At 34.1% G+C, this 60,948-nt stretch overlaps 4 protein-coding genes across 5 annotated transcripts; 1 reads left to right on the forward strand and 3 right to left on the reverse strand.

The window, feature by feature from the left end:
* Positions 1-22,693: 22,693 nt before the first annotated feature.
* Positions 22,694-26,400, reverse strand: LOC110738726. Its single transcript, XM_021919142.1, has 2 exons — positions 26,132-26,400; positions 22,694-23,612 (listed from the first exon to the last, which is right to left on the reverse strand). The coding sequence occupies exons 1-2, from the start codon at positions 26,158-26,160 to the stop codon at positions 23,057-23,059; spliced, it is 585 nt and encodes a 194-aa protein (XP_021774834.1). The 5' UTR covers positions 26,161-26,400; the 3' UTR covers positions 22,694-23,056.
* A 12,327-nt stretch (positions 26,401-38,727) lies between these two features.
* LOC110738728 lies at positions 38,728-46,477 on the reverse strand. The gene is made up of 7 exons (XM_021919143.1): positions 46,299-46,477; positions 45,526-46,032; positions 44,636-44,943; positions 44,461-44,517; positions 39,985-40,436; positions 39,519-39,795; positions 38,728-39,419 (listed from the first exon to the last, which is right to left on the reverse strand). Exons 2-7 carry the CDS (start codon positions 45,891-45,893, stop codon positions 39,400-39,402), a joined length of 1,482 nt encoding a protein of 493 aa, XP_021774835.1. The 5' UTR covers positions 45,894-46,032; positions 46,299-46,477; the 3' UTR covers positions 38,728-39,399.
* A 1,407-nt stretch (positions 46,478-47,884) lies between these two features.
* Positions 47,885-50,973, forward strand: LOC110738729 (bet1-like protein At4g14600). Its single transcript, XM_021919144.1, has 4 exons — positions 47,885-48,302; positions 48,421-48,547; positions 49,059-49,115; positions 49,953-50,973. The coding sequence occupies exons 1-4, from the start codon at positions 48,265-48,267 to the stop codon at positions 50,112-50,114; spliced, it is 384 nt and encodes a 127-aa protein (XP_021774836.1). The 5' UTR covers positions 47,885-48,264; the 3' UTR covers positions 50,115-50,973.
* A 1,220-nt stretch (positions 50,974-52,193) lies between these two features.
* LOC110738730 lies at positions 52,194-59,227 on the reverse strand. 2 transcript variants are annotated; one of them, XM_021919147.1, is made up of 6 exons: positions 58,322-59,227; positions 57,952-58,144; positions 57,262-57,348; positions 56,383-56,646; positions 55,381-55,486; positions 52,194-53,282 (listed from the first exon to the last, which is right to left on the reverse strand). In XM_021919147.1, exons 1-6 carry the CDS (start codon positions 58,393-58,395, stop codon positions 52,537-52,539), a joined length of 1,470 nt encoding a protein of 489 aa, XP_021774839.1. In that variant the 5' UTR covers positions 58,396-59,227; the 3' UTR covers positions 52,194-52,536. The 2 variants fall into 2 exon arrangements, with proteins under 2 accessions (XP_021774839.1, XP_021774837.1); XM_021919145.1 differs by having other exon boundaries at positions 52,194-53,315.
* Positions 59,228-60,948: the final 1,721 nt, after the last annotated feature.

Here is a 60,948-nt window from a genome sequence, read left to right on the forward strand (position 1 = left end):
TGAAGATTGAAGAGCTACCAGTCTTAATACAAAAGTCAAAAAGATTTCACAATTTATTAGGCTCTTCTTCCCTCCTTTACCCAGCCTTTACCCACCTATCATTCTATCATTATTCAACAAAACCTTTTGCATGCACCCGTTTTACAATAATTTTATTGTACATCGAACATTTTACGAAAAGTGACCTTTTTTTCTTATAAAAGTGACCCTTTTTTTTTTTACAAAAGTGACCCTTTTTTTTCACAAAAGCGACACTTTTTTTTTACAAAAGTGACCTTTTTTTTTTATAAAAGTGACCTATATTTTCACAAAAGTTACCCTTTTTTTAAACAAAAGTGACCTTTTTTTTCCACAAAAACAGAGTATCAAAATCAAAAAGTTATCCTTTTCTTCTACAATTAGCAAGTATTTTCCTCCATTTTCTCTCCTTTAATGGCGAAATCAATTATAGTCTGCCCTTACCACCTTCTTCCCAACAATACAATTCAATACAATTATCCTCCATCATAGGAGTATTCACTTTCCTCAAAATTCAACCATTTTTCTTCTACAATTAGCAACTACAGTACTTCTTCCTCTACTTTCCACCATTTTCTCTTTCCTTCAATCCTTCAATGGCGAAATCGATGAAGCATGAGAACAACAACAACCTCTTCGACCTCCTCAACGAAGAACTCCTCTTCATAATCCTCGATCATCTCTCCATTGACGACCACCTCGCTGTTAAATCATTTTCTCTCTCCTCAAAATCATTTTTCTCGGTGATGAAGTTGCCCAGCCCGATTTACACTAATTTAGTGTATACCGGGTGTTATTAAGAGTTTGTGAATATTCAATAATTATGTAGTAATATATAGGATAAATAAAAAAAATAATAAGTATCCAATAATAATGTGTTGCTTTTCCCTTTTTAAGCTTGTGTTAATCTTTCCCTTTCCTTAAAAAAAATTGGAAAAAAAAAAAGGAAAGCACACACATATTTAACTTTCTTTTTTGGTTTTGTATGCCAATGATATTTTTTTGGTGGCTAAATTAGGAATTTGTTTTGCCAACACATACCAAATTGCATGACATTTTCTATGATTTTTAGCTCATGAATTAATTTGCTGGTCCTTCTAATTATAGAAATATTCTATAACTTTTCACCATTAAAACTTTTTGTTTCTTTGCATAAAAGAGAGACAATGACTATTCAGTGTTTTATTAGAATTGTATAATTATTTTTAGGCAAAAACAAAAAAAATTGGATGTCTTAAAAAAGAGTTATGAGAGGGTTTCAAATTACATACTTCAAATAAAAAGGGCAGAAAGATAAATTTCCACCTCTGGCCTATTGACTTATGTACTACTCGTATGTATATACAACAATATCGATTTTTGTCGGATTGTCACTAGATTAAGACCCCGTTTATTTCACCTTATTTTTACTGATCTGAATTATTTTTACTGAAACAAAATTATATTTGTTGAACTTAATGTATTACTACTGAACTTAAATTAATTTTACTAAATTGTAACTATTTTTGTTGAACTGAAATTATCTTTACTGATTTTATATTATAATTCTTCTTTAAGAAAACTGAATTTTACTGAACTGAACTTATTTTTACTGAACTGAAATTATTTTTACTGAACATAACTTATTTTTACTATACTGAACTTATTTTTACTGAACAGAAAAGTGAACAGGAGGAAGTTCTTTTAAGCTGAATTGAACTGAACTAAACATTAAAAATAAAAAAAATAAAAAAAAAATTGTCCAAATTGGATTAACATAAACTAAGTTAAACTAAAGTAAAACTGAAAATAATATTGTTTCAAAAAAAAAAAAAAAAAGAACTTAACATAATACTTTCGCTGGTTTCCTCTGTTTTTTAGTTGACACCTTATTATTATCACGCATGTTTTTAACGCTTAATAATTTTAACTATGAACATTGTAAAATTATAAAAAGTTGATATTAATAAAATATACATGTAGACTATTCAAACAAGATCCCACATAATTATATTTTATTGTATATATGAATCACAAAAGCGAGTTAAAGAATAGTGTGTGAATAGTGTAAAAATCAAACGGTGTTAGAAAAACAGAGGAAGTATAAACTTCTTCTTTTGGCAAAAAACGATTATAGCCACCCTACGTCAGTACATTTACAATAATGTCATACATACGCACCCCGAATTGTTGCTTGCGTTTGATGGATTTTGTTGGTGGGAGTAGCAATCAACAATTCAACACCCACTAATTATTACGTAATACACATCTAATGTTGTATTTAGTAGTGTACGGACTATGGAGCGTAAGAAAAGACAAATTTGTGAGCAATGAGACAATTTGTATTATTCCATCCACTTTATACTATCCTTACTCCATAGTCCACACGAGTACTAAATAGGCAAAAGCTAACAAAAAACCTCATATTGTTAGATAAAATAAGTAAAAATAGAAATATTAAAATTAAAATAAACATCAAATACATCGATCGACACGTAATATGGTTATCAGGTTATGTATTTTAAATTAAATACTTCGTATTTTACATGTGTCTAACAAGAAATCAAGAACACGGTCCAATAAATACGTGTCAAACACGTACGGGGTACACATCACCCATGTGAAGTGTCATGCAACCAAGATGGAGAACTTGAACACTTCGGGGGTTGTTTAAATAAAACAAGTGGGTAAATCTTGCATATGATAACAAAATCATACAAAAGTAATTACAATATTTTATAGAGAACTATAAATAGCCATATAAACAACCTTTCTCTTTTTTAACCATTCAAAAAAATTGGATGGCATTTCTAACTTGATCTTAGTGTTAACCAACGTTGCTCTTCGAATCATTTGATTGATGAATAAAAATAGGTTTTTTATTTGATAAAATTTTATTTTGGCAGTCTTGCCTCACCATATTAAATAAATACATGTTTCAAAAAAAATATACTTGTATTAAATAAATACATAATAGCTTGCTAAATAATTATTATGTTTCAGGTTACTGTTGGGATTAGAGATACGAGGCACACTTATTCATCTTTTCTTCACACTTATCTGAAATACTATTATTATTTTAAATTTTTTTGAGGGAAATTATTTTAGATTAATTTATATGGATATAAAATTACATAAATAGTGCATATTTTCAATTTTGTGATTAATCCAGCACAATGTTTAGTCAATTATCTGCTTATAATATAATTCCAGTCATGGATAATATAATTTGCTTTTAAAATTTATTCAAAAAATTATATTAAGGTTTTTTCATAAATTGACGAAAAATGAACTTTTAGAAACTAACCTGTCACGTAGAATTGCAATTGTGGGCTGCAATTGAAATTGGTAATTATATACAACCGACATATTTAGGGCCTGTTTATAATTACTGAACTGAGCTGAACTGAAATGAACTGAACTGAACTGATTAGAGCTGAACTGAACTGAACTGATTGGAGCTGAGTTGAACTGAACTGATTGAAGCTGAACTGAACTGAACTGAAAAATTAAAATGCATAAAACTGAACTGAACTGATTAGAACTGAACTAAACTGAACTGAACTGAAAATAAGTAAATATGAACAAGCCCTTATTGGCTAGTTGTGAAAAGTTAATTTTTTAAAAAAATTCTTTAATTGCTTTGTAGAATATGAAAACAATTTTCTCCACAAGTTTTCGTGCACATACAATTTTTTTCACAATCATACCTTTTAAAATTATTTTTCTTAAAATTTGTCACTAGTCTTAATAAAAAATATCAATCATCAGAAAATTTTTTACACTCGCTTATACAGTTATATATGTTTAAAATATCAATTTTGTATTATTTTTACCTATATTATTAACATAAATCATCAAACTTATCAATTTTTTGTATGTATTGCTTGATTATCAATTTATAGGTTGTATTTTTCACAATTTCATTTGTTAACATGTGCGTCATCAACCACAACAGGCATGAAAAGGATTAGATCTTGATCTAATTATTCTAATTCAACTAATTTTGGGTAAGTTTATGCTCATAATTATTATATTGTTATAAAAGAATATAACAATTGATCCTTGAATTGTGTGAGTCATTATTGTACGTCGCCATCTTTTTCTTTTAATTAGGGTGCGTTCTATTCACCTGATTTTTACTTATTTGAACTTATTATCTGATCTTATTAACCCTTATTAGAACTTATTTTAGTTATAAATTAAACTTGAGAAGCCCTGATTAACCCTTGTCACAACTTATCTGAACTTTTTTCTTGAACTTATCTTATCTAAATTTATTAACCCTAAAATAAGTGGAAATAAGGTGAACAGAACAGTAAATATGTAGGTTTTAAAATACAACGAACTCAATTTTGATATACATATATATTCCTAGTTTTTTTTTTTTTTTTTTTGAAAGAATATTCCTAGTTATTTTTAGATTAACATATTATTTCTCTACAAGAAGTTGTAAAATTATTGGTTAGCACTAGGAGGTTTAAAAACCGGTCCAAACCACGAAAATGGGCCGCATTGACACTAGACCAAATCGGACCGAATTAAACAATGTACTTTTTGGGTTGAAAAATTAATTTTTCTAGTCTTCAATCAAGCTTGAAATTCTTTAAATTGTTTTTTCTCTAACTTTTTTTTTTTTTTTTTTGAGTTTTTCATAATATCATTAAATTTTTTGAAATTTTCCAAAAAATATTTGAATTTGGTTCAAATCGACTCCGTGTAGGTTTTGGATAGGTTCTTGGTCTGGTTTAGGTCAACATGTTCGTTCTTTGATTCTTGAAATTTAATTATTCGATCTCCAGTCCAGTCCATTGAACACCCTAGTTATAGCATTACATATCTTGCTCATATCAAGTGATTTTGTACATGTACACTAAACTATCTAATTTGCATCTCTCCTTATAGAGTATAAAACATATTTTTGAGTCTCAACCATTAGCTTAAATTTTAGGTTGAGTTGGTCTTTCAATATAGTATTAAAGCCAACGTGACGCAAAGGTCACTAGTTCAAATTAGGGATGTTCACATTAGGTTAACCGTATCATTAAGGCTTAACGGTACGGTTAACCGTTAAATCGGTTACTTAAAAACACAAATCGTACCGTATCGTTAAGGAACGGTTAACCGCAGCGGTTAACCATTTCTTAGCGGTACGGTTACCAGTTAACCGCTAACCAATAAATAAATTATAAATCAATACTTTTTCCCCGAGTTTTAACTCTAATAAAAATTTTGATATAAATAAGAATAAGCTCCAATTAGTTGATTATAAATCAATAAAGATTATTTTAGGGTTAACTTATTTAATTATACTTCTGTTTTCTCTTAAAAAAATATATTAAAAAATATATTTTTATTTTAATAGTTAACCATCGATTAAGCGTTTACTTAAAAGTGTAATCGTGATTGTAACCGTTAACCGCTATATTTAACGGTTTAGTTAACCGTAACTGCTTATTTTTAACGGTACGATTAATTAACCTATAAAATGAGATGGTTATACTGGTTAATGATTATGGCAAACGGTTATGGTTTTTTTGCACACCCCTAGTTCAAATCTCATCCACCCCTCATTTTTAAGTGGAATATTTCGCGTAGGGTATGTGGAGGGCTCATGCTGCATCCAGTCATCCACACTTTAAGTCCAACTGACACTCATATAAGGGGGTGTGATAGAGTATAAGCTTAAACTTTTAGTTAAGATAAACCTTTAATATCTCCGATTTAATGATTGTACATATTTCTCATATAAGAATAAAATAAATTTAAAATTGGAAATATTAGTCAAAATATTACTAGAGTAAAAGGCCCTTTTGTTCTCGTCAACTCACTTAAAGATTTTAAGAATTTACAAGATTCAAATGTTACAAAAATTAAAGGAGAAAAATGTATGTATCATGTTGGAGACAAATTATGATTAGCTTTTGAAGCAACATTAAGCATCATATCGTTTCACTTTTGTTGACTCGTATCTGCATTCTTTGGTTTGGTCTCTTACTTTAACCCAAAGTGGAACAAAACTTTGACCAAAGTGAAATGTTGTTTAGAAAATGGGCAAATATAAGTGTATCTGTCAGATAAGGATAAATGAATTTTTGTTAATATGATGATATTTCTGTAAATATTTTGAAAAAGCGTGGTCGTTTTAATTAAGTACTTTTGGTGATTTATTCAATTACTGTTCGTTACTTGCATTTACTGTTTGGTGAGCAAATTACACATATACCCCTCAACTAGTAAATAAAAAGACGCATATACCCCTCCATTGGTACTTGAAAAGACAATTATACCCCTAAATAAACTTCGTTTATCTGGAAAATTAACTGGAAACGGCTCGAAGAAAATAGATGATCTATTGATCGATCTGATCTTGTATTCTCTTACACATTGTTAAATGGGTCGGAAAATTTGGTATTAACTTTCTTTTGTTGTTTCATACATACCCACTAACTTTTAAAAATTATTACCCTCACTTAAGATTGGGACTGATGATTGATGAAAGAATGTAGGTTCAACAGTTCAATTGTCCTTGCTCACTATTGTCAAATCAAAATGGGAACAATTTAAGATGAGATACACTAGAATACTAGATGCATGCATGGCATGACCAACATGAAATATAGAAATTGCACAACATGACACTACACGACTACGAGTACTATGTAATTATATATATAATATGACATGTTATTGTTAGTTTGAGATGTATTGTACGTCAAGCTTGAGCCTTCATTATATTTTTAGGAAAAACATTAAAATACAGTCCAACATAGCACACTTACAAAACTTAATTTGCTTTAATATATGGTTATTTTTCGAGACCAGCAGACCACCTAACCCAAAGGCCTATATGCTTGGCACAACCTAATGCTTGGCACAAACTTAATTTGTTAGCTTAAAACCCGACTTATTTAAATATAATTATATACTATGAATCTAATATATATATATATATATATGTTGCAATGATTTTGGGGGCCCTGTTCTAAAATGCTAAAATGAAAAAAATGGGCCCTTAATAATTTAACAACATACAAAATTTTAATTTTTAACCTATTATTTACGCCATACACAATTAGATAACCCTTAGATATTGGGAAGGTATTTAGCAGCTTGATAAGAATAATTATGAAAAATTAAAATTAATTGCTTAAATGCTTTGTCGTTGTTACGGAATACGAATCGTTTATTTTTAATTTCGCTGATATTAACTTTTTTATGTTGATAATTCTGGAATGTAGAAATATACATTATAATTTCATGGAATGGAATTGATGTAATTCTAAAATACTAATTTGAATTAATAGAAGAATATGAAAGTGTTATAAATTAATTAAGAATTGAAAAAAAAATAAAAAATTAGGCCCTCTAATTATCGGGGCCCTGTGCCTGTGCTAGGGAGCACTTTGCACTCCCTATTCTACGCCCATGATATATATATCAATTTGGCTTAAATTTGAACCTTTGAAATCAATTCCTTAAAAGTAAAAAAAATAATTAAGAGCAATTTCAATTATTATAGGGAGTGGGAGTAGTTTTTTTTTAAAAAAAAAAAATTGATGAGTGAGAGCAGTTATGATAAGGTAGTTATTTTTAGTTTTTTTATAAAAAATAATTTTTAATTTTTTATTATAATTGTTAATAAAAGAGGTAATATTGAAAATTAAGAAGGACAATTTGGGAATAGTGAAATTTATCACCCAAAAAGCCCTTTTTCTTTATATATTACTATAGATAATACAAGTATAATTTACATACTACTACATGGTAGTAATGATTTTTACGTTTTTGTTTGACAAATACATTATCCTCTTACCAACTCTTCCATGTTTTTATCATTTCCAGAACTTTATAAATTATAATACTAAATGACTAATATTGTGGTAAGTCAGTAAGTCTAACCTTCAAAGAGTGGACCAAGAGTGAATTTTTTTGGAGCATGTTTAGGGTGACTTAACAGTAATGTCCTTTGTATTCTTCTATTTTAAGAAAAAACATTTAATAAATTAATCCTATAAAAAATTGTACTCCACCAAGTACCAACCCAAAATAAACAATAAAATAAGATAAAATTATATTTATTAAATATACACTCATTTAATTTATTTAAATAGTAATGTAAGTCACATTCTACAACATGTTACAAAATTGTGGGATAAAATTATAAAAAATGATTTAAAATTTTAAATCATTCTTATATTGGGACAAAAAAATACTGTGACTTGAGAAAGACATGAATGTGACCAAATGTGTGTGAAAAACATAAACACTTAGTAGCATCGGATCCGTAAAAAAGAGGGTTATTGTTGTATGGAAAAGCAGCAACTTGTAGGGCGCATGATTGTCGCTGTTTTTGTTGATGATGGCTTAACCGTTGCACTTTAATTTATACTCTAGACTTTACAACCACCCCTCTCACCCTTTGTGTTCTGTTGTGCTCTAGCATGCACGTGAGGAGTGACACAATACCAAATGGAATCTCTAGGAGTAGAGTTGTATAAATTTAACCCGAAACGGTTTGAACCTTTTGTGCCTCCTAGCCGATTTAAAATAGAGTCATTTGTAAGACTGGCACTATTAATTTATAACCTGAATAGTGACACTGTTTGCAATTGATGTGGCGGAGTGAATCGAACCAGTTACACTCTGTCAGTGGAAAACATAAAATCGAAAACCGACTCAACCAGAATATATTCAATCTGAAACTTAATCGACCAAGATTTTGTTGAACCGGATATGACTCATATCAGATAATAAACCAATTTGTTTCAACTTGTAAGTTGTAACCTATGACTAACTTAACATGAAATTGTTTACAACCTAAAACTGTTTGAACATGGAAACCTAAAGAATTAGTTGACTAGTTAAGCAATCTCAGATGCAATTACTTTGATTTTTCTTAGTGTATTTTACTAGCTAGTTGGATTAGCAAGTTTGATAAGTTGTTTGTATATATTGTATTGGTATTTTGTTGTCTATTTGACATATTATTTGTTTAAAGATAATAATTTTGGTAAAATTGGTTGTTAGTTGTTTTTAGCAATACAACTTTGTATCAAAAAGTGAAAACTAGTCTAATCAACCTTTATTTTCGTTTAAACTTATGAGCCAGTTTGTTAACTGATTTTAAAAAGCCATTTACCAAAAAATACTTTCGGAAGTCTAATAAAATAAAAGACCGAAATTTAAATTAATAGTCAATGAAAAGTGATCATTTACTAAATAATACCTAAACTGACCTCGGTGGACGATTTAACAACAAAATGTATTATATGTCAACATTTAAAAAAAGGGGGAGGAATCTAATTTGGAGTCAACTTATTAATGAACTTACAACATCTATGCTTGAAATATTTTGTCCTCTATGATATTGACAACCCCCAAGATAGAAAGGGAACCTTGCAAGCTTAAGCACTTGGCTCGACACAATTAGCTAGTTAGATTGTCCGTAATGCTATAGCTAGTGGCCTAATTTCTCAAGATTTTTGTTTGCATTAGTCTCTAAAATGCCATGTAAAATTGTAAAGCAACAATCCTTGAATTATGGGACTAATAGATCTCTTGATTTTTCTTGGAAAATTTGGAATAAATAAGTGTTAGTATGGTGTTAATTTGAGGTTTGCAACGGTTTTTGTAAGTGAAAATGGGCATAAAAAAGAGGGGGTTTGGGCCTTGGGGTGATAAGTGCTTTCTCTTTCTCATCTCATAGCAACTTTAGCTCCCATGGGTTAAGAAATAAGGATTGTCATCGCGAGATTTAAAGGATTGTCACATACTATTCAGGTTAAAATAAAAAAAAAAAACAATTACTTTATATTAGGTAATAAAAAAACAATTACTTTATATTAGGTAATATTATTTATCTTACCATGAAGAAAAAGGGAAAATGAGTAACATATAAGATTGGTGGGTGATTCTATTTCTACCTATCACTAATTTGTTCTAATATAGTATTATAGATCATCATTAAGTTTATATGTGGTCAGACTCTCCTCTAAAAAAAAAACCTTTTATACAAGAGGTTTCAACATCTTATTATTATTGCGTCAGATAGGGGTGCTTATGAGACAAGCCAACTTGCGAGCTACTCAAACTTGTCTCGGTCAAAACTCAACTTGCATCATACACACCCGTGGTGTGTGGCGTCAGATGTTATTACATAAATATCTTTGATATTATCTTTAACTTTCTATTTCATTTTCCTCTTTAAGTTTTCTAGTAACTCTATCAATTATATCCCAAATACGATCTAGTTGTGTAATGTCATTATCGCATCTACTAGTACTATAACATTAAATGTGATTACATTTCATTGACAACGACTATGAAGGAGCTAGCATGTCACATTGTTATCGGTACGTGTCAATGGTTTTCCATTTTTTTTTACTCGGAAACAAAATTTCATACTTGTCATTACTCGACCCCGTTGAATGGCAGCTTGATAAGATCATGCTTAGCTTATCTTTCAGACTTTGATTCAATTCTGATTACATATTTAAACAATCCCATGATTTTAAGTTTTTAACATTGATTTTTCATGTTGCAACTTCTAAGTTGGGCTTGTGTAGCACTTTAGGCCCAATGGGTTTGTTTTTAAGTTTATTTTTCAGTCTTTTCTTTGCTTTTGTAAGGCTTTTTTATAGCCAGCCCATGTCAAGTTTGGACTTTGGACCAATCAGTTTGGTATGGCTAGATTTTTTTTTTTTTTTTTTTTTTTTTTTTTTTTTTTTTTTCTTGAAACCAGGTATGGCTAGATTGGCTACCAGAATTTCCCCATTCTATAATAATTACTTCTTTACTATTAGTTTAATTGAGTAAAGCACAAATACGGTCCCTAAACTTTCGTATTTGTGCACTTTTAGTCCCTCAACTTTCAATTGTGCATTTTTGGTCCTTCAACCACCATATTTGGTGTTTCTGACATAAAAGTTGAGGGACCTTACCTAGTCAGCGAAAGTTTAGGGACCTTGAGTCACCAATAATATTTTTTTTTTTGTTTTGTTTTTTTTTTTTCCAGATTTATTTATTTAATAAGAATCTTTATAAGTGAGGTGGCTAATGTGATGATGAAAAAAGTTTAGGACTGAAATTAGCCACGTGGCCCAATTGAATCAGTATAACCAAAACTTAATCCTACTTTCATAATTAACCTTAATGTGATAATTTTTTTTTGTCAGATTTAAATAATTATTCCATGGCTTACAACTCCCTCATCTCCTTCAACAATGGCTCCCAACCATAAAAAAATAGCCAAGCTCCGACAATGGCTCCCTCTTCTCTCACAATCACCACACCACCACCACTACTCGATCGATTCGCATCCGTTCTCATCATAGTCGCCGCCTTCCACCTTGTCAGTTCGTCGCCGCCTCCTTTTCCCCTTTTTAAAGTTGCTGCCTCATTCCCTTTTCAAGGTTTTCGATTTGTAATTTGGGTAGAGTTTGATGATTTTTTTTACCAATATGGGTGAGGTAGGTATTGGTGGTTGTGCGTTTATAATCTTTGCGATGGTAAGGTGTGCTTCAGATCTAAGTGATGGTAAGGTGGGGTTTCGATTCATTGGCGGTGATGAGTTTGGGATTTGGTTCGCTGGTGGTGCTGGTGACTGGTGATGTGGGGTTTTGGTTTGTTAATGGTGGTTAGTGATATGGGGGTTTCGGTTCGTTGGTGGCCTGGTGGGTGGTGACGTGGGGTTTTAAGTGGTGGTGATGAGGTGGGGTTTCAATCTTAAGGGTAGTGATGTAGGGTTTCAGATCTCGGTGGTGGTTAGACTGTGAGAGGGTGGTTACTAGGTGGGGTGTTGCTGGTGGTGCGAGTTGGTCGGGTGGGTTTTCGGTGGTTGATGTACACAGTTTATCCACATTTTACCCTCGGTTTATAGCTATTTATATGTGATTTCTAAGCTCTAAGAAGCTATTTCTCGCTAATATCCTCTTCTCTAGTGTGGCTTGGTCTATTTGATTGATTTTACAGGCATATGAAGATTTTCGGATGATTTGGATGCATTTTGGATTGCCACGAGAGCTTAGTAGGATGGAAGAGATTTTTCCCGTGTCCGCCCTGGAGGGCAACATTGCCCTGGCAGCCAGGGCGAAGAAGAAAAGAAGCGAAGAAGTTCAGCCTCCATCCGCCCGGACCGGGCGGCATTGCCCTGGCAGACCGGGCGAACAGGATATCGTATTTTAAGCCAAAGTGTTGGTCGCGCCCGACCGGTCGGAGTTTCGCGGATCTTATTTTCAGTTTTTTTCGGGTTTTCTTATTTTAAGGGATATAAATACCCCTTTGTAAAGCCGATTAAACGACTTAGTTATTATTTTCTAGCTTTAAAACCTTCATTAGAACCCTAATATTCTCTCTAGATCTAGATTAATTTGCACTTTCAAGTTTTGATCTTTACTCATCAACAATTGGTACTTTTCTTCATTCAAGAAATTGGTATTCATCTTTAATTCTTCTTTTACTTTTAATTGCTTATTAATCATGTTTTCATCATTGAATATTGTTTTTGCTTTCGTTAATATGTGTGAGTAGTTTCTTTATTCCAAGATCTAGCGGAACCCAAATATGATTAATGCATGATTTAATTCTTTAAATTCTCTAACAATAATTGTAATTGATATGCTTAATTGATTATGCTTATGCCAATACTAGATTAGGGATAATTGGTATTGTTATTAATCCTTTGTTTTAATCACAACGGGAGTTGGGTTTTGACGGATTTGAATAAATCAATTAAGGGTTTGAAGTTCATCACGGGAGTAGTTGAATGGATGATTAAGAAGTTAGAGTAATGTGCTTAAGGTCTTTAATTTACATGATTCCACGGAAGTAGGCTTGATTGTGATTAGAGAAGCCATTGATAACTCGGGAGAGACCATTGGTATTATTCATGGATTACTTTTCCTCATTAATCAATTGAATTAGGTGTTAGGGGTAGAATGACTATTGCATTAATTGTATTCGTGGTGAAGCTTGATCTTGGATGTTTTTAGCATTGAATTGTCACATTGTTTAGATTTTATCGTTTTAATTAGTTTTTTTTTAGATATTGATTCTTACTTAATTTATTTGGTTACTTGCTTAGTAATTGCTTGAGTCTATCTAATTAGTTGAACCATAGTCTCTTGGGATCCGACCTTTTCTTGCCCGTCTACATAGTAGTGGTCTAGTTAGGTTTATTTTTGTTAGGTACGCGACACGCCTATCAAATTTTGGCGCCGTTGCCGGGGACTAACGGTTCTATACTAGTTATTTGTGATTCGTTTTTACTAAGCTTTATCTGTTGCTTCGGCTATTGTCTCTTGTGTTCTTGATTTCTTTGCTTTTAGTTCCTTCTTGCATGCAAACTCGACGTTCAGGGTCAGACGATTTAATTCCACTTGATTCTGAAATTGAAGCAACCGCAAGGAGACGAGGAGGTAGAAGAAGAAGAAGGAATCAACACTTTAGAAACATGGTCGATCCAGGCACAAAATCTCTTTTGGAATATGGCATTCCCGATACCACAACGGGACTCCTCTCTAGCATTGTCAGACCACCCGTTACAGCTCAGAACTTTGAATTGAAGCCACAGTTCATTCAATTCATCTCTAATGATTCATTTGCAGGCACACCTCACGAATGCCCTGTCAGTCACATTGATAGTTTCTTGGAAAAATGCGATACCATGAAACTAAATGGTGTTACAGATGATGCTATTAGACTTCGCCTATTCCCTTTCTCATTACGGGATAGAGCGAAGGAATGGTTGAGAGATGAAGGTACTGGCTCTTTTGATACATGGGACAAACTAGTGAAAGCTTTTCTAGTCAAGTTCTTAGGACAAGAAAAGACTGCGAGGTTAAGAAATGAGCTATCTACTTTCGGGCAGTCAGATGATGAGTCCTTATATGAAGCATGGAGGAGGTTCAAGCGATTGCAGAGACAATGCCCTCATCATGGTATTCCTGAATGGATGTTGATCCAAACCTTTTACAATGGCTTGACTCATGAGTTCCGAATCTATATTGATGCTGCATCTGGGGGTTCTCTCTTGACTAAGAACCCAACTGAGGCAAAGGAGCTAATTGAGAAGATGGCGGCAAATGATAATTACCATCCAGGAGGACGACGCAATGTTAAAAAGGGAGGTATGCATGATGTTGATGCTCTAACCCTTTTAACTAGTTCTATGCAGGCATTGACAAGCAAGTTTGACAAATTTCAAGCAGCATCTTCTGGCTCATCTACTGAAACTTGTCAAATGTGTAATGTACAAGGTCACATTGCCCCTGACTGCCCACAAAATTCACAGGAGATGTCGATCGAGGAAGCCAATGCATTCTACACTTCAAATCCCAAAAGGCCATATGATCCTCACTCAAACACATACAATGAAGGTTGGAAACATCACCCAAATTTCTCTTACAAGAACACCCAAGCTCAACAAAATCCCCCTCCACCACCACCTCGAAACAATAACTATAATGCTCCACCCGGTTTTCAAGCAAGACCACCTCTAGTCCAACAACCTATGCAACCACCTCCACAAAAATCCAACCTTGAGCTAATGCTTGAGAACTTCGTTGCCACAACGAACAACAACATCCAACAACTACAAGCTCAGAACAAGCTCATGGAAAATCAGATAAGTCAACTTGCTCATCAAGTTGGCCAATCTTTGAAGACTCTGGGCACTTTTCCGGGTCAAACAGAGCAACCACCAAAAGGGCATATGAATGCTGTGACTTTGAGGAGTGGAAAGCAATTGGAAGATCCTCCCATGAGAGAGTCATCCAAGGAGGTTGTTGACGGGGTAGTCCCAAAGGATAAGGTGGTCGATGGTACCGCGAATGAGGAAGAGTCAAGGGCATCAACTCCACCACCACTTGTCCCATATGTGCCAACAGTTCCTTTCCCGCAAAGGTTGGCCCAAGCTAAGTTAGAGAAGAAGTATGGAAAATTTCTCGATATTTTGAAGAAGCTTCACATCAACATTCCATTCTTAGATGCAATATCCGAGATGCCATCTTATGCAAAATTCTTGAAGGACATGCTCTCTAACAAGAAGAAGCTAGAGGAGAATGCTACTGTTGCGTTGAACGCAGAGTGTAGTGCTATTTTGCAAAATACACTTCCTAAGAAATTAGGTGATCCGGGTAGCTACTCAATTCCAGTAAAGCTTGGGGACATAGAGATCAACAAGGCATTATGTGATCTTGGTGCAAGTGTGAGCCTCATGCCGCTCTCTATTTGCAAGAAGCTTCAAATGGATGAACTAAATCCTACACGCATGTCTCTACAACTTGAAGATAGGACGGTTAAATTTCCCTTGGGTATACTTGAAGATGTTCCTCTTCGTGTGGGAAAATTCTTTATCCCATGTGATTTTGTTGTGATGGAGATGGAAGAGGATGCACATGTCCCTATTATACTTGGTAGACCATTCTTAGCCACTGCAGGTGCAATCATTGATATGAAGAATGGAAAAATCACTTTTGAGGTGGGAGACGAGAAAATGGAGTATTCACTCTTGAACGCTACGGGAACTCCTTCCATGGGAGAGACTATTTGCCAAGTGGATGTCCTTGATGATCTAGAACGTGAGCAACTTCCTTTAATCAAGAAAGACGATGCATTGGAAACGGTGTTGGTAGGAAACACCAGTGAGGAAGATTGGGAAACAAGGGAGTACATGCGGCTACTTGAGGAAGGAAAAGCAAATCCAACCACCGCTCTAGTGAAGGAAGTCCTTAGTGTATCAAGTGTTGGGGAGAGTACTACGCCTCCCGAGGTAGAGTTGAAACCCCTTCCCTCCACTCTTAAATATGCATATCTTGGTCCTACTAATACATATCCTGTTATTGTTAATGCTGAACTTAATGACATGAAATTAGAGCAACTGCTCACCGTTTTGAGAAAATATAAAAGTGTTATTGGGTATACCATTGATGATATTAAGGGTATTAATCCCTCATTTTGTATGCATAAGATAATTCTTGAGGACGATCATACCTCCTCCATAGAACCTCAAAGACGACTTAATCCAAATATGATGGAGGTAGTTAAAAAAGAGGTTCTTAAATTGCTTGGTGCAGGAATAATTTACCCTATCTCAGATAGTAAGTGGGTTAGCCCTGTACAAGTAGTCCCTAAGAAGGGAGGTATGACCGTTGTTAAGAATGACAAGGGTGAGCCAATCGCCACTAGAACTGTTACAGGTTGACGAATGTGTATCGATTACAGGAGATTGAATAAGGCCACTCGGAAGGACCATTTTCCCCTTCCCTTTATTGATCAGATGCTTGAACGTTTGGCTAAGCATTCCTTTTTCTGCTACTTGGACGGATATTCTGGTTTCTTTCAAATCCCCATTCGTCCATGTGATAAGGAAAAGATTACTTTCACATGTCCCTATGGCACCTTCGCCTATCGAAGAATGCCATTTGGACTATGTAATGCTCCAGCCACTTTCCAACGTTGTATGATGGCAATTTTCTCAGGCCTTATTGAAAATTCAATGGAAGTTTTTATGGATGACTTCTCTGTCTATGGAACATCTTTTGATGTATGTATTGAAAATCTGGAAAAGGTGCTCTATAGATGTAAAGAAGTCAATTTAATTCTAAACTGGGAAAAATGCCATTTTATGGTACAACAAGGAGCCGTTCTAGGCCATGTGGTGTCAAATAGGGGCATTGAGGTTGATAAAGCAAAGATAGAGGTCATTGAGCAATTACCCCCTCCAAACTCTGTAAAAGGAATTTGGAGCTTTCTTGGTCATGCAGGATTTTATAGGCGATTTATAAAAGATTTTTCGAAAATCGCTAGACCTCTAACTGAGCTTTTGGCCAAAGATGCCCCATTCGTATTTACTAATGCTTGTCTTGAAGCTTTTAACAGGTTGAAAGAAGCTTTGATCTCCGCTCCCGTTATGCAACCCCCGGACTGGACCCTACCATTCGAGATTATGTGTGACGCTAGTGACTATGCGATAGGGGCCATCTTGGGACCGCGCTATTTATTACTCTAGTAAAACTCTTGATTCTGCTCAAATGAATTATGCCACAACTGAAAAAGAGATGCTAGCAGTAATTTATGCAATAGAAAAGTTTCACTCATACCTTGTTGGCTCAAAGGTGATAATTCACACAGATCACGCCGCATTGAAATATCTGATGACTAAGAGTCACGCCAAGCCACGGTTGATTCGATGGGTCCTTCTATTGCAAGATTATGACATTGAGATAAGGGACACGAAGGGGACTGAGAATGTCATTGCAGACCATCTTTCTCGCCTCCTTCTTGACAAGGGGGATGATGATAACCTCCCCATCGATGATTCTTTCCGTGAAGAACATGTATTAGCACTTTCTCAAATTGAATCACCTTGGTATGCTGATCTGGCTAATTTTTTGTCCACAGGTACATTGCCCCATGGCTACTCATCTCAACAAAAGAAGAAGTTCTTTTATGAGGCCAAGAGACATTTTTGGGAGGATCCATTTTTATACAAATTGTGTGCAGATGCAATGATTAGAAGATATATCCCGGAAGGTGAGGTAAACCATGTTATTTCTCATTGCCATGACTTACCATGTGGTGGACATGCAGGTCCTACAAAAACGGCCGTGAAGATTCTACAATGTGGTTTTTATTGGCCAACTTTGTTCAAGGATGTCTATGCCTATGTTAAAGCATGTGACCGTTGTCAACGGACCGGTACTATTTCAAGGAAGCACGAGATGCCACTCAATAACATACTCGAGGTCGAGTTGTTTGACATGTGGGGGATAGATTTCATGGGACCATTCCCTTCTTCCTATGGTAATCGATATATTCTAGTAGCCGTTGACTATGTCTCAAAGTGGGTTGAAGCAATTGCTACTCCAACCAATGATGCTCGGGTTGTAAGTAAGTTCTTTAAGAAAGTTATTTTTCCTCGTTTTGGTTTACCACGTGTGTTAATCAGTGACAGGGGAACACATTTCTTGGAGAATCGGTTTGAAGCAATGCTGAAAAAGTATGGAGTGCAACACAGGGTTGGAATCGGCTATCACCCACAAACTAGCGGTCAGGTTGAGGTGTCCAACCGAGAAATAAAGTCTATTTTGGAGAAAACAGTTGCTAGAACAAGAAAGGATTGGTCTGTTAAGATCGATGATGCGCTATGGGCATACCGAACGACATTCAAAACACCTATTGGTACCACTCCATATAGATTGGTGTATGGAAAGGCATGTCACTTACCCGTCGAACTAGAACACCGAGCATTTTGGGCCATCAAGAGTTTAAATTTCGATGCTCAAGCAGCGGGTGAAAAGAGATTGCTACAGTTAAATGAGCTAGATGAGCTTCGCCTTGAAGCTTATGAGAGTTCAAAGTTGTACAAGGAAAGAACAAAAAGGTGGCATGACAAGGGTCTCATGAGAAGAGAATTCAAAGAAGGAGATCAAGTCCTCTTATTCAACTCAAGATTGAAGCTATTCTCCGGTAAGCTTCGTTCTAGGTGGTCGGGCCCATTCAAGATTTGTAAAGTTTACCCCTATGGCACCATTGAATTATGGAACAAGGATGGTGACACTTTTAAGGTGAATGGCCAAAGATTAAAACACTACCGAGTTGGTGACCCAATCGATGAGAGAGTAAACATCACGCTCTCTAATCCGGCAAAAGAAAGTTGAGCAAAAAGGTGGTCGAGCTTATGACCATATAAACAAGCGCTTACGGGAGGCAACCCGCCTTTATTTTATTTTATTTTATTTTTATTTTTATTTTCATTTTACTTTAATTTTTATTTTTTTTATTTTCCTGTCTAAGAGAATGACAAGAGAATTACAGTGCCACACTCATCGTTAAAAATGGTTATGTAGGTGAAGAGCTAAAGGAATGGGGCGATAACGAGTAAAAGCTTCATTGCCCGGCTAGCCCGGGCAACGTTGCTCTATCGGGCGCGAGAAGCAGCAAGAGAAAAGGAGGAGAGAAATTTCGACCTCCCTCCGCCCGGTCAGACCGAGCAACTCAGCCCTACCGGGCGCGAGACGCAGTAAGTTTCGAAAAAAAAAAAAAATTCAAACCCTCTTCGCCCGGTAAGCCTGGGCAATTCAGCCCTACCGGGCGCGAGACGCAATAAGTTTCGAAAAAAAAAATTCGAACCCTCTTCGCCCGGTAAGCCCGGGCAATTCAGCCCTACCGGGCGCGAGACGCCATAAGTTTCGAAAAAAAAAAAAAAAAATTTTAACCCCCTCCGCCCGGGCAGACCGGGTAAACCTGCCCTACCGGGCGCGAGCCTCCACCTCCGAAAAAAAAAAAAAAAAACCCGAAAACCCCCCTTCTTCTTTTCTTCCCCCTTTACTTCTTTTCCCATACTCCTCTCTCTCTCTCCTCTAAAAAATCCCCAATTTCCAAACCCTAACCCCAAATTCCAATCATCAACTACTACCAAATATTCCCCAAATTTCACATCTTTACCCATCATCTACTTCCTCTTCATCATTCTTTGCATTTTTCTCCATCAATTTTCCACCATACCCATATATTTTTCTGGAGAGAGAAAGCTTGAATATTCATCCATGGCTACAAGGAAGAGGAGTAGGATTGCAACCCAAGAACCGGACTTGGACCTTGAAAGTGTGCCGGAATTTCCACATATCAAGTTCGTACGACAATTCCCCAACCAAAAGGTTAGATTTTTGGAGCTTATGCATCGAAAGGTAATTCCTACCCGTTTTATTGATCATGTTTTTCTTGCTAAGTTAGGAATTCATGATGATTGTAAGCTTTTATTCTCAAAACTTGGTATGACTCAATTATTCACTATGGTTCATAACACTTATGAAGATCTAACCCTTGAATTTTTGAGCTCTTTTGGAATTGAAAAGGGGAGGAATGGGTTGGTGACATATGTTGCCTATAGGTTGTCAAACAAGAGCCATAGACTTTCTTTGGATGGGTTTGCTAGAAAATTTGGGTTGTCATCCCATGGATTACAATCTCACCGGACCATTTAATTTCGGGGGATCTTTGGTTAGCTTTAACCGGTGAACAAATAGACTCTTGGCAACATGCTTCCGCTAACAAAATTCACCAACCCGCCCTTCGGTTCTGGACCCGTACTACGGGGTGGACCATTTTCGGGAGGATAGAGCCCCATAATGTGAGAGTTGATGAGGCGGAAATTTTGGGTAGTCATTTGAAAACACAACCCGCCGAACATGCTTACACTATGAACATAGCCCACCTTTTCGCCCTTCACCTTAGGAAACAAAGTTGTACTTTCACCACCCTCAAGGCCAATGGCGAACGCACTCAAATTCCCATAGTTCTTGGTGGCCTTGTTACACACTTAGCGGTCAAGGAAGGTTTTGTTGAGGCTAGCAAGCAACCCGTAGTAGGTCCTACCCTCTTGGATCAACAATACTTCATTTCCACGGGTTGGATTTCCATAAAATCGAATAGTATTCGATGGCTCATAGGTAAAACCTCTCGTTCTATCTTTTTACCTGCACCCGAGCTCACTAAGATCCACCCTAATCAACCTTCTTACCTCTTGGAGACCCCGGTGCAGCCAATACCTCCCATTGCCCCTGTCATGACCACCTTGACCTACTCTAGGCGATCGGATACGGGAGCTTCTTCTTCTTCTTCTGCCCCCCCCCCCCGATCATGATGCCATCATGGCCGGTATCCGTGGTCTCGAGTTGTCCCAGCAGGGCCTCTCCTCTCGTCTTCAGACCGTAGAGACTGACCTTCGCCTTTGTATGTATCCTATTTATGATTTTTTTTGCAGGCAAGGTCACATTCCCAGGGATGGCCAACATCCTTCTTGGTATGTCCTTCCCGATGATGGGAACTCTGCTGGTGGAAATGGAGCAACTGATGATGATGTTAGCGATGATGAGAACCTTCCCTGAGGTTCTCGAGTAGTGCACTACCTACCCCTCGTTGCAATGAGGTCATTGCCGAGTGTAGCTTGGGGGAGGATGTATATAGCCTTTGTTTTGGTATGTTCTTTTTTTTCTCTTATGTCTTGCTAGATAGATTTTATTGCTTTGGGTAGTTTAGTTTATTGCTTTCATAAATTCAAAAAAAAAAAAAACAAAAAAAAAAAAGTTAATCATGATGATGAACAACTAGTAAACAACTTCCTTGTGCCCCTTTCCTTGATGATTAAAAGGTTTTTGGCTTGATTCTGATTGAAAGACTTGCAATGCGGATTAAATGATCATGATCTGATTTTGGATTGTCTTGGCCTAATGGAAGTCAACTTTGTTCAACTGTGTATGAATCTGGAGCTTGACTGTGTTAACTATGAGGCTTGAGCCTTTAGTATTCATTCATGTGTGTTAGTTCCTGGTGTGACATTGATCTTAGTTTTGACTTGAGACTTTTAGTAGTGTGCCATGATACATTGCACATGCACGATGAGGAGGACGAAGGCCATGTTCATTAGGTAGCCTCCAGATGAATTTAGAAAACGTTTGTCCCCTTCTTGCTTACCCATGTTGTAGCCTTGTCCATGTTTTTCATCTAAGTCATAAAATTAACCTATCGGCCCCAATTAGTAACTTATCCCAAGTCTAGCTTGGGGGAGCCATCTATCTTGGTATTCTCTTTGGTTTGTGATGATGTTTTGAAGAAGATTAATTTGAAGCTTGAAGGTTCTGGAAAATTTTGCTATATGATCTATTTTTTAAGCTCTTATAGTTTGTTATAAAAAAAAAAGAAAAAAAAAGAAAAAGAAAAAAAAAAAAGAAAAAGAAAAAATTTCAGCTTCTTGAATGATAAATAAAAGAGCTTCAAAAATAAGAATAGTGCGATGAATTGTTATGTAGGGTGAATAAGGTGGTAGTTGCTCTTAACAAGTTATGTCTGGAGTGTATATTCTTGTGAATTAGTTCGATGGGATTTTGATTTGTATCATTCATTTTTTATGGCTTCCCTGAGGGACTATATTTGCCTACATTTTTCAAATTTTTCCTACCCATTATCAGTGGTTGTGGTTGAGTTTCAGATCTAAATGGTGGTGAGAGAGTGGTGGTACAAGGAGGGTGCTGGTGGTGTTTAAAAGGTTACTAATTAAGGTTTTCTTTCTTATTTTAGTCAAAGTAAGTAATAAATATTAATATCAATAGCTGAAAAAAAAAGAAAAATAAATAAATAATAACTCATGGTCCCTAAACTTTTGCTGATTAGGATAAGTCCCTTAACTTTTTGGTCAGAAACACCAAGAGTGGTGGTTATGGGACCAAAAGTGCACAAATGAAAGTTGAGGGATTAAAAGTGCACAAATACGAAAATTCAGGGACCGTATTTGTGCTTTACTCTAGTTTCATTTGTGATTTTTTTTTTTTTTGAAGGGAGTTTCATTTGTGATTTAGTATAAATAAACTAACCAAAAATATATTTGTGAATTGGTCTTGTATTGTTAGGTACGTACCAATGTATATATTTGAAAATATAAATTTTATTTTCTCCAATTAATAATTGAAGATAATAATGTATGAAATTATGCATTTGCAAAGATCTCGTGTCAAATTGTCATCTAAGACAAAACACATCAAGGCGGATTTTTGTTAAGACGGGCAAGGGTCAAACCCCCTAAGTATTTTTGAATAGTATGTTTTTTAATATTTGCATATATTTCCTCTGTTATGTATTAGTTGCAACTTTGGAATTTTTTATGTCTCATAAGTAATACCTCAAAGTTACAACTAATATGTAACGGAAGAAGTAAAAAAAATATGGCATGGTGGTTAGAGGATCAAAACTTGGCTCCCCAACCTTTTGGCCCAAGATCAGCCACCGCACAGTTTGTGTTCTGGATCTTCTATTGCAACATATAACACCTAAGTTGCATGCTTATGATACCTTTGTGATAGAGAGAACATACGCAAATCATGTTGATCATGTCGTTGTAATTCAAAATGTAAAAAATTAGAGAAAGCATGGAAATGGATATAACCAAAAAAAATTATGGAAGAACACAATAATACAATAACCACCACTAATTAACCCATCATATGTAAAAAAAGCCAAAAAAAAAAAAAACTATCTTTTTTTCCCCTTTTTGTTTAGTTGATTAATCAAAGAACTCTTGATCATTTTCAGCAAGTACCATCCTACTTAAAGGACTAGGCCCAAGTTTTCTCCTCCTTAAAGAAGCTCTTCTTCTAATAATCTCCATCTCATTTCTCCTCCTAACTTGCATCATTGCTTCCTCTTCAACCACAAACCTTCTCATTAAAACATCGTCGGTCAATGATTTCCCTCTAAACACTCTCCTTCCCTCGGTGCTATGCCTTGCACTTGGAATCCTCCATTCTTGTGCATTATTCGTCGAAGGTGGTGGAGTAAAGGGCTTTGATCGCGGGTAAGTGTAGCTTCTCCTAGGAGGAACATCGGTGTTGAAGACCTCATTGTAGGAAGAAATAGGAGCACATAAGCATACTCTTGTGAAAGAAGTGGCAACTTTAAGAGAAGTAGATTTTATAAGCTTTTGTTTGCTAGGGTTTGTTGTTGGTTGGATTTCTGTGGTTTTAATGGTTTTCCATAGTGCTGAATTTGCCGTTGTTGGTGATTTTACAATTACTTTCCATAAGGTTGTCATCTCTAAGGCTTTTCGATACCAAGGCTTCCTGAAAGTAAAAAGTGAAAAATAAAGTGAATTCCGAAGTAATCATGCATAATCCGATTACACCACATACCAATGTTACCCTCAATCTCAAAACTAACTTAAATACACACGATGACACGAGCAATATCCCACAAAAATGCATTTATTTGTACGGTAGTCTTATATCTACAAGACTATAATAGATGGGATCATTTTAAACAAACCAAACATAGACATGTACAAGTATGATGATATAATTTGGAGCGACAAAAAGTTGATAAAATTTAGGCATGACATACATTAAATATGGTACTTGCGTGTGCATTCATTCCAATTTATCAGATGTCTTCATATTTATGTTTAAGTATCATTTTGATGTAAATTATACAGATGTTGGCAGCCATTTCAAATTTGAACACAGTTTCAATTCTCCGGCTTTATGCAAAATGCAAAACATCTATTATGTCAAACAGCTTGTCTTTGTCTTCGAAAAAAGATGGCGAATGTCAATGAGAAATTCAAACAAAAGATATACTTCATCCGTCTTCACGTACAGGATAATGATATGTGTAATCGTTAAAGTATTAAGTATGCATTTAAAACATTTCCTACGTAATACTTTTTGTTTCTTAGACGCAACTATGAGATCGTATATATCATTTTCTTTATCATAATTAGCAACATACAAAGTATATAAGACACTTTATGTCAATCAAACATTATACAAATATCATTACTCTTAAGTTAAGACTTTAAATTGTCCAAGCTTCATGTGACACCACCTTGGTAGCTTGCAATTGGCTGGAAATTGATGTAAAGTTTTACTGTTACACATTAAATTCCATTTTATTGTTTATCGTTGACAAAATCTATTGCTCAATACTTCATAAAACACCTATAGTTTCACATCCCAAAGTTGATAAAAATTATTTGACAAATTTTGTATAAATTTGCAACAAAGTACAGGCATTGTATGCTTGAACCATTGTTCATTCTAATACTTCATTGAACTTTTTTTTTTTTTTATAGGTAAGAAAAAAAAAGAAAGAATTAGGACCCCCTCCTCACGAGGGGCGATCCTAAAGCATCTGAGGTGAGAATGAGGTACAATTGAACTTAAGGTGGCATTCTTTCCATTAGTATGTACTATACGATATGCTATAGGCCTATAGTTAGAGTTAATACATATACATCACACGCTAAAGGTCACTGATAGATAATATACGCAAAATAAAAAAAAATTGCTATTTACCTAGCCCTATTAAACATGTCTTATCATTTGATTCATTTCCATGTTTAAAAAATATGTATCAATACAAGTAGGACCAAGGAGCAACGGACAAATTTGAAAAAAATTTGCTTTATGACTTAGCAAAGACATGTTTACAAGCTGTTAATTATTGTTCTACAGCCATTTAATTTATTCGGAATCAACCATCATATAACACTAAGGATATAACATAATTTTACAGAACCTTAGACAATAGCCAAAGTTTTTATTTACTACCTCCGTTACAAGTTAAGTGCAACGATTAGACATTTTCCCCCTCTGCTTTATGTCAAATCATTGCACATAACTTGTAACGGGTGTAGTATTTTAACTGTGAAATGAATGGAGTATAATGATAATGCAATTTAATTCAATTTCAAAAAAATAATGAAATACTACTATAATTTAATTTGGAGTACGATTTAACTTCATTATTTGAAAAGTTATTGAGACACCATAAAAAATATGATGAAATAACACTTGTCTAGAGATATTTTTGGTTTGGGATTAGAGATGAAAGTAAAATAAAAGCTCTGAAGTAACTGAACTTATAAGTGACGCAATCTGCAGAGGCTTAAGACAGGTATTTCTCATGTTCTCATGTTCAGTTCTATGATGACCCTTATGACATATTGACAGAGTTAATAAGATAAATATCATGGTTGTGCCTGTAATTTAAGCCAATAAATGACATATAATTACACTCACAACCATCGTATTGACAATGCGACAATTAATTTTGAATCATGAAAGACAATGTTCTAATATACTTGTAATGATAATTAATTATTTAAGTAAATATCAATTTTGTACAAAAGGGTTCAAATGAAATTTAATGTTTGGAGAAACTTCCAAGCACCAAAATGCCAAACAAACAAGTGATCAAATTCTACAAATTACTCCTTTTGTCTTGAATTATCAAATTAATACTTTAATTTGAACTAGCAGTGTGACGACACTCATAACAAGCCAGTGAATTCTAGCTACAAAGTATTCCTTACATCATAAACTGTCACGTTAATAGTGTAATTTGAACTAGTGGTGTAACCAACCACAACAAGAAAGTGAATTCTACAAATTAAATTACTTCTTATATCCAACTATCACGTTAATAGCGTAATTTGAACTAGTGGTGTGACATTCTACGACAAACCTCCAAACGGAGGTAGTAATGATATAAACCCAATCAATCAATCAACAAAGAATCATGGAAAAAGATGAAGAATTAAACATAAAACAAAATGTATGGAAAATGAAACAAGAATACAAACCTTGTTCTTGAGGTCTTGGGATCTTGCATGAACAAAGCACCCAGAAGAAGAAAGAAGCAGAATTTGATGACAGAGCAAGTTCATTTGTTAGAAACACAGAAAAAGACACACTAAACTATACAACAAAGAAAGAGAGGGAGAAATAATGGAGAAAATTTAACACTTTAACTTCAAATATTTATTTGAAGTCATTGAAGATGGGTTGGCAACTTGGAAATCTCACTCTTCCTTTATTTATTTACTTTTTTTTTTATTAAAATTTTAATTAAAATCAATTTACTTTAATAAAATAAAAAAATGACAGGCTTCAATTTTATTCAGAGAGATTCAAATTGGCCCAAAAAGGACGAAAAAGTAAAGCTCTTAACCACCTTTTTCCTTTTTTTTTTTTTTTTTTTTTTTTGCTTACTTTAAAAAATTAAAAGAAAAAAAAAAATTAAAAAATGTATCAGCAATAATACAGTGTTGAGGGAGTGGAAAGTGTACACACCCTAGCTTAGTAATCATGTTTAGCCTCTCTTTGTCTATTTATGATTATGGGCATGTATTTTTGCTTCTTGTCATGGGACCAATTTTTTTTCTTATTCTTTGGTTCTCATGTGATTATGATCATACTGTATCAAAGATAATTAATTCCCCAAATATTTCCCTAAACACACAATCTTGTAGATAATTAGTTCATGCAATTTATACTATCAACTTAGGGCATGTTCACATTTACTGAACTGAGCTGAACTGAACTGATTGAAGTTGAACAGAACTGAGCTGAACTGAATATTTTATGAGATAGGGAAATTAGGAGCTGAACTAAACTGAACTGATTGGAGCTGAACTGAAGTGATTGGAGCTGAACTGAACTGAACTGAAATTAAGTAAATGTGAACAGGCCCTTAGATTGATGATAAAATATGACACGACTACCATGGACGTGATACCACTGTATCATTTTTTAACTTATTTTTCATTAACGTAATGTATGTACGGCTTATGTGTAGCTTAGTAGATCTGATTTAGGTAGATGATCGAATTTTATTTTTTAACTTATATTAACCGAAAAAAAATTAGGCGAACAAAATAATAACATCCACTGAAGATTTTATAAACTTTATTTCGAGATCAACTTGAAGTATCAATAATATATACTAATAAATATGTTCGAATTAGTAATGAAATATATCAATTTATACTATTTTTTTTTGAAAAAAAAAAAGTTATAAACCATTATGAATGTTTACAAACTAATTGTATCCAAAAAAATTATTAATTTTATTGATAAAAATCTTAAATATAATATGTAAAGTAATCTAATAGAAGAACACAACAATGATTGAACATAAACACACGCACAAAGGTGGGCACACAATTCATACTAGAGATTTATACAGTAATAAATAAGTAAATTTCAAGGAATTGAAAAATGAGGATGCAATGGAAGGTAACATAATGATTAATTTTGTTGGGTGGTATATTATTATTTCCACGAGTTTCATTTTTTATTTTATTTTATTTTTTCAAAAAAAAAGGGGGGGGGGGGGGGAAGATGTATTGATGTGCATACAAAAGGCACTATCATTAACGATATGCTAGATCGATCAAGGAGATCCGATCCACACAGTGACACAGTAGTTGAGTAGTACTAGCATGCATTAAGTATTAGTGTATTACAAATAAATTATGTAGATGTAAACCAAATTTTATGAAATTGAGATCTATGTTATGAACTTTTATTTTATTTATTGGTTACACCTTAGGTAGTCTAGCATAATATATCATGATTGTCTTGATTGAGAGAGATTTAACCGCTACCGCTTGTAAAAGAACAAAATAACCTGGCTGAGTAATTTCTATAACACTAACGAAAAAACTCCTGTAACATTAACTGAATAACCCCTATAACACTATAAACCATAAAAATTCAAACCTGCAATACATAATTAAAGAGGTAGAAAATATACGGAAACAATGATTTTCATTGATAGTCTGTGGATTACAACTCTCGTAGATCTCTTGATTCCTCTCTCCAAAGGGCTAGGGTTTTAATATGTTTATAGTATGGGGCCTTGTCGGCTTAAATCCATACTATGTACCTACAATGTTCGGTATTAGGGAGGAGATGGGGTCTTTGTGACTTGTTCCATCTGAACTTAATTGAACCCTAGATTCGACCCTCTTTATATAGAGAGTCGTAGAGTAAAAGATAATAATCTATGAGATTCAGAAGATAAATATCTTATAATTTTTTATATTATCTCCTTATTTACATATATCTGACACCTAATAATTAACAAAATTTCAGTGTCAACAAACACTAACGAAGTAACCCCTATATAAACATGACATGTCACCTTCACATGTATTAGGTTTGCATCTAAAAAATGCTTATAACAAGACTTGAACTTAAGGATGGAAATATCCAACGGATGATCCTACCTCCCGATCCATCCGCTTTATTAAACGGGTGAAAAACACGGTTTATATGGATGAGAGGCGGGTGATGGATCGGGTCGGATTCGGGTGGTGGTTAATCCCATCCGTCACCCATCCATCCATCCGTTTAGTATTATAAATATTCTTATTTTTTAAAAATAAATATAAATATCTTATCCATATATAATGTTTGCATATTAGAAGTTTTATGGTACGATTATATTTTAATTTTTATGTTAATATTTGACATATCACAATTATTTTACAATAATTATTTCAATATTGAAGGGTCAAAATAGTTTTCTCAAGTTTTTTTTATCTAAAATTAATTTTTATTCACCCACCCGTTTACCACCCGGCCCATCCGTTTCACCCGCGGATGGATGGATTTCAGGTGATTATTATGCGGGTGACGGGTGGATCGGGTGAAACGGATGGATGCGGGTGGAGCTCCACCGACCCGAACCCGATCCATTTCCATCCCTACTTGAACTCAAGACCAACAAGTATTAAGTAAAGAGTCTTACCATCTTAGCCATTTATAAATTGTGTTTTTTTACCCAACAGAATTATAGTTAACTTAGATTAGTTAATTTGTGTCTTATTATACTATTTGTTTTCATTATGTAATGATTGAGTTTTACAACTAAAACATGTTTATAGCAAGAGTTAAACTCAAAACAAACAAGTCTTACTATCTAAACAGTCGAATTTAATTAACAAATTAAACAAGTACAAACTAGCAACCTAGGGCATCGCCTGAGCCACACACTAGTTCTAAATTATTCAAGTAATTCAAATTCATGAATTCAAACTAGAAGCCACCGGCATAATGGTTCCTCTTCAAGTATTCGACCCCAGCTTCTACGTCGTCTCCTACAACAGTGCAACCAACAAGTGCTATGAGTTGATGTCAAGACATGGGATAGGTAAAGTCAGTTTTGACTGGTTCTACTACCATCGTCTGTGGACTTCATCCAACAATCGGGGCTCCAACAAGTGCAAAAGCCGCAATTTACCAACTTTTATTGCTTTGTTTATATTTGTTTGTACGAGCTAGTTTTAAGTGTATGTGTTGCCTTTTATTTCCTTTTACTTAGGCTAGGTTGTAATCTTGTCTTTTAATTAATAGATCTCTTTGTCAAATATATATATATATATATATATATATGGAGGAAATTTTGTGAAAAACTACCTATTATAATCCAGAATTTGCGAGAAACTACCTATTAAAAAAAATGTTGTAATTGACTACCTAAAATTTTTAAAATGTTGTAATTTACTACCTTTACGCCGGATTATGAAGGAGTTTGACCAAAATTCTCCGGCATTGACTTGGTGAAAGAAAAGGGTCATTAAGTGTCACATGATGGTCACGTGGCCAAGTCAACACCGGAGAACTTTGATCAAACTCCTTCATAATCGGCGTAAGGTAGTAAATTGCAACATTTTTCGAAAATTAGGTATTCAATTACAACATTTTTTTTAATAGGTAGTTTCTCGCAAATTCTGAACTATAATAGGTAGTTTTTCAAAATATATATATATATATATATATATATATATATATATTAGGAAGCCAATATTGTTGGAAGCACATTGGCAAATCAATGGGTAAATTGAGGTCAATTGTCTATATTGTGGAATTTTGGAAGTTGGATAGAATTTTTTGTCCATAAGATTATCACAAAAAATCTATTAGCTAGAACCTATCATTTTGTTGTACAAATTGTTATAAACACATATTTGTTTACCCAAATTCTTATTTGTGACTAGCCACGTTATATGGTCACTTCACATATTAGATACTTTATTGAATAATCGAGGCTTATGGTGATGAGCAAATGAGATTACCTTGATGGATCAGTAGAAAAATGGGATGATTCTCATATATAAATAGAATTGTTCTTTTGTGAATCAAAACAAAATAATAGTGGTTCCTCAAACGAGAAAATGGATGAGGTTATATTTTTTAAAATTTTCTTAATGATATTACATAAATGATAAATTTTTTTACGGACAAAATGGTTTACTTATTTTCTCTATGAGTAAATAAAGTTACTCTTATAAATAAATAAAGAAAAAAAAAAATCAATGTGGTCACACCAAGTAACTAGACATACACACAAACTAAGCAAAGCCAATGGTTACCCATTAAAGGTGGGCATCAAGAGAGAGAGAAAAAAAGTATTTAAAACTCAAAAGATGATACTTTAATAGAGAGAAATCTAATGACTAGGTCATGGCCATGGCCATTGGCAAAGGGTGGGCAAACAATATGTATGTGCCACTTGTCACGGTATGATTGGGCTGTCATTTTTTTTCCTTTATTAGTGATGAATATTATGATTATAGGGCAACCAATGAGTATATATGAGCATAACTGGGCATGGTGATTGGGCATGGATGAGATGGAAGAAAGAGATATTAATTAAAAAGTTGATAACCACCATTGATTTGGACAATCATTGGCTTTGCTCCACTAGTAGAAAAAAAGCATTAGGCACCCCCCATATGGCACCGGTTCAGGCTAAACCGGTGCCCAAAACCGGTCCAGTAATGGGAGGGATTTTAGACGAAGAGAAAAGGCACCGGTTCAGATTGAACCGGTGCCAAAAATGCAAATGGCACCGGTTTGAACCGGTGCCACTGAACCGTTTCACCCTTTTTAAAAAAAAAAACGAAGCATTAAACTTATATACCCTAAAATTGTTTAATTCGCCCCCATTTCCTCTCCTCTCCTTCTCTCTCTGTTCATTCTTCTTTCAATCTCCATTGTTCTTTCAATCTCCATTGTTCATTCTTCTTTCAATCTCCTCTCTCTCTGTTCGTTCTTCTCTCTCTCTCTTCGTTCTTTTTTATTCTTTCATCTCCATCGATCTCCTCTCCCTCATATTCTCCCTTCGATCTACAACAACAGCCGCCGCCGCCGCCACCACCACAACGTTCGAGCACCAACAACAACAGCCGCCACCACCACCACAAAATCTCTCAAAGTTCAAGTTCTGGCTTTATTTTTTCGATTTTAATTGTTTTTGTTTTCGATTCACCAATTTCGATTTTGGTTTTGTTTTTCGTAATTGGTTTTTTTTTTTCGATTTTTCCTTTTAATTTCGATTTTGGTTTTTTTTTTGATTTGTGGGATTTTTTTTTCGATTTTGGTTTTCTGGGTTTCAATTTTGATTTTGGTTTTTTTTTTTTTTTCCGATTTCTGGAATTTTGTTTTTGATTTTGGTTTTTTGGTTTTCAATATTGATTTTGATTTTTGATTTTGGATTTTGTTTTCGATTTCTAGGATTTTGTTTTTGATTTTGGTTTTTTGGGTTCCAATATTAATTGTTTTTTTTTTCCGATTTTGATTTTGTTTTTTTTTCGAATTTTTGGTTTCTTTTTTTCGATTTGAATTTTGGTTTTTTTTTCGTTTTTGATAATTTCGATTTTGATTTTTTTCCGATATTGATTTTGATTTTTAATTGGTTTTTTTTTCGTTTTTGATAATTTCGACTATGAATTTTTGGGTTTTTTTTATTTATTATGAATTTTTATTTCGAATTGAATTTTTGGGTTTTTTTTTATTTATTCTTAAGCTTATTTTTACCAATTGATTTTTTTTTTCTGTTTTAATTAGTGCAGGTACAGAAGATTATGCAAGTTGTAATTGATCTATATTGTAATTTCTCTATTTTTACATTATAATTTTTTTTTATGATTTATAATGTAATTATTTATTTATTTATTTATATGTTAGTTGTAATTGAGCTATATTGTAATTTTGGATTTGATTATGTATTGTAAATTTTTGATTATATAAATTGAAACCAATTCGATTTTTGTTGTGATTGTTATTTTTTTTTTTCAGTTGATTGATTTAATTGGTAAGTGAAAAAAACCAAAAAAAAAAAAAAAATTATTATTTGGACATTTTTGGCACCGGTTAACCGGTGCCAAAAGGAGGATAAAATTTTTTTTTAATGTATTTTTGGCACCGGTTAACCGGTGCCAAAACCTGTTTATGGCACCGGTTTTGAACCGGTGCCAAAACCTGTTTATTGCACCGGTTTTGAACCGGTGCCAAAAAGGGGGGTAATTGGCACCCCCCACATTGGCACCGGTTCAAACCGGTGCCTTAGGCCGGGTTTGAACCGGTGCCTAATGCTTTTTTTCTACTAGTGCTCTAAACTTATTGTTAGTACATACTACCTCCATTTTTTTGTTGACGCGTTTTACTTTTAATATAGCATGCATTATTCACATATTATTTCTCTTAGATCGTGTTTTGTGATTTATACGTAATGAAAAATATATTAATGTGGGATCTTGTTTGATTTATCGCAATATATATTTTTAAAATATTTGCTTATTGGTAGAACTTGCACATCGGCAAATGTGACTAAAAAAACATGTCAACTAAAAAGAAATAGAAGAATTACATATATTATGGTTTTGACATCTATTCAATATCTTTGTACGCCTATTAATAAGTTGGCCAGGACACCACAAATTCTTAAATTATTTCTAAAAGAAAAAAAAAAAGTTTTGGCGAAAACTAGGGGATTTCAAAACCGATCCAGAATGAGCCAGATTGTAGAGAACCACGCAGGACTCTATATTTAAAAAACTAAAATTTCCAGTCTTCGATCCTATCAGGTCCAAAATCCCTTTAAAAGCTGGTCTTCAACCAAACCAATTTATTTTGGTTTAACTTAATGAATAAAGAGCATATATAATAATTCATTATGAAAGTGATATTTTTATATACTATGTTACATATCGAGCAATAAGTTATTTTCAAATCAGGCATTAAAAAAATCATTTAATTCTGACTTAGCCCGAATTTTGGACTAGTTTTTTCAGTCTGGTCTAATTTTGTTCTAAGCCGACCTTAAACTAGTAAATAAACCTAATTAAAACGACATTAGATAACTATTATTTCATCACTTGAAAACTGGTTAATTATATATTTATATTGAATAAACTTAATTATTAAATATTTTAATTAACTATAAAATCAACCATAAAACTAAACATACATTTAGATCACTCGAATAATTTCTTTTTTTTTTTACATAATTTTGTAAAAGAGAAATCTAATTATTACAACAATTATTGAACCAAATAAATCTTATGAGGAGAAAAAGGTATATTTTATATATATAATGCATGGTTCCTATTTTTTTTAAAAAAACAATAACGTTACTCTAACTTCAACATGACATGGTATCATACAGGGAAATTAGGGTTTGGTCGTTTTATTGCAGGGGTAGTATTGTAATTAAACTCATTTATCCCTTTCATCCCCATCTTCAACCTTCATTATATTCATCCCAACACAAACATAACAAAGGAACGTTTGAACTAATTCACAATTTTTTGTTAATTAGCCTTATCAATTGGGGTTAACTCGTTTTTATACACTATTTCACAATTTTTCTATCATTACATAAAATTGAGTCATGATTCAATTTATGATATATTTATGATATGATTGCTATAAATTTAAACACATTGAAACGTTCTTATATCATCCACAAATTTAGGTTGTTTTTTCACTCAATGATGCAAACTTTCAATTGTATCATTGGTTTTTCTTTGTTTATAAACTCTTTTAATGGATAAATTATATAGAAAAATCACTCCAAATTAACAAGTTTTTAAAAACTAGATTGATCTACAATGTCCATGATTTTGTGCAATATTTTCATGGCACGAAAAATTTATACATGTACTTGATCTACAAATGAAAGGAAAACAGGTATGATTCAAAAAAAAAAAATGTGTTACCTTATTTGTGAACAACAATGTTTTTATTATTTTAGACACAATAATATAACTTATTTTTTTCTTTCAAATATAAAATTATAACTATTTTTGCATTGAATTGAAGCATTGTAATTGATATATCGGCTAGCTAGCTACTTATTTTCCATAAGGTAGATAGCTAGGTTTGTTATATGTTGGACTTCAGATCAAATATTTATAGAGAGGCTTAGAGGCCAAAAAAAAAAAATGTGAAAGAAATTTTAAACTAGACATTTTCTTTGAACCATTAATTACGAATTTACGATCAAATAACACAAGTGTCTCCACCACTCACCTCTAAATTAGCCAAATTGTCTAATTATTATCAATTTATCATAATATCTCTTCTCTTTTTTTTATCTCCTTCCTCCTCCAATCAAGATCCTTACAAAAAAAATTGCTATTCTAGGGGCTACTACCAACTTTTTGGTTGATGTTAAGCCCATAATTTATTTCTTATTACTTTACCAGTTTTTTTTTAATAATTCTCATAATAAACCTCTATTTTCTCTCTTAGACAGTTTTTCTATTCAATTTTTAAACGTAGATTAGATTTTATTCAATTTTTTAAATGATGACGGGGTAAGTATATTGTTACATGTTGATACTTCACATGCTTCTTAGTTCTTATGATATACTCCGTAATGAAGTAGTAACTTTCTCCAATAATATCAAATAAGTTCATTTATTGTCACCATCAGCTTAAACTTTTGGTTGAGTTGGTCCAATAATTACTTGTGATTAATGTAAGATAGAGTGAAATAGCTTTCGCTTGAGTTTATGCACGTGCATCGTGCACCCGCTTAATTAGCACATGTATTGGCTAGTTAGTTACTTCGTATGTAACGTACAATTCTCATATATAAGGGCATGTTCACATTTACTGAACTAAGCTGAACTGAACTGATTGCAGCTGAACTGAATTGAACTGATTGGACCTGAACTGAACTGAAATGAATAATTTATGAGAGAGGAAAATTAGGAGCTGAAATGAACTGAACTGAAATTAAGTAAATGTGAACAGGCCCTAAGATAGATTACTATCAAAATGAAACCTAATTAGGAGGTTCAAAAATTTCAAATGGAAAAACAAATTAAACTAATTTAACTAGCAATTGAATCAAAAGATCGCAATTTTTATGTATTATTCTAAAATTATTATTAAATACAAATTTTTATATGCAGCTGGCCACATGGTGCGGCAGGGGTTACTTATAAGGTGTTTTCTGAGGGGTTACTTGTAGGTGTTACTTGTATTCTTGGGTTACTTGTATGGGTGTTACTGGTTTTGGTCCGGGGTTACTTGTAGGGTGTTACTGGTTTTGTCATGGGTTACTTGTAGGGTAAACTGGTTTTGTCATGAGTGACTTGTAGGAGTTACTTGTATTCTGGGAATCTGGGGTTACTAGTATGGGTGTTACTGGTTTTGGTCAGGGTTTACTTGTATGGTGTTACTGGTTTTGTCAGGGGTTACTTGTAAGTGTTACTTGTAGGGTGTTACTGGTTTGGTATGGGGTTTTGTTTAGTGTTACTTGTAAGAGTTACTCGGAATACAAGTAACCCCACGATACAAGTAACCCATACAAGTAATCTCATACTAACCCATACAAGTAAGTAACACATACAACTATACAAGTAACCTCATAATACAAGTAGCACCCTACAAGTAACCCCATAATACAAGTAACCCTAGAATACAAGTAACATCTAACAAGTAACCCTTGCCGCGCCATGTGACTTGCCGCGCAGAAAAACTCCAATTATTAAAAGGTTAAATTTTTACTTGCGACAAAAGTCTCTTAATAAATATTTTGTAAAAGATAAGTCAAGATAGATGTCTGAATTTCATGCAATATTAATTTACATTAGTAGCACTATAGCAGAAATCATGCAAAAAGCTATAGTATTGAATAAGAAATTTTGTTTAACCTTTGAGATTGGACCGTTTAGCATAACATGTTCATCCAATTTAATCATTTTGCCTCCTAAAAATTGTTATCTTCAATCTAAAACTATTAAGATTAACCTATCACCTAATAATATAACATAATTTTGGTACTTTTTAGTTGGTCAAAAGGCAAAAACAAGTGTTTGCATTAATTTTGATCCTTTTGCTTTTTTCCTTACTAAAATTTTAATAGTCCCTAGAAATCATTACCCACTTGGGAAAGGAGCTGGTAACCTTCCAATCAAACTTCAGCAAAAGATGAAGATATAAAGAAGTAAAACACTTTAACGACTTATCTGTTAGAACTTGGAAGTAGTTTTAAGAAACAGTTCCAAACAAGGGTCTCAATTTTTGTTATACAGGTTTTATTATGTTATACACAATCCTAACTCCTAAATATTATCCACATATACATTTTCGAGAATATTAAGCAATGCTTGACCTAGTGGAAAGGTTAACATTTTACGGCTGGTTGTGGAATTAAATTACATTATAGATTACTTTGCGGTGAGAATTCCAATACCCTCCCTCCCTCCCCACTATGCACCACTTTAAAGTCCCTAATAACACTACCAATGGGCCTTGTTAGCTAACTTTGGTCGGAATGATTTATGAGAGGTAGGGTTTACTTCTTACTTACCTAAAAAAACAATATTGACTATTTAACTACCTAATCCAATTAGCAACTATTTTATAAACACAAAGTCTTGTATGTGGCTAGCCACACAGTGTCGTCAATCACTATAGGGGTTACTTCGCTAGTGTGATGGGGGTTATTTCGTCATTGTTATAGAGTTACTCGGTCAGTGTTATAGGGGTTACTCGGTCGGTATTATAAGGGTTACTTAATCAACTTTAAAGGGGTTACTTAAGTGGTCACACGGTATGGCCGACCGCACACAAGACAGGTTGTTTTATAAATATGAAAGTAATGTATATAACTGTCAATCACAAGGACTAATTAAAAAAAGGGGAGAAAAAGACCGAAAAATTAAATACGTATAATCGCGAGGTTTAAGTAAAGAAGCTACCTGGCAACGCTCGGGCCACACACTAGTTTGATTTTTTTTTTAAACACTAGTTAGGATTATTAACACACAATTACCAATATTAATATGTAATGCTCAACACAATATAACAATTTAATGTTACACAGAATTTCCACACACACCCAAAAAAAAAAAAAAATAAATAAATAAATAAAATAAAATAAAATTGTGTACTAGAAAAAATTTATAGGAAGATATGAGTAACAATCTATAGTCACACCTTAGCAGCTTTAAAAATGCATCAGTCTTTATGTCAGAAATGCATGAGGATAAGCTAATAGAATCTGAGGGTGAGTGTCTGAATTGGGAGCAGCTGCATAATTTCTACGTCAGGCATGCATATCAAGTTGTGGTTATAACCCAAATAGGTAAATAGTAAGAGATATGCCCTTATTGTACCCTTGGTAATTTGGATGTGTTCTGAATGTTATGCATCAATAGTTCAATACATACATTTAATGAGATGTAATAACAGCTAAGTACTTTCTCCAAATATAAACAGAGAAGGGTGACTTCAAGAGAAAAAAAAATATGTTTATAGATTTTCATAGGTAAATTACTAATAGGTAAAGATGGTTGTGGGTTGTGTTTGGGTCATGCTTCATACCAAGCTCCTTGGCTCATGACCAAGCCCACTAGCAACATTGTAATGTCGAAACTTAAAAAAAGGTAGCCAAGGAATGTCCCGATACGGCAATACCACTTACCATTATGTCATGTCATTAACTCATTCTTGTAGACGTATACCAAATTTTACCTATTTCATTTACTTTATCATGTTATGTCATATCGTGTTGCATTGTTTTCAAATATTTCACCAATTTGAACTAGGGATCAATCTCAATGCCTCAACATGCACAATGAGTCAATGACATTGTCAAGTCATGTCTAACTTGATAAAATGCCATATTTTTTCAAATTAGACCTCTACCAATGCCATTTTTACAATATCCCAACCTTTCAGCAAAAACTTAGCATTTTGAGATCTCTCTGTAAATATTTAATATTCTTAACCTATATACTTGTATAAATAATTTCCATATTAAAAGATATATTATATTCGTAATTGCAACATCTATGAAATAGTTAGAAGTCCCTCCATTTCTTTTTTATGTCCCTATTTGGACAATACACGTGTAATACACTTTAACTAATATTCTTTAAGCAATCATCAAGACGGATCAAACAAAACCTAATATCCCTCTAATTATGATTAGTTACAAGATTTCGAAACAAGAACATAAAAAAGAAAAAGAAATGAGAGGAGTAAAATTTCAATGGCAAAAGGTGAAAGCACAAAAAATCTACAAAGGAAGCTGTAATCTCTAACCACGTGACACATGCTTGTGACATGCTCCTCTACAGTTAATATATTTCATAGTTCAAAATTTTTCTTAAGAATGTTTAAACAGGGGAAGATTGAGCACACATCTGCCAAATCACCAGTAAATTTATACATGCTCTACAATTAATATGTAAATCAGCCCTCAGGTGCATATTTCTAACCACTCTCTCCCAATTAAGCGATTCGGTCGAGATCAATATCTCTACTAGCAGAGAATGGCTTGCTGTAGAGACCAAGATCAAACTAGGTATCTAGCTATGCTAGAACATTGCGAATTTTCAGCTCTAATAACTGTCAAAAGTACCAAACTACATTGCATAATTCAAGTGGTGGCATATTGAGAAATTTAATCATAAACCATTACTTTTCTTAGAAAAAGTGACAACTTTTTTTTGCAAGCATCCTAAAATAAAGTATGCGCTTTTTACCAATGAGCAAGGCGCCAAGACATATTCAGGATGCCATCCTCTTCTTGTGTCTAATTCAAAATCCTCATGTTAAGAGCTTCAAGGCCTTTAATCAATGACTGGCCACTAAATTATGGATATAAACTACAAAGTCAAGCCTAGACTATCAAACAGCTTTTTCGCCATTATCACCAGCAGAGTACAGAGATGATATGCAATAGGTAAGCTCACCAACAGGCAAAATTTATACAGATTAGCTGCTGTTGCATATTGCTTGGAGCTGTAAACCAGGACTACTCCCTCAAAAAGGACACTGCAATGTATCAGTTATCAGCACCCCAGCCATTTCCAAATCTGCTTAGATTTAATGTAATCAGAAGAAAAAAGAATCATCAGTTGCTATCTGGCTCACCTGCAGATCTCAAACTCCAACCTCCAGGTCCAGCCTTGCGCTCACCCCGCTTTCTCTTAATCTTAGAAGTCAAACAAGACTTTAATGTTGTTTTTTCCTGAATCGCAGCATCCACAGTCCCGGAATCAGGCGCTAATCCATTGCCAGCTCCGAGACTTGAAATATGCTGCTCTTTATTTTCTAGATTATTATACTCATCTATCGATTTGTCAATAACTCCAGAAGACATGTGCCCATCTTGCATTGCTCTGTTCTGTATATGTGTATCATCCAAAATCTGCAGATCAACAGCATGAAGTATCAAATTTAAGGATTTGAGATTAAAGTCTGAAACCCAGAAGAGGGGAGGGAGGGGCAAAAAAATTGAAGTTTTTTAAAGGAGTAAAAAAAGCTTCAGTCACATACATGTAGTGTTTCCGCAAAATCAACTTTTTACGCACTAGACAAGGTATGAAAGAAACCTTACATTTTCACCTGACTCTAATGTCTGTGGCTGATGTATAGGAACATTTGCTGCAGAAAGTAACCCTACTGTGCTTTCTATAATATCAGGAATCTGAGTACCAACTCCATAATCAGAGACCAAACTCTCAGGCAAGTCCAGATCACCAATTTCAAAGTCTGTTATGTCATGAGGGATTTCAATGCCCCCAATAGACAAATTATCTCCATCGCCAGCGGAGAAGGCAGGGCTTTGTGCAGCACTTGTCTGAGCATCGTAAGGTGCAAGAAGACTTAGGTTTTCTGAAGAGGAGAATTTCACACCATTTTTTAACATCACCGTATCAAAATGGGTTCTAAGCCTCTGAAGTTTGGATTGCACTGTTTCAATCTGTCGAAGAATCTGTTCTATGGAATCCTCCCCATCTTTTAACCAATCATCATCCATGCTGAATTCTTCATTCTTAGGACATACATCTGAAAGCAGCATCATAAGAAAGTACAATTATATTTCCTTCCTAAAATAAAACATCAACACAAAATTATATGATGATTGCTATCACAAAGATAATCAACGGTAATGTGTAAGAAGAAACTTATTAAAATAAGTTGTTCATTACACAAACCAGAAATGTACAATCAAAGCTGCACATCATATTCACCAAATACAAGTGAAAAGCCAATTGGAATGTACCAGTGTTAATATATTCACTATGCCACCGCTTACAGATTCATTTGCCTTACAGCTTTCTTGGTTACTTAGTGCTAGTCTTTTACTCCTATTAACGTTTTCTAACATGCAAGGTTGACACCTAGCTAGATACTTTTGTATTCTCTCTGACCTGAGTTTTATTGGCACTAGGATAGAAATACAGCTATCATCATGACAGAAAATGGACCCTGGGGAAATTCTGCCTTTCACAATTCAACTCCAGTAGCATAAACAAACTATGAATAGATATCAGGAGAGCATCACTAGCCACAAACATTAGACTATTCTGCGTGAAAAATAAATAAAAACTTGAGAAGCTTAGAAAGAAAGACAGCACAGCTTGCAAGCCACTCATAGTAATTTTGTATTTACTCCTTGTATTGCATGAAATGAAAGTAATTTTGCTGCCACGACATGGGGCAAAAAGACAGAACACAAATAATGCATGCTCATCAAAAGAGGGCCATGTGCTGAGAATCACCAAGGCACCAAGTACAACTCACAAAAGAAGGAATATCCACAGCATGACAGCCAAAAGGTTTCCTAACTTGTTACCCACGTTTATAACCAAAAAATAGCAGTACTCCCGCAACAAGGAAGACATGATCTTTGAATTAAGAATCCTTGAACTGCCTAGAAATCTAGCACTGAAAACATGAGAAGCCTCAGTCATCTCAGAATGCTGAGAAAAGACATCATGAGTACTTGAGTAGGCAGTAGCAGCTTTGTTAAGTAAGTCAACACACGAATTCTTATTGATTTACCAAATCTCTTTCATATTCACATCCATCCTCACTCACCTCAACTCCCAACTAGCTACAAGGACGAAAAAAAAGAAATATACCTATACCAAGTCTATAAAGCTAAACCTAATGACACATGGCATTCTTTTCATGCAATGACCATATTTTTTCTTTGTTTAATACTCCGTAATTTTTACACCTCCCCATCTTCTCCTCTTCCTCTTTTCAGTTTTACATCATCTTCCCCTTCCAATTTCCCTTTAATATATATTTATACTACGTAATTACTTTATGCTTCCTCTATTCTTTTTTAGTTGACATATTTCTTTTATCACATTTGCCAATGCATAAATTCAACCATTAATATCTATAATTATCAAGATGTAAAAATAAATTTTAAAAGTTGATTTTTTGTAAATACACAATAAGTCGATTTGAACAAGATTCTACATGACTATGTTATTTTTAATTATAAACCACAAAATCTAGTCAAAGTAAAGTTAGTAAATAGTTTCACTAATAAAGATTTGAGGAAGTATATGTGATTCAAACAATTCATCTTCTAATCATCAATATGTATAGAATATAGATTTTATTCTTCTGTTTTTCGAATCACCAACCACAGTGGCAACTCTCAAAATTGAAGAATACTACATTCTTGAAAGTGACAATCTTCGAGAGAAATACAGGTATTGTCAAGAAATCTATGCTTCAAGGGCTCTACAAATACGGTTTGGTAATTAGGGATAGTTATGCCTCAGCTTTATTTTAGTTCCATTTTCATTAACATTCCCATATCTCATTTTATAATTCAGCTTTACATTGTTCCCATGACTTCCCACCACAATGTAGAAGTCAATCTTAACAAATTTTTTTATTTGATTTATTGTATTCTAAAATGAAGATATATTATGCTCTTCACCTAATATATTTGGCAAAATGGCAAGTCAACCGATATATGTCAGTGAGTAGCAAAGGCCACAAAACTGGCTTCTGCAAAATTATTGCCTCCTGGATTGATCAATTCAAGCATTGCAACATGTGTCACGGTTTTCGCCACAGTATAGGAGATTTCTACTACCAAAATAAAACACACAAATGACGAAGGAAAAAGGCAAAACTATCACAAAAATAAACAAGACATAAGTCATGCAAGCACACAAAAAGACAGCTCATATAAATGTAAACCTGCAAATACATCATGCCAGAATTAATTTTTCTATTAGACTTCCTCACTAAACCTTTTAACTTGCAACACTTCTCATTTCATGCTTGCAATGCATTACCTCAATCATAAACATCTTTAATTACAAGTAAAAAATTAACAAATATGATATTATGAAAAGTATAATTCATGGCAAATCTAACCATATTCCACATGGCCATATTTTCCTTTACTATAAATCTATAATTGTCAAAGCTAGTCAAAGTAGTGTATGTGAATAATGCATAAGTCAAAGTAATACATGTAAAAATAAAAGGAAAAACATTAATTCAACTCTTGAGTAATTAAGTTTTCACATAAAATTCCCTTGTTTTTATTCTCTCTTAAAAGTAAATACTTTTCAATGCTATTGCAATACAAGTTGCCGTATCTTTTATTTTAAAATAAAAATTATGAGATTAGTCATAACTTAAATAAGGCTATTATGAGATTAGTCATAACTTAAATAAGGATTTTTCTAAAGCAGTGGAGCAAAAGAGAATTTAAGGCTTTAGTTCAATCCTAACTTTGAAGCTGACTTGCTACACTAAGTTTTATGGTCCTCGTGTTCACTTATGCTCCAATTTGCTTAAGCCATGAAAAAAAATCTAGATTAAAACTGACTTGGAGAGTTCACTTCAAAAGTCTCGTATCCATGCTGTCCCGACTTCAAACTCTTTTTTATAAAACTCCTTTTCGTTCCGCTAAATTGGCCACACACAGTTTTTAAGTTTTTACTCTGCTAACAATCAAAACCTAAGCACATATTAGATATTATTACTACATCCCTTTTTGCCTATAAAAATTTATACTAGCATTAAGATCTTGAATCTTTGATATGAATATAAGATCTAAGCTATTTGTAATATGTAGAACGAAGAGCCCCCATCCCGACGGATGGAGGCATTGAGCAGCATGATGTGTTGTTAATTTACCCAGGAAAACAAAAATTGATGAGTAAACAAGCCATATTAAAAATATATGAAAAAATGAACAATCTCATGCTTGGGTTTCAGACATTGTGGGGGTGTCTGAAAGTCTGAAATAAACCAAGAAAAAAAAAAAAAACCTAGTAACCAACCTGAACAAACAAAACAGCTTCTTCACTCTGTGGACGATCATGTATACTTCCTAAGTCCTTTACCCCAAATATACACTCGCAAGCACAAACTTGATCAAAGCATTCTAGCAAGGATTTCTGTACACCTACTATTAAATAAAAATTACTTAGAAGTAAAACACCTAACCAACAAAATGAAACTTGTCCTGTTGTTGATGCTTATTTGACAATAACACGCTAGCCATAATCATATATAATCATGGCTCTTGATGCTGCAACATTTGTTTGTATAGCACTATAGCGTAACAATTTAACATAAAACTTATTTTGGTAAGGAAGATCATTAACAGAAAATACCTACTGTACTTGATTACTTATAAAACCTTTCTCCCTAAAGAAGGAACGAGAAGCACAAAAGGGTGGTAAAACTACAGCATAGTTCTTACATCTTAATTGTCTTAACATAGATTGATTTCAAATATTTTAACAATAAGAATGATATTGCTGATTAGTCAATAAAAAACGATAATCTTCCAGATAGATTCAACAATATGAAAAAACTTGAGAATATCCAGATAAAAGTAATCTTCCTCGTAATGAGCATATCCCCTTAATAGACTTCTTTACTCATATAGCGCCTTGAATTTTATATTCTTTGAATTTTAACCAGACAAAATTAAAGTTATGCAAGCTCATTATAAGTTAGAATGGGAGAAACAGCATAATGTCAAATCTTGATGGCAGTATGGCACTCACATCTTAACTGAAATAGAAATTCTTACCTAGATTAACATCGTCGTCAGCAGCTGATATACCATCTTGATCAGACTTCTTATTTTCTGCATTAGACCAAATACCATCATGATAAATAAAGGGTGCTCGCTGAGTGATCGTGTGGAATTATATCTTTAAAATTGTATACATAATACAACTATAACCACAAGAGAAAATGTATACCTAAGTATGAGAAAAGCTGGTGATGAGACATATAAGATGAGATATCAGTCACCTTCTCCACAAGTTTCCGTTTTCTTCTTTTCATGGGTTTCTTCTTGTCTGAATGGTTGAAAAATGGAAACGATCTCGAACAAAAGTCTGATGTATATTGATGTAGTTCCAACATTTTTGTTTGTTCATTTGCTTCTAGCTCACGGGAGTATTTTAAGGCTTGAGACTCCAACTCCTTTATCCTTAGTTCGGCCCATTTGCATCTCCACATAATTGGGCGTACAAAATTCCTCCAATGAGGTGTCAATCTTCTTTTCCTGAAGTGTTGTAGCAAAAGAAATCAATATTACTTGGACTTTTCATTTCACCTTAAGTACCCTTGTTGGATTTATGACTCCCAGACTTGGATAGGATACTTGGAAACTTCAATTTGGACCAAGATTATAAAATATTTTCACAAAACAGCTAAAAGAGGACACTTGGACACTAGGCCCCAAAGTACCCCGAGTTTGAATAAAATGAAAATAAAGTCAATCATCTTAATACTTCTTGCAAGATAACCTTAGTAGTTCCTTCATTCCATTCAAATTGCAACATTTGGAGTTTCACATGTGCCAATGCACAACTTATACTATTAATATCCTTAACTATCTTTTAGTTACAAATATAGACACTTAAAATTTAGAAAGTTTATATTGAGACAAATCTAACAAGATCTCCTATGATGAAGTTTTTCATTACATACAAAATACAATAGATGGTGAATTGAAGATGGCCAAAGGAAAGTGATGGATTAGCATAATAGTCCAGAAGTTGCAATAAGAACAGAACAAGTGAAGTATAAGACAACATTACTAGAAAAGTAAAATTGATGTTCAACAAATCCAAGAAAAACCAACCTCATGGGAAAAACATTAGTATAACTGTCCAATGTATCAGCAAAACCAGTATCTACACGAAATTCCGACTCCACTTCAGCATCACTAGTTCCCGAAACATTGTCACTTCTCGAAGTAGTATCACCAAAAGAGCTAGAATTCTCAGTAGCATCAGGATCCTCACTATCAGGCAGCCTAACGGCAGCATTCGAGTTCATAGGTTCAGTTATATCGGCATAAACTTCGCCACGACTAGTTTGCGGATTCTCAAGTTTCCCATCCAAAAAAGCCTCCATTTCACGCAGAGTATCCTCATAGCTCATACACCTCAAACTCTTACTCGGCATCCTCACAAAACCCCTCGATTTCTCCCGAGCTAGGACACTCATTATGATTATAATTCTTACAACAATTGCATCACTTTTCTACCCCAAAATCACAACAATTACAAACAAAACACCCAAAAAATCCGAAATTCTTGAATCAAATTTGCATGTTTTGGTGTTCCAATTCAACAAGATCACAAACCTAAATACAAAATTCAATCACAATTTCAATTTCAATTCCAATTCAATGATACAAAAACAACAAATGCAAGTAAAAACAATCAAACAACAAACAATCACAAAATCAAAACAATTAAGATGAAAATTGACAAGAATGAAATTCAAAATTAAACAGGGGAGATAGATTGAGAGAGAAGATTGAATTGTAGCATGATTAACAATGGCGGAGTAGTAGAGAAGAAAGAGGAAAGAGAGAGAAAGAAGAGAGAGAAAGAGGAGAGAGATTACCAGAGAAAAATGGTGGAGACTGTGTGAGTGTTCGCACGGCGGCTACAAGCGAGGGAAGAAGGAAGAGAGAAAATTCGTTCGCAATATAAATGAGGGAAAGTGAACGTTAAATCAAAGGATACTCTACTCTTCTTTCTTTATTGCATAAAAAACCTAAACTAACGACACTAGGAATACTCGAGCCTAGTTCTTCTAGTACGAGGAGTCGAGTCGAGTCGATTGGACATGAAGCTAATTGAACCGATGGAGGATAATTTTGTAGCACATCATTTAACTAGACTAGTGTCTTTCTGTGTTGAACAAGTATGGGTTAATCATTGTATGGATGATATCACTCCGTATGTATTTCGAGTATGGCCATTGGTTGCCCATTTTAGGTGGTAATGAAGAGAGAGAGAAAAAAAAAACTTAAAATAATAATATGAAGTATTTTTTGGGAGAAATGGCCCATTATCAGGTCATGGCCATGCCTACTTGAGAATTATGGACAATGCATGTTATTGTGACACTTGTCCAATAAAGAATGGTTGCTAAGAATTGAAAGATAAATGACGTGCTACAAAATTATCCTTCATCTTTAACCTTAACTACTTAACTTGTTTCCCTAATCTAGCATCTTTATTAAAGTGTGTGTCAAAATGACTTATTGCATGTAAATAAAAACGAAGGAAGTATATTGCTAATATGTTCACTCTTTCTTATTCTCTGGCTTTTGTCTAGCTTTGAAACCTTAAAACAATTTGTTAATGGCTTTAAAGTACATAGATCCATTATATAATCTTTAAGGGTAATCATTGCATTCAATAGTTGTTTAACCTGATGTTGACATATTTTCTCTTTTCTACTTTTTTTTTACAAGTGACTTGCAAGAAGAGATAGATTTCATCATCACTGTCATGGCAAAGACTAGGGCTTGACTTATAATTTTTTTTTGAGGTGGATTATTGTATTTTAACCTAGGTTAGTTATTTGCATGATTCTTTCTATATTATGGCTTATAAGTTTTCAAATGCGATAAATTATCTGATCTGTATCAATTCTCTCAATCGAGATTGTATAACTGTGATTTGTAATTTGATTCAAACTAAGAGTTCCTATACTGGTATATAACCCTTTCTCATATTTATTGGAGCCTTGGAGGTAGTCCATCTATCAATTTCAATTCTCAATAATGATGACGTTAAATACTTTGGTTTTGAGGTCTCACCTTAATTTTAGATTTGTCTTCTTAAATTTAAACACGGAAGCTTCAAGTAGTGCCCTCTCTCTAGCCATTGTCGAGAAGTTAATTCTTTTTTATTATTATTATTTTTAAATCTACATCCTTAATTATCTACTATAACCTGATTCAATTTTTTAGGACATTTCCCTAGATAATGCTTAAACATATCAAAAAATTTCAAGTATGTTTTGGTTCAAAGAAAATCCTCACATATTGTCCACATCAGCAAATGAAATCGACTAAAATTCTAATGGCTCTACAATAAACTATTATTTCATGATAATTTTATTGATTCAATTGACAATTCATTATGCTAAACCGCTAGCTATTTCATCAATTAGCTAATTTGTGTTCAATCGATCCCAATAAAATTATTATTTTTTGCTTAACATGCTTATGTGGATAATACATGGAATATGTTGAAGAATCTAGCACAATTGAAGAATTTGGAAGTTTTAAAGCATTATCTAAGGAAATCATTTCGATAATCGAGTCAAATCACATAACCTATGGTTTTGAATATCCCCGTCCTTTTAACTTCCCGGTCTCTTTAACACCTCTTCATCTCCTCCTCCTTTGGGAACACCTGCAAATTCACCCACTTCCCAATTCTTCATTTCCTCAATTTCATCTTTAATCATATGAAATTACTACCAAATTATCCCAATTACCCTTTATTAAATTCAAAGATTTGATCAAAAACCCTAAATTTTCAATCTTTTTATCACTTTGATTGCATATTCCATGGCAACAAGAGGTGGTGCTGTCCCCTTTAGATCAAGGTAATTATGATCATTCATTCAATTTCAACATTTTCTTGGTTTTCAATTGAATTATTTTCTATTGATTGAATTTCTTATTTGGGTTTTTTTTTTTCAATTTTTTTTTTTGGGGGTGCAGTGATGGGTTGAGTACTCGGCAAGTGGGTAATTCAGATGAAGTGCAAGTGCGAATTGTTGATCCAATGCATGCTGACCTTGATGATGAAATTACAGGGCTTAGATCTCAAGTTCACAAGCTCAGACATGTAATTCATCTTTTTCATTCTTTCTATTATCAAGGTTTCTTATTTGATAATTTTAGTTCTTGAATTTGATTTTGTCAATGTTGAATTTCTCAGTGTTAAATGTTATGTTAATATGGAAGTTGAGAAATTTATAGGGCTACTATTTGGGATTAGTATAAGAAGCTAAATGATACTGATGGACACGTGATTTTGTCATGATTAATTCGCGTAACATTTTGGGAAATTTAGCAAAACCCGAATATGTTGAAAGGAACTTGACATATAATGTGTATTGATTTTGCCGCATATGATTGATTGTAAAAGAAAGATGGAATTAATAAACTTTAGTTTATACGTTCCTGTGAGTTTGTTTGAACCTTGCTGGATACCAATGTATGGATTTTACAAGAAACATTTCGGCAGGACTTTGCATGTTTTGGGTCATTTTCTGTCAATTTGATCTGTTAATCGCTTTCTGTTATCTTTTCATTTGGTTCGTGGTATTGGTCTTTGATGCATGATGTTGATGCAGGTAGCGCAAGAGATTAACTCAGAGGCGAAGTTTCAGAGTGATTTTATGGATCAGCTGGTAATGCATCAGCACAATCTTCCATATCTTAAGCAGTTTACCCTTGATCAAATGTTTTGAATTAATTTGTGTTTTGCTATGATATTACTACTTGTTAGCTCTTTTGGGCACATTACTAATTACTTCGCCAGACATAATCATTGGCATTAGTGTTTTAAGAAATTCTTTTCCTTGAAGGGTTTAACTGCATAACTAGTTTGAGATTACGATTATCAATTGAATATATATTGACATCATATTCTGGTCTGAGCTGTTTTTATTCATTCATTCTGAGGATGCCATGCTAAATTGTTCACTATTGTCTTTGTGTATATTTCCATAAGGTTTTTTTTTCATATATATATATATATATATATATATATATATATATATATATATATATATATATATATATATATATATATATATATATATATATATATATCCCGGATGAACCTAATAATGCTCCACCTTTTCTCCCTCCCTTTTTCTTGGAACTTCTTGTCTTTATCTGAAATGTCCATCAAGAACAGGATTTTGCTAATGTTGATGTGATCTATTGTTGATACTTGTATATGACTACTCATTATTAACACCTTGTTTTGGAGCTAATTATATTTTTACCAATGACTGCTCATGATATTTGACTTTCTTAACAATCATAGAAGTGGTGCACCTTTCCGTGTATAGAAATAAACTCATGATAATTTGGATCTGTAAACTTTTGCAATTTATATTTATAGTCATTATGTGATTGCTTTATGTGACTACTTGTTTGCTATGATTCTTTGTATATTTTGGCTGTTTAGCAATATTTATTACCGTGCTTCTTGTGATACGTGTTTTTGTATGGTTCAGCAAATGACCCTTATCCAAGTTCAAGCTAGTTTGAAGAACAACATGAGGAGATTAAACAGCAGCATTGTGCAAAGTGGTTCTAACCATGTACTGCACGTTGTTCTTTTTGCATTATTTTGTCTTTTCTTGGTTTACTTCTGGTCCAAATTTTCCCGACATTGAGCCGCCATAAAGTCTTGCAGACTGCTTAGAGAACTTTCTACTGCACAACTTTCCCAATGGAGAAGATGGAGTTTATAATTCCGTTCTATTCTAGCTGCATATATGTGTTCTGGATTATGTTGCAGATCTGATGATGTTGTGTTCAGTTGCTGTAGTTTGTTCTGTTTGTGTAGCAGTTGCTTGATCTTCTTCTGGGGTTGTAGTTTATCTCAGTGCTTCCGAGTATCTGGTGTCTAGGGCCTCTAGGCAGGCACTTTATATGGGTTATCTGGTCTGGTCCAGTCCGGTTGCACAAAACCATCATCGTTGCAGTGCTTAATTGCTTATATATATTTGGTTTTATTAGCAGCTCAGTATTCAGTACTTTCTTCTTAAAGCTATGGTCTTCTTGGATATCTTTTTGAGATGTTTGTGATACAATGACAGCCTTGTAAATATTCTTCTTTTTGGTAATGATATAATATATCCAGTAGCCAAAGATACAAGTGATGTGCCAATTACCAAAATTCAATATATTGGGAGGCAAACCCACGCGTGGTTATGTAAATTTAAGTATGGTATGCTTTGTAAACTAGCATCAATATTGCAAATTAACATGAAAGCAGCTAGTTGATGCAGCTGCAGAGTTTATTTATCAAATCAGTCCCCGAATCACCATACTGCTGCAGTGGTGATCGCAAAGTGGATTTCTTTTTGTTCTTGATGCAGACCAGAGCTTGTATGGGAGGTTTGCAGTGGCTTTAAAAAGAAATTTTATTTTGTAATGTTATGGAGTTTAGCAGAGGGGCATTAGTGTAATAGTGTGGAACTGGGACTGGCTTGGCCTCTTCTGCTATTGTCTGTGACTTCTAACGTTTTACCAATCTTTTGTTGTGGTTAACATCAGGTGCTTACTATTTTTTTTTTAAAAAAAAAAAAAAAAAACTATACACGAGTATATAAAAAGTAGATATTGTTTGACGATATATAAAAAGTAGATATTGTTTGACGATATATTTTATGATAAAACTTGTTTTTTAGAAGTGGAAGTCAAATATCTACATTAGGTGCTTATTATTACTCCGTATTTGACAATATATTTCATGATAAAATATGATTTTAATACGTTATTAAAAAAAACTGTGGTCAAAGTTAGTATATAAAGAGTAAAAAAGTTAAACAAGTTAATTATTATGGGGTGATGGGAGTAACTTTTATGTTTGGATAACAAAAAATGGAAGGAAAGGAAAGGAAGGGAAGGGAAAGGGAGGGAGACAAAGTTCCTTGTTTGGATAATATGTTGGGGGAGGGAAGGGGAGGGGGAGAGAGGGATCCATTTTCCCTCCTCTTTTAATAAAGACTATCCCTTCAAAATTGGAGAGATTTTGAGGGAAAATGGAACTCATCATTTCCTCCACTTTCCCTTCCTTCCCCTTCCTCCTATTTCCCTCCCTTCCAATTTGTTATCCAAACATAGCATTAGTACTGTATTATTTTAACCTTACTTTGTTTGGATAGGAAGAAATAGAAGGAAAAGAAGAGGAGAGAAATAGAGGGGGACAAAATCTCTTGTTTGGGTAAAAGATTGGGGGAAGGAAGGGGAAAGAGAGGGAGGGATCCATTTTCCCTCTCTCTTTAATAACCAAAATTAGAGAGATTTGGAGGGAAAATGGAGCTCACCTCCCCCTCCCTTTCTTTTCCCTTCCCTTCCTCCATTTTCCCTCCCATTCTTTTCCTTCCTTCTTTGCTATCCAAACAAAGCGTAAGAGTCACACGGAGTAATTATTAACCAAAACTATAACTGTTAATACCATTTCACCTATACATGTTACTCCATTAGTCACTATTATGAGTTTAATCAATGTTTAAAATAATATAATAGCCTAATAGGACATAGATTAGTGGATAAGTCTATAGTTATTAATCTTAGGGTTATGGGTTTGAACCTTACATAGGGAGTATAATGTTATTCAAGACAAAATCAATCAAAATTATGTCACTAACATTAGTTTTATACAGATATAAGCCTTTGGTTGCTGGAAATTATTCACTCCAACTGTTAAGGCCATCGCTGCAACAATGAACATAAACAGAGAGCAGTAATAAACCAATGCATCATCCTACTACTTCCAAGTTCCAACAGCAGAGTTTCCGATAAGAACTTCAACTACGATTAACATAAAAAGACATCAAAGGATTTCAATGTAATGTAAGGCAGACAAATTTCAAGAGAATTTACATCACTTAGGGTTAAACACAACACTACATCTAGTTATCTACATGTTCATTTGGTTAGAATAATTCAGCTCCGGCCATATCCTCACTTTCAAACCTTACCTCCATTCTATTCAGCACGCCCACTATCAACTGAAGTTAGTGAAACCTCATGTGTTCCATTCACACATGAAATACTTCTCTGAAAACATAAGCCTTCTAACAATTACTATTTGGCACTGGACTCAACGACCTGCTTACAAGTGTCATTTTTGCCTTCAACCTTCACGACATCCCTGTTTATTGTACATTGAGAATCACCAATAGCAGTTGCTTGTTTACTAGAGCCAACATCAGCACCAGGAGATGTTGCCGGACACTTATCTTTTGGCAAAATTTGGGGAAGTGAAGCTCCATCTTCTTGGACTCTAGTCACTGATTTAGCATCCGGTTGTTGAATGCTTGCTGCCGCACAAGTTTTGTTTTCCATATGTTGAGCAGTACTAATTCTCTCTGTAGTTACAACAGACGTGGCTCTCACTTTTGGAGGTTGAGACACTGGCAATACAGAGGGTCCTACTGAACTAAGTTTGGGCTGTTGAGCTCCTAGAGCATAGAATGCAGTTCCAGCAGGCACAGAAGTTGACGTTGTTGCTGTCCCAGTGCAAACAATAGGAGTCTTGACTAGAGGAGGACTTCCCCCTCTAATGCGCACTACGTTTTTTGATTGTGCAGCCTTGAATAGAGATGCAGCATCCAAAGGACTACCAATGCGAGCTCCTGCAGCTTTTGCAGTAGCTTGAATAGAATCTGCACTGACAGTGGATTGTTGTGGAGGCTTTCTTTTAGGACAAAGCTTCGTTGAAGAGCCCATTGCTGTAGATTTTACAGAAAATGCTGCACAAGGTTGCGGTGGGGACGGTGGCACAGTAACTTTCGTGACTGGCAAGTTCCTTTTGGAAGCACTTATTTTAGCTGCATTGTTACAATCATCATGTCCGTTACCAACTACAAAACAAAAAAGCCGTCAGCAAGATATGAACATCAGAGCCATACATCTACTATGTAAAGTTTTTTTTTTTTTTTTTTTTTTTTTTTTTTTTTTTTTTTTTACGACTACTATGTAAAGTTACAAAGACAAGACTACAAAAAAAGAAGATTGCACAGAAAGACTAGTTTTAAAACTTTACTATAATTGTATTTTGAGGCATAAAGAATGCCATGTGAGAATAGATGGAGCTGGTCTATCTTCTGGTCAACATAGCCTATTAATTTGCAGTTGGTGCACCAGATATGACAGGTGAAAACCCATAACAAAGCAAACTAATTTCCTTGTCTACGATCTTTTAAAACCTCTGAATAAAATGTTCACAAACTAATACTCAAGCATCCCAATGCCACTGCCCCATCTCCCCAGCAAATATTAAGACCAAACAGAGAAACAAGGAAGATCAGTCTTTGGTGATTAACAACCTAAAATGCAGATTAAATTTATCTCTCATTGTTAAATACAAAGTAATTTGTACCTTATAAATTGCTTTTACTATTTTTCCAAACATCTACAAGCATCCAAGTATCTACAATTTGTTACATCTCTTTACAAAATTGTTTATTATCATCCTCTTTTTTTCTTGCTATCTTCATCTGCTATTCCAGTCATCAAACCACAGAAATAAGATACTCCAATGCTCAGAGTCAGTACATTGTTGCGAAACCCCAATTACTACCGCCACCACCATTTTTTCTCACTCCTTGAATTACCTCTGTTTCACAAAAAAGAGAAGATTTTTTTTTTTTGTTGTAATTCCCTCTTTCATCTGTTTTAACTCATAAGAGTTGTGACCGTTGTTCAATTCTCTCTCTTTAATTCTTCATTATAAGCAATGGAACCAAAACCCATTAAATTTGCATCTAGTGTCTCTCTCTTTCCCTTTAACCCCCTAAAAACCAAGTTCAAGAGAAAGAAGATGGGAGAGGGAGGGGAAGAGAATGGGTGAAAAGGTTATTGGGACTGCAAGCAGCATTGGGGGCCTGAGCTGGGATGGTGTGTGGTGGGAAAGAGGGATTAAAGAAGAGGATGGCTAGTGAGGTGAGAGATGGGTTTGTATAAATAGAAATAAAAATAAAAAATAATAAAACCAGCGAATGTGTCACACATGGTTAATTTACCTTCTAAGCTAAGGTTAGTTTGGATCAGATTTCATAGGACAAATATGGGATGACAGCCCCAAAGTTGGCTCTATTCCTAAATAATCAATCCCTATTCCTCATGAACTTGCAAACGAATCTCAAAAGAATCCAAGTGAATAGAGTGTTATAACATGGAAAAATCTTTTCCCTATGAAAATCAGAAAAATCTACTAACCATAACAAAGAAAAGGGGGCAGGTTTCTTATCCTTCCAAACTACTTGCAAAGTCATATTTTCTAAGCATTAATGTAACCCAATCAACATCTAAAAAAAAAAAAGCAGCACTCATACTCAAAAATGATCCCTGTTACCACCTAGAAGATCAAAAAAATGAAATCACCTAAGCTTGGATATAGAATAAACAAAAAAAGGAAATAGAAAGGGGGAAAAAAAGTGGAGTGTATAATTTGATCTTCTCATATGTTTCAAGCCAAAAAATATAGAACCCGCTTCACTTAAACCCTTTACATCATTAATCAATCCCTTGGGGAGCAGGCAATCAGCATAGGAATTGAGCATGCTTACCCAGGGTCAAAACATAAAAGGAAACTGTGAATTCAATGCCTATAAACTTGATGTAAAGAGTTAGTTACCTGCAGGGCCAACAATAATTTCTTAAACAATGCCGCACACAATGTCAAGACTTATACACACGGGAAAATGACATGATGTCCAACTTTGTATGTAGTGATTTAAAGATAAGATGTCAGAATGATTGCTGAAAATCTTATGTGTACATAATGTCAAGACTTATACACACGGGAAAATGAAAAAGAGATAACTACAATAGTTCAAGGAAATCACTGGAAAATACATGATTCCCAAGCATCAAGCAAGCGGGTCTATATACTACAGCAAATATAATGCAAGAACGAGAACATACCAGTGGCAGCACCTGATGCTGGGCTATCTTTGAAAGCCATGTCAAGTGCAAAACGAGTAGCCTCAATATTCAAGCCCCCCTGTTTCTTCCTATTAGTATTTGCCCTCTGTATAAGCAAAAAAAAATCAGCAATATAATTCTTGAACCAGATATCTGCTTTATTTTTTAGGCAAGGAGTGGGTAAGAACACAACTTAAAAGCTAGTCAGCATTGAATTCACCCTAATCTAAACACACAAAGCAAACTTTGAGATCAAAATCAGATTTCAGTGACAGTGTGAACCTCCGTTGCCGGGATTTGAACCCGGGAAACCTGGAATATACCCAGACATCATAACCGGACTAGATGACAACGGATCACAAAAGAAGTTGTTTGAGGCATCTCAGTACAAGTTAAGCAACGGAATCCATGCCAGTATTTAGCAAGGTTATCAACAGCCAACAAGAAACATAACATTTGCTAAGCTCCAATGGAAAACACTATTCTACTTTCCGTTACATCACCTACTGGCTCCTTGGTGGCAATACAATAACCTCTTCTTCCCTCCTACCACCCCTATGTACTAAATTAGATATGTCATTCAATCTTTGATTAAGTAATTCCAGACCTATTGTCAGTAAAATAGCATAAAAAGTCCAAGCCATAGTAAAGATAAGGAAGAAAATGTTATTCTTTATCCAAAAGATGTTTATGCTCAAAACTACTGTGTTACATGCCATCAGTCCCACACTCCCACTAGAGATCAGAAACCTCACACTGAACAACATATAGGTTCCATATAGCAAAGGAAACTTATGTGTAAACTGCATTAAAATGACTGTCATTCTTTTTAAATAAAAAGGAATGATTTTGCAACTTAGAGCTAATCATTTTTTTCTAAGAAAAAAATTTGTAAATTGCATTATTAATTTACTATTATCAATACAAGAAGAAAAAAAATGAAACATTGCTAACATAATTAAAAATATATAGACCAGCAGGCAGGGTGAAGTGAGTAGAAACCTGGGTCCGCTGTGCAGTATTACTCTCTCCCTTGAGTTCTCCTTTCTTAACAGAAGCAATTAGTTCTATGTCTTCCTCCTCTGGGCATAGTTTTCTTTTCTTTTGATTATTACATGTCAATCCATTTGCATTCGATCCTTCACCAAAGGTCCCAGCAGGTTGTGAAATTTTCCGAACTTGTGGATTTTCTATTGAAACCCTAGCCACCTCAATATTTGAGCTGTTGGACATACGAGACTTGTTGGCTGAGCCAGAAGTGAGAGCCTAAATCAAAAGGTAATCAGCATAAAAAAGAGGCTATACGAAAATACCCTGTGCATCTATGTATGGAAGTAGCATTACTAATAATGCCAAGCTCAATTATTACATCAACACCTGATAATGGAACGAATAAAATAGTATTTATACATGAGCAAGTTAAAGCCTTAAAGAAATAAAGAACACATAGACTACAAGTGGGTATGCTGATTAAAATAAACTTTTTTACATAACTAGACAAGGTGATAGTCACCACTTAACACTTGGAAGGGAAATTTTGATAAGTGGCAACACATTCTCAAACTGAGTCCACCTAGAGAGAGTGACTAAGATGTACTGTATATTTTCTAACAAAGAGCAACATAAAAACATAAAACTATTATTTGTTATCAGATAACTTTCACCAAAACCAGTGCAAACTCTCATCTCAAAACACAGCCATAAAAAATAACAGACTGAAAAGAGAGATATCTCCTTTTATCAGCTTGACACTCAGATATCTTAGGCATTCAGGCCGTGTCCTTTGGGAGAGGCACCCAAACCAATGTGTATTTCTGTAAATAGACTAATTATAACATAATCTCCAATCAGTGATACTGTATAAAATTATGCATGTCGAACCTTAACACAGTTAGAAGCCTCCGTAGCATCTGCAGTGCTGACAGGGGGGCAAGCCTCCACTTCATATTCAAGGTCACTATCATCGTCCTGCATGCAAGTTGCATCCACATTAAGCTACGAAATTTTCATCTAAAAGGAATTAGTAGATGTCCGTACATTTCCTATACTTTAAACGCAGGACATGTCATGCATCACTTTTTTCCAGTCATAGATTTCTTCTTTTCATTACAACAAAATTGCTGGAGATCTCGTGGCAGACACAAGGACTTATTTTCTTTGTTACACAAGTATTTCTACACAGAAGATGTACTTGTATGATACAAAACGATCTCTGGTACAAAAAAGTCTTTATACCAATTCATTGAATGACCACAATATTTCCTTCCAATATTATTTACATATCCCATTACTATTTCAACAATTTATGATCGCTTAACATCATTATCTTTCCCATACACCTAATTACTACTCTAAACAAGGAAAAAATCATGTCTACAAGATCAAAACTCACACAATTTAGGACCATAATTCCACAAATTTAATCAAACTCTTATTTTCATAACACCACTTCATGTCCGTCGACAAAAATTAAAAACACAACACATTCCCAATTTAAGCTCAAAACGCACACATAAAGGCCAAAACCACAAAGAATTCGAGATAAATAAATCAATAATAATCGGAACAAACCAAAGGCGGTTCTTCCGGGGAAACATTCTCAATCAATGGCTGTCGATACGCCAAATGACGCCACAACATTTGATACTCTCTGGCACTCTTTATCCCGGTCTCCGTTTTCGCCATTAACGCCTGCCAATCAATCTTTACATCAACAACTTGCGCCATTTCCTTTAATAGCGCCAATAATGTACCCGCTGAGTACCTAATTAACACAATAATCAACAAATTCAGATTAAAATCCCACAAATTCACACCATAATCAACAAAATTACATCACTATCACACAAATTAACACCAATATCACACAAATTAACACCAAAATCAACAAATTTAGACTGTTCTAACACAAAATTTACAAAAAGAAGAACAAAAAGTATACCTCTGCAAGAGATTGCAAACATCTTCTTCAGTAATTGCGCCTTTTAGCTGCTTCGTCTGTAATTTATCAACCATGGCTTGAAATTAGGTTAGAAAAGATAAGAATTATTAGCAGAAAGAGGAATTAAAACCCTAGAGTGAAGATTTGGGAAGAAGAGTGGTTGACAATGGCGGAATTTGTTGTGGAGAGATAGTAGAGAGTGGTGGAGAGAGAGAAGGAAGAGGGGAAAAGTGTGTCTGATTGATGGTGACTGCGCGCTGCATAACAGAAGTACGTACTGTACACTGTAGACTTTTCCGGAGTTGTTCCTCTTCTCCATTCCTAAATTTTATTTATCTTTTTTTAATTATTTTTAAATATTTTGTGAGAAAAAACAAAAAACACTTTTTTTTTTTTTTGAGACAAACAAAAAACACATTAAAATCACACCTCTATGGCTCTACACATAAATGGTAGTGTCTAGAGTTTTTACTAAGATTAATTAAATGACTATTTTACCAAATGTCATTGAGTGCTTTAAAAATTCACTAAAGGTCATTGGACTTTTTAGAATTCACCAAATACCACGTGGCATATTCTAATTGGTTCGTTTTATTATTATTTTATTTATCAAAAAAATTAAAATTGAAAAAAATAATAAAAAAAACTAAACCCCAGCCACTCTTTCCACCGCACCACCGTCCCTACGCCAGCCCAACCCCCTGCCCCCACCCCCACCGGCGACCAACATCCTCTTTGGTGTCGGCGGCCACCCTTCCCCTTGACCCTATACCATCGCCATCCTCTCCTTGCCAAAACCACCTTCCCCCACCCTAAAACCCCTCCCTCCACTTCAAAAACACCTCTCTCCCCTCCCACCGGCGCCCTGCCCCCATCCCCTGCGCCGGCGAAGCTAATTCTCCCATCCACCCCACCCCCCCCTAAACCACCATCCTCGACACCCTAAAACCCTAAAATTGAAATCTCCAAAATCGAAACTCAAATTTCGATTTTAAGGTTTTCGATTTTGGGGTTTAAGCGAGGTGGTTCAGAGAGTGGAGATGGGAGGGGGAGAGGCGGTTTAGGTTCGTCGGAGCGGGGAGGGATTATTGAACACCAGCAGTGGGGAATGGAGAGGGTTACAAATTTAGAAAAATCGATATTAAGGTTTAAGGTGTCGAAATCCTAGATTTCGATTTTTGGGGATTTTAATTTAGGGTTCCGGCGTGGTGGATTTTAATTTAGGGATTTCGAATCGCGGGAAGGGTGGCTGGGTTGCGTTGTCGACGCGGGCTGGCTGTTGCCGGCGCGGTTGTTCAGGGATGGGTCGCCGCCGCGGTGAGGACTGGCTTGAGGCGGGGATATGGTGATGGCAATGACAGACGGTGGTTGGGGTGGGTCATGGTGGGAGGTTTTTTTTAAAAGTTTTTTATTAAGTAATTAGTTTACTAATTTAATAGGCAACCAATCATAAGCCACCATGTGGCATAATTAGCCTTAATGACTAAAGGAGTTAATTGTCGTTAGTCATTAATGACACTCGGTGAACTTTTTAAGTACTAGGTGTCATTTGATGAATTCTGAAAAGTCCGATGGCATTTGGTGAATTTTTAAAGTGCTTATTGGCATTTGGTGAAATAATCGTTAATTAAATGAGTCGACATGACAAGATATGTAACATAAGTTTATTTAAATAAGTCGAGTTAGGGCTTGTTCTCATACTTTGAAATTCAGTTCAGTTCAGTTTAGTTCAGCTCAGCTCAGTTCAGTTCAGTTTAGTTCAGCTAGCTCAGTTCAGCTCATCTCAATTCAATTCAGTTCAGTTCATGTGTAATGATATTGCTAATGATATAAAGCCAAATTTCATTCTTTTAAGCTCTTATTACAACGACGATAATAATAATAATAATAATAATAATAATAATAATAATAATAATAATAATAATAATAATAATAATAATAATAAATAAATAAATAAATAAATAAATAAATAATAATCAATCAATCAATAAATAATAATAATAATAATAATAATAAAATAATAATAATAATAGTATATTTTTCTTAAATATTTTAATATGTATATTTGTACATACACATATGTATAATAATAAATAATCAAAGATCACTAATCTGTAGTTAAAAATCACTAATTTATAAGTTCAGTTCAGTTCAATTCAGTTCAGTGCAGTTCAATTTAGTTCAGCTGAGTTCAGTCAATGAGAACAGACCCTTAGTGTTGAGATTCTCAACATAATATTAACACGACTTGACTTGACTAGAAAAAAAAAAACCAATAAATGTATTAAACAAGGTCCACCTTTTCAAATAAAACAATAATACGACATGAATCGAACACACAAAAAAGCGGGATAGTGTCAAGTGTTTTCTGACCCATTTAATTAAATGGGTTAGCACGACACAACATATTTGTATTAAAAGTTACATGTCATTCAATTGCCTTAAGTAGATTTGTCATTTCAAGCTTTAAAATTTAAGTTGTTAATTAAATCGTTCAATGATTATTACATAATGAAAACAAATAGTATAATAAAATAGTTATTTATCTAAGTTAGCTATAATTTTGATGGACTAAAAACCACAATAAATAAATGGGTAAAATAATAAGACTTGTTGGTCTTGAGTTC

Source organism: Chenopodium quinoa, unplaced genomic scaffold (assembly GCF_001683475.1).
Source record: "Chenopodium quinoa cultivar QQ74 unplaced genomic scaffold, ASM168347v1, whole genome shotgun sequence".
NCBI lineage: Eukaryota > Viridiplantae > Streptophyta > Magnoliopsida > Caryophyllales > Amaranthaceae > Chenopodium > Chenopodium quinoa.

Coding starts and splice junctions, on each gene's coding strand:
- LOC110738726 (XM_021919142.1), bottom strand. CDS start 26,160: ATGCAAGATCCCAAGACCTCAAGAACAAG. Junction 23,613..26,131: donor CCCAAGACCTCAAGAACAAG/GTTTGTATTCTT, acceptor TTTTACTTTCAG/GAAGCCTTGGTATCGAAAAG.
- LOC110738728 (XM_021919143.1), bottom strand. CDS start 45,893: ATGAGTGTCCTAGCTCGGGAGAAATCGAGGGGTTTTGTGAGGATGCCG. Junction 44,518..44,635: donor CCAGCTTTTCTCATACTTAG/GTATACATTTTC, acceptor GGTCTAATGCAG/AAAATAAGAAGTCTGATCAA. Junction 40,437..44,460: donor TGACGACGATGTTAATCTAG/GTAAGAATTTCT, acceptor TGCTGCTTTCAG/ATGTATGTCCTAAGAATGAA.
- LOC110738729 (XM_021919144.1), top strand. CDS start 48,265: ATGGCAACAAGAGGTGGTGCTGTCCCCTTTAGATCAAG. Junction 48,548..49,058: donor AAGTTCACAAGCTCAGACAT/GTAATTCATCTT, acceptor ATGTTGATGCAG/GTAGCGCAAGAGATTAACTC. Junction 49,116..49,952: donor GTGATTTTATGGATCAGCTG/GTAATGCATCAG, acceptor TGTATGGTTCAG/CAAATGACCCTTATCCAAGT.
- LOC110738730 (XM_021919145.1), bottom strand. CDS start 58,395: ATGGTTGATAAATTACAGACGAAGCAGCTAAAAGGCGCAATTACTGAA. Junction 58,145..58,321: donor GTTTGCAATCTCTTGCAGAG/GTATACTTTTTG, acceptor TGTGTTAATTAG/GTACTCAGCGGGTACATTAT. Junction 57,349..57,951: donor CCCCGGAAGAACCGCCTTTG/GTTTGTTCCGAT, acceptor ACTTGCATGCAG/GACGATGATAGTGACCTTGA.